Below are 72,089 nucleotides of genomic sequence, written 5' to 3' on the forward strand. Positions count from 1 at the left end.
GAGAGGTGACCATGAAGTGAGAAACAAGTGTTGTTCATAAAATGAATTAAGGTGGTTAAGTGTGATGGCTTATGTAGTATGGAAAAATTCAGGTATGAAGGTGCCATAACCTTCAGTGGGAAATATCACATTAAAAACTGCTGACACTTTAATGCAACATACCAATGTATCACTGTTCAATGAATGTACTCATGGAACAATGTAATTTAATTATGTTGGGTGAGCCTGAAACAGGAATGTTAGGGGTTGTACATGTCCCACAAATAGTGAAGGAGCCTTGTTTCACTCTTCATGCCTTGCTCCTTATATTGTGTACCTTGTGTGATTTTACTCAGTTCATGGTAAAAATGTGCAATTGCTTAATTATATAGTTTATAAGCTTGATTTGGGTACATTCTGTCAAGGTTTGGACTATAAATCAGATTCTTGGAACATTGGTGCAAGCACAGCCTATAGTTTGAGGGAACAGTTATTTGGAAGCTCAGCTGCTTGATTTTTGTGCCCGCAGGACTCTAAGTGAATGACAAAAAGAGCATGCCTTTTTCTGTGAATGCCGTTAACTGTATGCCTACAATTAAGGACTGGGGATAATTCTTAAAGTAGTTATGAAAAAAAAATCTTCAGAAGAAACTGAGGCTTATAAACATCTATGTCTTCATAAAATCTATGCCATTGATATCAGTTCCTGAGTAAAGGATTCTCTCTGGTCATAAATAATTCCTGAAAATAGCCTAATAGGTTGGGTTGTATTATCCTGATATTATAGAGTGTTAAAAAATACAAAGGAAATGAGAGAGAAGTTGTTGTGTTATTTTTCTGGCATAAACAGAATATCTAATGACATCCTGCTGATGACTGTGTATTCACTGGCATAAAAACACATAACAAACAGTAGACACTGCCTTGGTCCATTTACATTTAATTTCTATTTTTCTCAATCATATTCAGTATCTGGCCTTTTTTTATTTGTGAGACATTCTTAAGCTTTATTTCATTGCTATATATGCCTCTTAAAGGGCTACTGTATATTCCCAGTCAAAGAATATATACTATGAGCCCACATGAATGCGGGGAATGTTTCAAAAGGCAGAACTCATTGAGCTGCATGGAATCCTTCACATAACCTCAGACTTAAAATCAAAGGTTATAAAATGGTCCTTTTTATAGAAGAAAGATAGTCTAATTGTAAGGTTAGTAGTTTCTATGCTAGTTCATGAAACTCAGGCTCAGTCCCCTACTGTGCCACGTACTCTCCATATGAGCTTGAACAAATCACCTAGGTTGAGCATATGTTGGAACAATGATAAAGCCTTGCTTAACTCCTGTCTGAACATCAAAGGGATCTGTGATAGATCCATTACTGAAAACAGTCACTTGCATATTATCATGGAGCAGGCAGAATATACTGATAAATTTCAGTGGGCATCTGTACTTCAGAAGAACCCTCTACAACACTTCTTAGCTGATAGAATCAAAAGCTTTCATGAGGTCAAAGAAGGGCATATAGAGAGACTTATGTTGTTCGCAGCATTTTTCCTGCAGCTGGTGAGTTGTGAAGATCATGTCAGTTGTGCTTTCAATGCCCTAAACCCACATTGAGATTCCAGGAGGATCTCTTCAGCAAGTAGAAGGAGACCATTCAGGAGGGTTCTCACAATGATCTTTCTTGTGGTGGACAGCAAGGTGATCTCTCTGTAGTTTCCACAGTCCAGCTTATCTTCTTTCTTGACAATTGTCACAATCATGGAATCCCTAAGATCATTTGGGATTTTCTCATCATTCCAGTTCCTTAAGATGAGGGCATGAAGCTGTGATGTGAGCTCCTCTACCCTCTGCTTGAAGATTTCAGTGGAGATTCTATCTGCTTCAGATGCCTTATCATTCTCCATCTGCTTGATGGCTTTCTTCACCTTGTCAAGGGTCAGAAGGTTTCTGAGATCATCTCTGACTGGGTATTGTGGGATGGAGTTGAGAACACTTTGGTCAACAAGAGTCTAAATTAAGAAGGTTGTCAAAATGCTTCTTCTGACTGGCATTGATGGCTCCCCTTTCTTTGATCAGGTCTCCTCCATCCTTAGATCTTAAGGGGGTTGGTCCCTGAGTGCTTGGACTGTAGATGGCTTTGGTGGCACTGAAGAAACTACATATCATGGATGTCAGTGAGATGTTGAATCTTCTTAGTTTTGTCTTCCCACCATGTTCTTCATATTGTGGGTCCTTCTTTGGACCTCTGCCTTGGCTTGTTGGAGATTCAATTGGATTTGGTGTCATTTTGCCATGCACAAAAGGCCTTGCATTTGTGATCAATCAGCTCTTGGGTCTCCCAGTTGTTCTCATCAAATCAGTCTTGATGTTTCTCAGTAAAGAATCCAATTGTTTTTTCACAGGCAGTGAAGACAGTGGTCTTGATGCCACCCCATACACTGCTGACATTCTCCCATTGCAGTTGATTGGAATTCACCAGTTCTTCATTGAGGCACTGGTGGAAGAGGTCTTGCTTGCTTGGGTCCTTGAGTCCTGCAATGTTGATCTTCTGTCAGCTGCTGAAGCCATCATTTGGGAACCAGTCTGAGTGACATAACTGAGCAGATGAGTCTGTGATCATCAGTGATCCTGTCCCCTACAACCACAGATCCTGTCCTATACAGCCACAGAAAACAATCTAATTTATCTCCATCCTCTTCATAGAGCTGAAGGGTGGTCATACAAGTAGTTATCAAATCCCAACACCTTCCCCATCTCATCTCCAAACTAAATAATCCCATATTTTTCAGATGTTCTTCATAAATCATGTTTCCCAGATCTCTGGAGTGGGGTGGTTAGCCATGTTTCCTTGAAGTTGGTCAGGAGGCCAGGTAGATGTGCACCTTTATACACTAACTAAATATGATATATAGAAAGAGTACAAGCCTTTATAAACCCAAGTTCATTTAATCAGGTGATGTGAAAGGACATGCAGAAAGCAGAGTATAAAGAGAGAGATATTAGAATACAGAAGTCAAGAGAACAGAGAGAGCCGGGGTGGGGTGGGGGGGGGAAGGTTGGAGTGGAGGAAGCAGTGCTAGGAGAGAAAAGCAAATTATCAGTAAACCTATAAAAACAAAGAGGGTCACAAAAGGTAATCCAGGTCATGAGAGAAGAATCCATAGTTTCTGTTTAAACCATAATTAACACAGTCCAGTTTGTAGATGATTTCTTGTTCCACAGTTTCCTTTTCAAACTGTTTTTTACATATTTTTTATTTAAGAACATCAATCCTGTGGCCAGCAATGGAATGTCTAGGGAGGTTGAAGTGTTCTGCCACAGGCTTTTGTATCTTTCTGCAACTAACATCAGATTGGTATTCATTCATTCATACATGTAGAGATCTCCCTGTCTGCCTAATGTAGACAGAAGGGCATTGTAAGCAGCTGATGGTATAGATGAAATTGATAGAGTTGAAGGTGAATGAGTCTTGGATGTTGTACTCCTTGTTGTTAGGTACAGTAAAGATGTAGTCTGTATTGATGCAGGGACATAGTAGGCAGTTGGGTCTATTGCAAGGCCTGATCCCTTGGTGTGTGTAAGTGGGATGAGTAATTGAATTAGTTCATTTGCTTACTTAATGGTTTGTGTAAGGTCTGTGCTAGCTCCTAGGTCACAGCTTATCTCCTAATTAAGGTTTTTGATAGCACATCCACCCCCATCTTGCCTGCCATGACTTGTTGGATCAAAGACAAAAGAGGGAGGCTTCCTTGTTCTTAACTGCTGTTGACCTTTGGGCTAATTAGGATTTTTTCCACACTCTACTCCACCTTTTTGGAGGCACTGTTATACCTAGGCTGCTGATAAACTATCCCCATTTTACTCTTTGGTATGTTATCCTTATCATTAATTTTGGCAGGCTGCAGGACTGTAGATCCCATGTCTTTTCCACAGGATTGTAATGGGCCAACCACTTGCTTACTCACCTGCCATGCCTTGATCTTACTTGATTAGAAGATGGTTGTAATCAGCGGGAGGCTGCCCATTTTTCCATGCCCCAGTGACAGGAGGCGCTACCTGCAGCTCCTTTTCCTCCCTTACACCGCAGCCCAAGCCTCGCAGATGGAGTTGACGTTGTTTGACCTGGGCCTTGTTATGTTCTGGCCCTCCTCTTTACTCCTGGGGCTCCTCACTGCCCCCTCTCTCAGTCACTCTGGGGCTCCTCACTGCCTCCTCTCCTGTGGCTCCTTGCTGCCCCCCTCTCTCTCTTTGGGACTCCTCACTGCCCCCTTCTCTCTCAGGGCTCCTTGCTGCCCCTAGCTCCGGGGCTGGAGCCAATGCGCCCCCAAACAAAGCTGCACCCTCTCCGGCACCAGGAGACCCCACGCTACCGTGGAGCTCCTATGAGGCCTCCTCCATCCCTAATAGCTTCGCCCAGTCCTCCAGTCAAAACAGTAAACATAAAACATAAAGCCCCTGGCCTACAACATAAAAACTAGACCCTCCGGTCAAACAAAAATCTACTCCCTACTAGAGAGTGAGGGAGCGGGGGGGGGGGGGGGGGGGGGGGGGAAGGAGGGCTCCCCCAACCTCAGCAGTGACCGGGGGATGCTCTCACAGCTAGAGTCCTCCCCCCTGTCTGTACGAGCTGAGTCCCTACTCCCACGGCTGCTGGAGAGGGACTGCCCTCCTGGCCTCCTACCGGGGCTTAAGAAGGAATAAACCCTGCCGCTTCCTGGTCAGCTGGATTTACCAGTTGCCCCAGCAGCCAGCACCTGTGGAGCCCTGGTGACTGGCAGCTGAGCCTCTCCCTTTCTGCCACTAGGGGTCTCCCCAGAGCAGTCTCCACTCTCAGGCGCAGGGCACCTGAATTCACTGCGACAACATGTACTAACTTTCTGCAAGTTAAGACGACTTAACTTTTTAGTGTTGACTTCACTATCAGCGTGCACACCTGTATGTGGAGCAGAGTCGACTTAAAGGTGACACAAGATAATAGGAATCAGAACTCATGGTAGGGGTGATACCTTTTATTAGACCAACTAGGTTTTTGCAAAAAAAACGTCTTTAATCACAAGCCTTCAGGTACAGGTGCCTTTCGGGCAACCAAGAAAAGCCCCAGGACTCAGAGGTCTGATGGAAGAGCCCCCCCAACTGAAATGGGGCAGCATGGGGCAGTGGGGATCACTTGTGCACCAGCAGGACCTGGTGATTCCAGGGGATTTTCTTGGATTTTCTTCCTTAAAGGGACAGAGTTGAGGGGGCTGCAACATGTGGGGAGGGGGAGGAGGGCTGATATACAGCCCCCCCATAAAGCATGGGGCAGTGGGGGACAGCAGGGATCGCACTGCCCACCCAGCAGCACCTGGTACGTCTGTGGTTTCCTTTTTTTTCAAAGTGCCAGGAGCTGGGGTGGGCGGGGCAGCTATTGCTGGGGCTGGGAGAGCAGGCAGGGGATGGGCATGGGTGATTTGGAGATTCAGCTGAATTGATTTGGGACAGTGATTCAAATCACCGAATCAAATCACTGTGCCCCCGAATCAGCTGAATCCGAATTTGAAGCGAATACTAGATGCCTTGCACAGGCCTAACAGACACTTCTTGCCATTAGCTAGGGTCCATGGAGCTACGGTCCATGCTATGGGAGGGAGGAGGGGAGCAGTGAGCAGTGATGGGGTGGAGGATAGGGCAGGCAGAAACCAAACAGACACTGCTGTGCCTGCAGTCTTTCCCAGAGTTGCAGCCAGGGAGCAGAGGGGTGGGGCCAGATCTGCTGTGGAGCAGAGAGCATCACCTCACCCAGAGAGCATGCTGGGATGCTGGGGGAGTCTGGTTTATCTTAATCCAGCTAGGGGTCTGGGACAGACATTGCATAAACCGGTTTAACCCAAATCAGCTAAGTCTGATACTACATTCAACCAGATTTATCTCAAACCAGTTTCAGCCATTTCAAACTGGTCTATGTGTACCGAACATCTGTTCTGTTACAGGTTTAAACCAGTTTCTGATCAGTTAAACCAGTTTATGTGTAATATTTGTCCGTAGCCTTAGGGTCAATTCCTCAATGAGATTGATGCACATAGTTCCTTTCTGGATCTAGGCCTTAGCCCTTTTGCTAACATTAATAGAACTGCCATGCCTCCGATTGCATTGTTAACAATGGCTGCAAACCATTTCAGTTTACGTTTTGGGTATTGTCCTGGGCCTTTAAACCTGAAAGAGACAATCAGCAAACATTTTAAATGGTCATCTTTTCCTTTTGTGGCTAACTGCTTCAAGCCATACTGCATTCCCTTCTAGCTAGTACTCTGGCCCTGTCTTTTATCTCTCCTAGATTTCCTCGTGTTTGGGAGACTAGAAATGGACCCAAACTACAGCACATGGATTGAGATCCAAACCTAATTAACATTTTTATTAACAATTTAACTTTACTAATACTAATAGAGGAATTTGGAAGAAGGCTAACACTTGAAAACTGTAAAATGATCTTCAGTTATTGGGTTAACATTTTTGAATTACATTCTCTAACCTATTATAATTCAGTATGTAACATCTTTGAAAATTACCTAATTGGAGAAGGTTGTCTTGCATTTGGCCATTTTCTTTCTGCAGACCATTGATCTGCTGATATATTACAGTCAACCAGCTCAATGCACTGTTGAGATATTTTATTGTAATACATTAACAGAGCAATGGTCATTGATTGATAACAGGGGAGCAAAGGAAGATTTCATTGGTATGTTTTACTAAAAAAAGATGTGTAGGCCCATATTCTGTCCTCACACCATTGCAAATCCAATAAAATCTCACTGAAGTCAATGGAGTTTGTCCAGATTTACAGTAGCATAAGAGCAGAATTTGATCCATGTACAACAAAATCCAGTTCACTATACTGTTTTACAGCAAAACACTATGCTGGTGTCACATACATCTTTGGACTTCAATAGAAATCACATATAAAGTTACAACTTTTGGCCCAAGATGATGATTGTTTGTTTACACACACACACACACACACCCTCTTGAGGAAAGCACTGAACAATATTCTTATCTTGGACTTCAGTTCTTTCTCTAATTTGCTTTCCTTTTCTTTATTGTTAAGAATATTTTTCTAAACATTACATCTTTGTTTCACAATGCACAATGCTGTTCTGTTCACTGTATTACACTTTTAACCTAGAGGGACCGTTTTCATGGGGAAAGTATTCTTTAATCTTTAGGCCAATTTAATCCTTTGTGTCTCTACTGAGACTAGCAACATTGCTGCCAACTACTACTGAATGTCGTGATATTTATTATATCAATACCTTCCTTCAATATATTGGACTGAGACTGGACACCTCTAAGCTTATTTTATATACGGTACTATACATCACACAATGGAACATTCTTCAGTCATTTTTAGTAGTATTTTTTTCCCAAAAATGACTTGGAGAGCTAGGACCTGTCTTCAAGAGTGACAGAAACAGTTATGGCATGTTTATACTTCCTGTGGTTTGTGCTGTGGTGTGAAACATGGCACACCTAGTCTGTATTCATTACTTCCCAAAATGAGATCATATGGCTGTCTTTATCAAAGCAATGAATATGTGCCCATAAGTTCTCTCTTTTGGGACTAAGCATGTCATGATTCTCAGTAGTGTTCCCTAGCACAGTGACCTTAGGCAGTGTAGATGTTCTCTTGGGAATCTTGAAGTGTCACTGAAAACCTAGGATGAGACTACACTTGGCAAAATTGATAGTTTAATGAATGACAACAAATATGTAAAGCAAAAAGGCACAAATATAAATAGTTATGATTTAGATTATACAAATTGAAATTATTTTTCAGTACTTGTACTCCTTTTTCCTCCCAACTATATTTGTATTTTTAGAGTGAATTTGAAACCCATGCATATTCTATTATGAAAATGGTTAGGTCATTTTTATTTTCTTTTTTGGTCATTTTTCCTATCAGGTATACTGATGTTATAATATAGAGGAGCTGTAATTGATTTCACAGTATTACAGAACAGAATTCCCTCTCTACACTCTTCTCTTCTATCTGTCACTGTTATTTGAAAAAGAGTTAACAAAAACATTTATATTCAAATAACACTTGTAAATCCCTGTTAAATTTGTGGCTTATGTTTAGTTGGCCATTTACTTTTAGGCATTTTTAAAAGTAACATTATAATATTTCACACAATTTAGTGTTTCTGCAAAAAGCAAAGCTTGGTAAGGCTTTCTGGGATAATTTTAAGAGAAGATCTGAACAAACCTCCTGTACCAGAATTCTGGTGGTCACTCAGATCCTGCCCAGCTCTGGCTCTTTGGGTACCCTCCATTTCTCCTCATCTGCTATGCCTTTAATGAAATAGTTAGATTACAAAAAGGAGACTGTTGATCAACTATTCTACCTAGGCTGCTGAGCCCCTGCCCCTGGAAAACCTCTCTTCTCCATAAGTCCTTGGCCCTGGTTTGGCCTTTGCCTGTCATGGATTTCTTCCTCTTTCCAGGCTTTAGCTCTCCTTGGCTTAAGCCTGTTTAGCTTTGGTCTCTGTTCTGTGGCCTTACCCTTCTGCTCTGTGGGCCCCTGGCCCTTGCATAGCTGCTGTGGCTCTACCCCAGCCCTCAGCCTTCCGGGTTTCTAACCTCTGGCAGGACTGCTTCTGCTCACACTCCAGTCTGCCTGCTGTATCCCTGGCTTTGGCAAGGCTCTCTCTTTTCTCTGGGACCATGGCCCTAATCCTTCTCTAGGTTTTGGCTCGCTTGACCTAAGGCTACTCTGACCTAAGCCCTCCATTCTCCGGGCACCTGGCCCTCACATGGTGGCTGTAGCCTTTGCTCAGCTTGCAGCCTTCGGGGCCCCTGAGCCCAGGTCAGCCTGTGTCCACTACCCCAGGCTTCTTCTGCCTTTGGGGTCCCTGACCCCAGGCTGGACTGCTCTCACTGGCCTTGGCCTTCCTAGCTTCAGCCTGCTGGGTCCCTGATCCCAGGCTTGGCTGCCTGACTCTGGCCTCAGTTTTCCCAGCCTGCTTCTTGCAGTGTAGTTCCTACTCAGCTGCCTGCTAAAGTGACAGGAGCCCCTGACTCCATGTTACACCTCCCAGAAATCATTTTTCTTAATATTGAAATGTCCCCATGTATTAGTACATTAATGTAAAGACAGAGTTTAAAATCTCTTTCATGAATGTAGCCAGAAATTCTTTTTTCATAGAAAAAAATGATTATAGGGGTGGGGGGAGGGGGAGGATTATAGAGGGGGGGGATGGGGTTTAACACTGATAAGTGCAAGGTGTTGCACATGGGGAGGAAGAACCGGCACCACACTTACAGGTTGGGGAACTCCCCTCTTGCCAGCACGGAGACGGAAAAGGATCTTGGAGTCGTCATTGACTCCACGATGAACATGGTCTGGCAGTGTGGGGAGGCAGTCAAGAAGGCCAACCGTACCCTGTCATGCATCCACAGATGCATCTCGAGCAGGTCCAGGGAGGTGATCCTCCCCCTCTATGCGGCACTGGTCAGGCCGCAGCTGGAGTACTGCGTCCAGTTCTGGGCGCCACACTTCAAGAGGGACGTGGACGATATGGAAAGAGTCCAGAGGAGGGCCACTCGTATGATCAGGGGTCAGCAGGGCAAGCCTTATGAGGAGAGGCTACGGGACCTGAACCTGTTTAGCCTCCACAAGAGAAGGTTAAGGGGGGACCTTGTGGCCTGCTACAAACTGGTCGGGGGGGATCAGCAGGTATTGGGGGAGTCCCTGTTCCCCCGTGCGCTGCCAGGAGTGACCAGGAATAACGGTCACAAGCTGGCGGAGGGTAGGTTTAGATTAGATATTAGAAGGCACTACTTCACAGTCAGGGTGGCTAGGGCCTGGAACCGGCTTCCAGGGGAAGTGGTGCAGGCTCCTAGCCTAGGGATTTTTAAAAGGAAGTTAGATGAGCACCTTGCCGGGGTCATCTGACCCCGGTGCTCTTTCCTGCCAACGCAGGGGGTCAGACTAGATGATCTTCCTAGGTCCCTTCCGACTCTAGCTACTATGAAACTATGAAACTGAAAAGGCATCAATTTGGAAATTTCATTGCAGTGTCTCATGGAAATTGTAGTAAAAATGCCTCCTGTTCTCCTTTCTTTTCTGCAGTCCAAGCTCCTTGGATAAACTATCATGGGAGCTACTCTCATGATTCACTATGATCTCCTTTTTTAGAGAGAGAAGTTGTCTTGTTTTGAGTATCCCTACTTGTAGTATATTATAGGAGGTTTACTGTGGTCATGGACAGTAGCATAACTAGGGGTGGGCAAAAGGAGCACTCACCTTGGGTACCAAATTAAAAAGGGTATTGAAATCACCCCCCACACCACCACCACCACCCTGCAGAGGCCACCACTCTTCAAATTCCACTTTGACTTTTGTGGGGGCCAGTGGTGGCAATGGACAGAAGCTGCAGGGCAGCCACGGTGAGGGCTCTGGGCAGCTGCAGCAAAGAAAGGTCTAGCAACAACAAGGGGGGGAGGGGCTGCTGTTCCCCTGCACTAAACAGCCCAGCTGCGAGGGGGGAGGGGGTCTAGTCTCTCATGGGGGAACTCTTATGTCTTATGGGGGGCTCAGTTCCTCCTTCCCCCCCCCACCTAAGCCACCCTGTCATTCCAACCCTGAAGGCCACATCCCAACAGCATTGCCATGCCAGGATCTTCAGAATAGTTCCTGGCTGCTTTTCCTTTAAGGGTAAGCAAGCTGGAGTGGGCAGAGCACATGTGGCAGTAGCTCAGATAGGACTGTTTAGAAGTTCCCAGCTGGGTAAGGCTGCTGCCTTGCACCCTCTCTTTCCTTTGCTCCCCCTCAGCATCTGAGGGTGCTGAAGGAATTGGCTGGTGTCATAGCAGAACCACTGGCACGGCTGTTTGAGTGCTTGTGGCACTCAGGTCAGGTCCCAGAGGACTGGAAAAGGGCCAATGTGGTCCCTATTTTCAGGAAGGGGAGGAAGGAGGATCCGAGTAATTATAGGTCAGTCAGTCTCACCTCTATCCTTGGAAAAGTCTTTGAAAAAATTATTAAGGATCATATTTGTGCAAGTCCAGTGGCAAAAATAATGCAGCAGGGCAACCAGCATGGATTTGTAGTGAGTAGATCATTTCTGATTAATCTGGTTTCTTTTTATGACTAGGTCACAAAACACTTAGATGCAGGGGTAGAGGTGGATGTTGTTTACTTGGATTTTAGGAAGGCCTTTGATATGGTATTTTATCCCATTCTCATAAATAAATTAAGAGGCTGTGACTTAGATGATTACACAGTCCAGTGGGTGGCAAATTGGCTTAGGGGCGGCACCCAGAGAGTGGTGGTGGACAGGTTGGTATAGACCTGGCAGCATGTGGGCAGTGGGGTCCCGTAGGGCTTGGTCCTTGGACCTGTGCTCTTCAATGTCTTCATCAGTGACTTGGATGTGGCTGTGAAGTATACTCTGTCAAAGTTTCTGGATGATAGTAAATTGTGGAGTGAAGGGAACACAGCAGAGGGTAGGGAACAATTGCAGGCGGATCTGGACAGGATAGAAAAGTGGGCAGAACACAATAGGATGCAGTTCAACAAGGACAAATGCAGAGTGCTGCACCTATGGTGTAAAAACATCAAGCACACTTGCTGGCTGGGGAATGACCCTCTCAACAGGCACAGAAGCAGAAAGGGATCTTGGAGTCATAGTGGACTCCAAGATGAACATGAATGTCGTCAGTGTGACAAAATCATCAGCAAAGCTAAGTGGACTTTATCATGCATCAGCAAATGCATGACAAACAGAACCAAGGAGGTGATACTTCCCCTGTATGCGGCATTGGTCAGACTGCAGTTGGAGTACTGCATACAGTTTTGGGTGCTATACTTTAAGAAGGATTTGGATAACCTTGAGAAGTTCTAGAGGAGGGCCACTCATATGGTTAAGGGTTTGCAGGCCAAGCCCTATGAGGAGAGACTAAGAGACCTGGGTGTCTTCAGCCTCTACAAGAGAAGGTGAGAGGTGATCTTGTGGCCACCTACAAATTCATTAGGGGGGCACAGCAAGGAACTGGAGATGTTCTGTTTACCTGGGCATCTCTTTGGGTAACAAGGAATAATGGTCACAAACTGACAGAGAGCAGATTCAGGCTGGACCTCAGAAAGAACTTCTTCAGAGTAAGGGTGACCAGAATTTGGAATGGGTTTCCAAGGGAGGCTGGATAGGGACGCTCTCCCCTACCTTGTAGGTCTTTAAGAGAAGGCTGGATAGGTATCTGGCTGGGGTCATCTGACCCAGCACTCTTTCCTGCCCAGGGCAGGGGGCTGGACTCGATGATCTGTTCAGCTCCCTTCCAACCCTAGAAACTATGAAACTATGCTGTGCCCCCCTGCTGCCATTATCGTGCAAGCAATCCCACCCTACTACTACTGAGTGATGATTTGTTGAGGTCCCTTCTGACCCTAGCATCTATGAATCTATGAACTTGTGCCACATCCCCCACTCTAGAGCCCATGCCCTTCTTGCTCCCAGAACTGGTGTGCCCATCCCTCTCACCCCCAACACATATACACTCTCACAGGGTTTGCTACAGGTGCCAGCTTGGCTTGTTATGCCACTGGTTAGGAACTTTTGTCCACATAGGAGAATGTAAACAGACATAAGGTGTCTTCCATGAGGTGCTGTGGCATTTTTTATTTTGTTTTTGGTGTGTTCATTTTATGAAGGAAAACGGGCATTTTCCATTGAAAGGAAGACCTTTTCATTAAAAAGTGCTTTGCTAAAACCTCAGTGTCTATCCTATCCATGCACTTTGATTTGGAAATGTAACTATAGTATAGTGCTACAGATTCTATTTTGTGTGTGTGTGTGTGTTTGTGTGAGTGCATGTGCGCACACATACACACACACATATGTACACATATAGCACACGCACACACATATATGCGCACATATAGCACACACATATATATGCACACACACAACACATATAGACATGTATGTATATGTGTGTGTAATATACAATAGAATAGAATACATATGAAAGAAACAAATGGGACAAATTATTTGTTTTCAAGCAAACCTTCACTTTCTAAATCACTAGCTTCTGGTAAATTGGTTTCTTTTTAGTAGCATGGAGTTGTCTTAGTTCCTGGAAACATGCTTCAGTGAATCATCAATCACTGTCTTCAGCTTGATGGTGAGCTGTTTATACAGCTGTGTGAAATGTTCACCATGAAACACTGGACCAAAATGAACCCTCCTGCTTTTGTGCTTTGTTGCAGACTGGATTTGCTGAAAAAGTATGGCTATGGTTTGTGAGATACTGTGTAACCTAGGGCCAATTGTGAATAGACCTAGGTAGATTTAAGGTTTTGCATCACAGATGAAGACACAACTAGCTGAATTATTTTCTTTGAAGAAATTGGCCATTGAATGTAACTCTCATTCTGTTCAATTGTCTACAAATGGATCACAATTTTTTTTAGATTTTTTTTTTTGTTATTCATACATCTTCGGCAAAAATGTAGTGCTGATCAATTTCAGCTTATGGGATGCTTACAAACTGTAAGCTATTGATTTTGTATTTGAATTGTTTTCATCAGTCACTTTCATTAAGTGGAAATGTGTCTGTCCCTTAACCTTATAAATGGAAAAAGTTTAGTGGACTAGTGTGTTAAGGCCTTTTACGAAGATCGTAGGAGGTCATATATTAGCTACAGGAAATGTATTTAAGATGTTTCAAACCATTTGTTACCAACTCTCCCAGAGCATAATGTCCTAGCTACCCATGTGAACACCAGCTTTTAAAATTCTCTTGGTTCCTGAAGGAGCAATACCTAAATTGCTGAACACAAGATTTTTTTGGCTTCTTGCCACAAACATTTACATATGAAATACGAATCTATACACTCCAACTTGGGAATCATGGAGCCTTATCCTGGTCATGTTACCATTTCTTTGCCTTAATTCTGGGCAGGAACAAATTGTGCAGTCCTGGTAATGAAATCCTATTCTATAAGTGTGCACATTTTAAGGAAATAAATGTAGTAGTGCCAGATCTTTCACTTGGAGCTTTAGGTCCCTGCATTATATGTTAAACTTCATATTCCATTCAGTAGACTCTATTTAAAATATTTATTAAATGTGTTGAGCATAAAAGATGCATGCATGTGAATCTCTGCAATCTCGCATGAATATAAGTAACTGACCAAAACTTGAAGCCAGGACTGTTCACAGAAAAAAAGTTATTACAAGAGGGAGTGAACATGAAATATGACTTAAGAATTCATAATTTTTTCTCAAACAATTTTCACATTAAATCATATGACATTTATGTTTGTATTGTCAATGTTTGAATCTAAAAGTTAAAGTGATACTTGGACTATGTAATTCCTGTTGACCAGCATAATAGAAATTGTTAATTCAAATCCATGCAAATGAATTCCCCAGAAGAACCTTCATTTTGTGACTGAGAGTTTGCAGAAATTGTAGCTCAAACTAGAAATAAAAGTATAGATTAAGTTCTTGTATAGGCACAATAAAGCAAATGTCATATGCATATGCACTGGACATGGATTTGACCCATAACACTAAAAATCCTTCTTAGAAAACATTTTCAAAGTACTTGTGGCAATATGATCAGGCTCCAGGCTGGTACTTCTTGGATTCATGTCCTAAGCAAACCAGAAAATACCTGACAGGCTTCCATACAAAAGTTATCTTCATTACAAATGTGGTTTTGATGTAAACATAGCTATCTTGATGTAGATCTTAGTGGGATAAGGCATGGGCAATTTTTATCTCAGTAAGTTATGGTCAGCATTATGTTCCTCATTGGGTGAATCTTAATGTAAGGTACACGTTGATAGAAGGTTTTGCAGGGGTTTCAGTTCCCCTAAATATTTCTGATCAAGAAAGCCATCTCATTTGTTCTCATGAAGAGCTGGTACTGACTAGGACCTACTGCATTATATAGAAAAATGAAGTCAGAAATACAGAAATATTCGAAAGAGGTTTTCTTTTATTTAAAGCTTTCGATCATGTTGTTTCCATGCATTAATGGTTACTTTACTAGCAGTTAAGGACTTTGTTACAGGAGTTTAGTTAAGAGATAGAAACAAAATGATGAAGAAGTTATGGATTGGATGGCACTTGGGAAGAATCCCATTGAAATTAAAGGAGTGAACAGCAACAAGGAAAGCATGAAAATGTCCCTCTATTAAAAACAAACCACTCTCAACCTGCCCTGCAGTTCTTGCTTAGGCAATAAACTTCAGTTTCTTTAGTTTATATCTTACTGTATCCTTAAAATTCAGGGAATACGGGCTTGTGGAGAAAGCATTATAAAGGAAGCAAAGGAGGGAAGCAGTTGTAATCTAATAGAGTTAATATAGGATTTTTAATAGTTCCCCAAATTCTGAAGAGAAATAAATCCTTGTGAGAATTGTAGGACATTGGCTTCTTTCTGCATTAGGTCTATAGATGTTACAAGACCATGGTCCTAAGCCATGGCCTAGTGTCAATGGAAGGATTCCCAATGCCTTCAGTGGACTTTACGTTAAATGTTTTATTATTGCAAATATATTATATTTGATCATTTGTGATTTTTACTTTCAAATGCGGCTATTTAAAAGATGTTTGAAAGGATTAGAGTAAACCTCTCGGGATAATATTGCTGCTAGAGTGATTGAATATAAAAAAATAATTAAAACCTGTGAATTAATCATTGTCTGTACATATACTGGCTGATACAAACACAAACACAAAAACCATGTATTTAAAGCTACATTTTATAAAAGCTTACTGGCAAAAATCAATAGAAAGCTTTAGTGGGTAGAATGTGTGTAATAGTAACAAGTAGAAAGGTTAGTGTAGAAGTTAATGGTTCTATCAGGAATAAAACAGAGTTAAAGTGTGAAGGAAAGCTTTACCACAAGTGGTTCATTAACCTTTTGGAACCCTAGTGTATCTTCAAAGTAAAGATTACAACAAACTTGACTGAGTTCCTACTAGCATGTGTTAATTCTTGGCTTCAAAAATGAACAACTTTTGCATTTACAGTATGAAATGACAGCACAGCTGATAATTCTACTAAGGTATGATGTACCCCTGAACTTGAGTCTATAGTTACTAAATTGGGCCCATATAGAACAGTGGGGCAAGGGTGAATACATTATTTAATTTCTCCCCACAATCCCTGATGTTCCTCAAAAGAGATCAGCAAAGAGATAGCTAATAATATTGGTGATAGTATAAAATTAAGACCAGATTGAGGTGATTAGTAGAAGTTCACAGACCACTTCAGTCTGCCTACCAGCAGACTGCAAGAAGAGAGCAGTATATTTCACGCTCTTTCATAACTAAAAAGAGAGCAGCATTTTTGGTTTGCAGTTGATAGTGGTCCTCAGGGATGTAGAAAAATGGTAATACTATTGTGAATTGCTTTTTTCAGACCCTACAGAAGAGACCAAAGAGATTTGAAAAGGATGCTGTGAGGTACAATTAGAGTCATAGAGAAGTAGATCAGGTTCACCCCTATCCAAGCCATCCCATACAACCATAATCTAAACTCTATATAAGACTGCCCTCAAACCTAACACAACATAGACCTAACACCCTAATGTACCACAGGTAAAGCAGGAGAACCATGACAGCCAGTGTCCTGTTTCTTTCAAATGTTGTTAATATATACCCATGGACTCTTGGGTAAAGGGCCCTGCCCCGCCCTATAGAGGAAGGCAACCCCCCCGCCCCCTCACAGTCCATACCAATTTGACCATGGGGTAAAATGCTTTCCTGACCCCAAAGATAGCAATCAGTCTGACCCTGAGCCAAGGGGCAAGACCCTCTAGCTAGGAACGTCTGGCTTTGCTCCTAGCAGAAGAATCAGCCCACCCCAGTTGAAGTCTGCAGCCTTAGCTGTAGCCATTGCTCAATGGCTCTGGGGAGGCTTAAGAAAAATAATACTATTGTGAACTGTTTTTCTAGGCCCTATGGAAAAGCCTGAAGAGATTTGAAAAGGGTGCTGTGAGGTACAGTTTTGATTCAGGAGACTAGGGCCCAAACTCAGATGTGATTTTAGCATATAGAAGTGTAAACTTTACCATATTTAGGCTCTCAAATTACCAGATTTAGAAAAGTGAGACCGAGAGAGCTGGGTTTTTTTCCTTCTATGGAAAATTATAATTTTGGAAATCATCTCTCACAAATTTCAATTTTAGACTTCAATTTAAAACTCTATTTTGTCCAAACATGGAACGTTCCAGTTAGGAAATGCTGTTCTGGTACCTCAAGGGCTGCCTCTTGTTTTTATTCTTCTATGGTTTTGTAGTCAAAATACAACGCTAATCAAATAAACCAAAAAAACAGCACTTTAGCAAAATATTATCTAGTTACAAACAAACCATTTTTTTGTCAAAACAGTTTTGATGGAAAATTTCCAGCCATGTCTCCTAATTCACTTAGTACTGTTGAGACGTTTACCTGTCATCTCAAGGCAACTTGTGCGAATCCATACAAAGCTACTGCTGACAGCTGTTTAGTTGTAATGACACTTAAGTACCCAATGTTCAAAAAGGTGATTTGAGTCACCCAGTTTCTAATGAGCATATAGTTATATCTTTATCTAACCGACTTTGATATAGATACTAGTATACTGAAAACCAAATGCATCCACTTAGTAGGAAAACTGGGGACTAAATGATATGAAACCTGAATTCCCCTCTTCTACTTTAAGATGGTCCTCAAAAGGTATTGTCACAGCAGTGTGAGGCATTTACTCTCTTGCTGACTTTTGTGTTGGAATTTGGGCTCACAGAAAACACCACAGTGTTGTTTCTTTTATTACAAGGTGCCTCTATTAGCAAACTCTCAGTGCATTTTGTTAAGCACTGGGGGGAGGAATAGATAAGAATGATGTTTGTTATAATATAATAATTCAAAGATAAAGTGATGGAAGCCAAAAGGACAGTTGCCGACCAAGAGGCATTAGCTTCATATACAAGTTGTACAGTAGCCAATTTATTTCAGTCTCCAGTCTTCCTACTTTTTTCCTCGTCTTCACCCATGTCTCTCTATAGCTTTCATTCCAGCAACTTTTTGGGGAGAAGTTTAAATGAGCAGCTGCCATAGCAGAGAATGCCAATGTTCACTGGCCAATCAACCAACTGGGGGTACTGTCACAGAAGCTGGTTGGCTTTGGAGATTGAACCTATACTTTGACATGTTCAGATTTTACACATGTGGTGCCTGAAATCCCAAATTCATATTTCCCTCCAACTTTCAAGTTGATAATACATCCTGCTGATCAAACTTCTTTCTTTCTTTCTTTCTTTCTTTCTCTTTTTTGTTTTGTTTTGCATAACTGAAAGAAAAAAAGAATTTAGTTCATCATTAAGGGAGGAACAGTTTTTGGACTCAGTCCCCAGCATGAAATCTGTTATAAATAGATTCTGCCAAATTGCTGAACACTGTGCAAAACTGTAATGTGCCAGTTTTTTAATAGGTTTAGTTCTTTGGGCTCCTTCTGCAAGTCCAAACCCTGTGTCATTTCACTGACATTTTGTCCTTGAAAGCCTTGTTCTGCAACCTTTTTTTAAAGCTATATGATATACATGCTTAAGCCTTCCCAGCTGTGACAGCTCAGGACAAAAAAGTCAGCCTCAGTTTTGGCACACCTAGAGTCTTCTTAAAGTAATCTCATTTGTGTTTGTCGTAGGACTGTTCTTATTAGTCGGCATCCTTATCTCATAGCCACAGCTGAGGATGGCATTGTGGCATCATAAGGCACAGTTACTGCACTGGCTGAAGGGACATCCAGATCTTAGTTACAGCAGACACCATCTTTGGAATCTACTCCAATGAAAAAATTGCTGAAGCCCTTCATCTCTTTTATTTCCCTTGCTTGAATGATGGCTTAAACAGGCGTACTTACAAGTACAATAGCTCCAGTAATTTGAAATGCTAATTTTCATCTTGGCCACAATACCTTGAGCATATCAACTTCTTTTATAGGTTATTGGTTATGAAGATAATGAGATTCTTTTAAAAGAATATAATTTAGTCCATGATATTCAATATTCAGATTCCACCTCAAATCTTGCTCTTGCACACAGGGATTCAAAGCAAACACAGTGTTAAGGAAATATTGTTTAGGTTTACAGAGCACTATGTTAAGACTTCAATAAAGCTGGAAAGTGCTTTACTTTTGGTGACGGCATACAACAGACACTAAAAGATTGTTCCTAGGATTTAGCCCTCTGTGCTCTGCTGAACAGTCTAAAATATTTCTTTGGTGTCAGATCAAATAATCTGGACGTAATCATCTATTTCACTCATATTTCAGTTTAGTGGAAAGCAAGAACATTGAATTCGAATCTCTGATAACTGCCTTTCCTAAATAAATAAATAAAAGGAAGAAAATTAGACAACAGCATTTTCTGCTGTTGACCTAACCTATTATTATTTCCCCCCATTTTTCAGCTTTTTGTGTAAATATTTCCAGAGACAGATGTTACAAGAAAGCTCTCAGAACATCTGCTGTCAGTCATGAGTCCTTAGATGCAAATAAATGTTTCAAAGAAGTATACCATACATATTTTTCCTGTGAGTCTTTTGATTCATACAGTATTTGCATAGTATACTGACCAGTACTTCTTTATTTTCTCGCCATACATGAGAAAATGGAATTCTAATGCTAGAATCTCATTGCGTTCTGCTCATACACAAAGCAGAGAGAATACAGCAGTTTTCAGGTATATGGCCCATCTTGCAACACTATCAGCTTGAAAAATCTGATTTTTAAATTAACACTAAGTAAATGCTTTTTATTATTACTGAGTGGGGAAAAATAGAAAATTAAATGTAGTAGATCTGTCAGCTGTTCTTGCTGGCTTTTAGACATTTACAAGGTTCTGGTAGAGGAAGGCCTTAGACAAAGTTCAGCTTCAGATCCAACCTTCCTAAGGAACCAGCCTGGGGAATTTCAAATCCGATGTTTAGACCACCTAAGAAGATTATACATATTTTAGTTTAAAACTGAGGATTTGTAGATCTAACAGTATCTCTAACACAGCTGGTCAGAAACTTTCCATAAGCATACATTTTGTTGAAAATTTAAATACAAAATTCAAGAAGATTTTAATTTTGTTTTCAGTTTTGTAAAATACCCTAGTATTTTTGTGGTTTATGTTGTTTTTGACAATTGCTTTCCTTACATTTTTTCACGTTTTTAGTGTTATTTGTAGAATATTTTTCCCTGACAAATTTCCAAAAGCAAACAGGTCTTAATTCCTTTGGAAATATTTTTTTCACAGGCTATCTATCACTATCTTACCAGCTCTAGTTTCAACACAATTTACACTGAATGCTCTTCCAACTTCTCATGCATTTCAGGTTAATGCTTTTAGAGGAGTCCCTCGCAGAACTGAGACACACAAACCTTATAATTTACGGAAGATTTATTAAAAATCCAGCACCTCAAATATTTACATCCAGGAGAGCCCTCAAAAATACAATGACCAAGAGATGCCATGTTTCTCCAATATATTACATTATATTTCATTAATATATTTCATCATGAGACCATGTACTATGAGCCAAAATCATGCACACTTAAAAGCAAATATATATATATAACTTCCTAACACTCTCTGCAAACTCATATTTCTTTGTCAACTCCCAGTACCAATATGATTAAACTATAATTGGGTAGTTTCACTTTTTATTTTGACTTGTAAACACCAGTCAGGTTTCAGACATCCCAGTGCTATATTGCTGGATAAAATGGAATCAATGAATCTAGTAAAAGACTTTTAACAGCTCTCCTTTTTGAAGGCTTCAACTCACTTTATGTGATTGTTTGCTTACTTATTAAGTTCAGCAAAATTTTGTTTGTGATCATGATCCATTTAATATATAGACCTCAGTGCTAAATTAACTCTGCCTAGGTTGATGGAGTCAGGAAGAAGATTTACAGCCTGGTGAGTCCCTAGCTATAGAGATCCTATGGACAATGAAAATGCATGGTGCACAGTGCTGTTTCTCTGGACATGAATATAGTGTATCTTGAAGTTTTGTAAGATACTAGCATATGCTTGTTGATCTTCAGGGCTCTCCTTAAGGATTATGTACATCCTTAATCTGCAGACTGTGCCCCTTGGTGGATATAGTGCATAGATTTGAAGTTGTTTAGGTATCTGAACTGGGCCTCAGGTGTATAGGCTGTAGCTCTGTTGGTCTAAGGACATAGGCAGACAAGGTTCTTTGGGTGAATCTGATATCTTTTATTAGACCAACTTAAATAGTTGTAATGTTTTTGGGTTTTTTTAGCAAGCTTTCAGGTTTAATAACCCTTCATCAGGCTAAGGAAGCCTCTGCCGTTGGTGTATGCTCTTCCTGGATGAAATGAATAGTAAAGAAGCCAGAGGCTGGGCTGGGCTGGGCTGGTTTCCATTAAGAAACTGGGGGACTGTAGTTTTGACACCCACACAGTCAAATGGGTCACCAACTCGCTGGAGGGCCACACCCAGAGAGTGGTAGTGGATGGGTCATTCTCAACCTGGAAGGACGTGGGCAGTGGGGTTCCACAGGGCTTGGTCCTCGGGCCCGCACTGTTCATCATCTTCATCAGTGAGTTGGACGAGGGGGTAAAAAGCACGCTCTTCAAATTTGCTGATGACATTAAGATGTGGGGGGATGTGGGTACGCTAGAAGGGAGGAATAAGCTACAATCAGACTTAGACAGGTTACAAGGGTGGGTGGATAAGAATAAGATGGGATTCAACACTGAAAAGTGCAAGGTACTGCACCTGGGGAGGAAGAACCAGTACCATACCTACAGGCTGGGGAACACCCTTCTTGTCAGTGCAGAGGCAGAAAAAGGATTTTGGAGTCATCATTGATGCCAAGATGAACATGGGCCGGCAGTGTGGGGATGCCGTACCTTGTCATGCATCCACAGATGCATCTCAAGCAGGTCCAAGGAGGTGATCCTCCCCCTCTGTGGCACTGGTCCGGCCGCAGCTGGAGTACTGCGTCCAGTTCTGGGCACTGCATTTCAAGAGGGATGTGGACAGCATGGAAAGGGTCCAGAGGAGGGTCACTCGCATGATCAGGGGGCAGCAGGGCAGGCCTTACGAGGAGAGGCTATGGGACCTGAACCTGTTCAGCCTCCACAAGAGAAGGCTTGGGTGGGGGGCAGATCTCGTGGCCTGTTACAAACTAGTCAGAGGGGACCAGCAGGCATTGGGGGAGTCCCTGTTCCCCCAAGCACTACCAGGAGTGACTAGGAATAATGGTCACAAGCTGGCAGAGGGTAGATTCAGGCTAGGTATCAGGAGGCGCTACTTCACGTTCAGGGCGGCTAGGATCTGCAACCAACTTCCAAGCAAAGTGGTGCTGGCTCCTACCTTGGAGATCTTTAAGACAAGGCTAGACAATCACCTTGCTGGGGTCATTTGACCCCAGTACTCTTTCCTGTCATGGCAGGGAGTCATATTTGATGATCTGCTCAGTTCCCTTCTGACCCTACTAACTATGAAACTGAGAGTTAAATAAAAGCAATATTAATAAACATATTTCCAATATACAATAGTTATACACACACACATATATATATTAAAAAAATTAATAAAGGTTAGAAGATTATGCCCCCATAGGGGCTTTACACCCAGCACAGGTAAGTGAATAAACTGAAATAAGTAAACAACAAGCAAACAACAGATAAGTACAGGTGAACTACTGGTGCGATTGAAAAGGATTTTTATAGGGCATCATGTTTATAAATCAAATAACCAATCAATCATTTGTGGTTAACAAAAATGTAAGGTGCTGATTTACAAAATTTGAGGTACACGCAACAGTTATAAAACTGAGCTTATTAAGGGTCCCCAAAGCTCTGGCAGGCCCCAGGGATTAGTGTGGAAAACCCACATACCCTGTGACAGGAGTATTGCTACTGGAGCCTTTCTATTGGTGACTCCGCCCTCCTGTTATGGGCCAACCTCCTGCTTACTCTCCTGCCATGCCTTGATCTTAATTGATTAATTGATTGATGTAAATAGCAGGAGGCTGCCCACTTTATGTGCCCTGGTGCCAGGGAGCGCTATCTGTGGCTCCTTTTCCTCCCCTACACTGCAGCCCAAGCCTCGCAGATAGTAGTGATGTGGTTTTGACCTGGGCCCTTTTGTAACTTGGCCCTCTCCTTTACCTCCTTGGGGCCTCTCCCTGCCCCTGCCCCTCACTCTGGAGCCTCTCCCTGCTCCCCTTGCTCTGGGGTTGGGGTCAATGCACCCCAAATGCTGCGCCCTCTCTTGCGCCAGCATCCACATGCTACCGTGGAGCTCCTATGAGGCCTCCTCCAATCCCTAATAGCCTCACCTGGTCCTCCAGTGCAAAACAGTGAACACAAAAACACAAAGCCCCTGGGCTATAACATAAAAAGCTAGACCGTCTGGCCAAACAACATTCAATCCCTACCCGGAAAACACTCCAAACCCCAGCAGTGACCAGGGGCTGCTCACACAGTCAGGGTTCTCCACTCTGTCTGCACTGGCCGAGCTCTTCCTCCCTTGGCCACCAGAGGGGAACTGCCCTCTTGGCCTCCTGACTCGGCTTATATGGTCCAAGCCCTGCCCTTTCCTGTCAGCTGGCTCCCCAGCAGTTGTCCTGGCAACCAGCACCTGTTACTCTGGCTGCCCTGGTAAGTGGCAGCTGAGCCTCCCCCTTCTTGCCACTAGAGGTCTCTCCGAGCTGTTTTCTGCTCTCAGGTGCAGGGCACCTGAGTGCTCTGTGACATACCCCTTTTTGCCTCTCACACCTCTAAATTTGGGGGAGGCCTGGGGCTCTCCCATGGCTCCCCTCCTACTAGATATGGAGATTGCCTCTCCCCTGGGGGGCACTTTTCCCCACAAATCCACAACTCCATGGTTGGTCCTTGGAGTGGTTAGTCCTTGTCTTTCAGCATGCAGGCCCCTCTACATGCAAGACCCTGGGGCTCCTGGATCCTTCTTGGACTGCTGGCCACTTGAGGTCCTGTGCACCATCCCCATGTACCATGGGTTCTGCCTTCTGCTAAGGGGTTGGAGGCTTGGGTGGCCTCATGTGGCACTGGGGCTCAGCCCAATCCTGGGCCCTCCGTGCAGCATTGCCTGCACCACGTCTTGGCCCTCATGGCCCTGTAAACTGTCACGTGTACCAGGTGTTCTTCATGCTGGGGTTGCAGACCGAAGCTGTATCGAACAGCTCCCAGAGTCTGGGCCCCGTGCACTGATCATGCACTGGATGGCCAGAGACCCAAGCTGCCTTGAACAGCTCCTAGTGTCTTGCTCCATGCCACACACTGGACACCAACTGGGGCCAAACCTGGAGCCAACCATTGCTTGAATTGGGTCAAGAGGCATCTTCAGGGACTCTTCAGGGCACCTGCTCCACCCTGTTGGGCAGCTCTCACAGCTCTTCTTAGCCCTGCTCATCTCTCCATTCGCCAATGTATCTGCCATGTGCTGGGCGCACTGCTCCTTTTATTTTCTCTGGGGTCTCCACCCCTGAAGCCTGTCAGACCTGAAAAGCACAGTTTACAGTTGGGTCTGGAATCTTGGGCAGGCTCCTCCCCATCCCTTTCCAGTTGGTGGAAATGTTCCACCAATCCTGTTGCAAGTTTTCAATCCATCATTGGATTAGTGGAAATGCTCTACGGATCACTTTGGAGATTTCTCAGGCCCGACACCCTGGGCTCTGTTGGCAAGTCTGCCACATTTAATCCATAAAGAGATAATAAGAAGCCGAGACAAAGAAAACTGCTCTATGATATGTCTAAGGACTTGAAGACATGGAGAATCAATCATGAGGTAACTTTCTTTCAATTCAAACCTTCATTGCCAAAGTCACTAATATATTCTTCCTTCCCGAACCTACTCTGGAACAGCACAAATCAGTCAGAGAATATTGGCCATTTAAACCTCATTTTCAGTGACTTTGCATTGCCAGAGAAGCATCGAGTGGCCAGGCTATATATTCTATTTTTCTTCAACCTTCTGTCTTGAAAATTCCCCCTACCTATTGTACATCCTTGTATTCTCCATCATACACCCACTCCAGTTTCCCCATAATCCAGTCAACCTACACACAAACACCAGTTCTTCCTTTTTGCTTCCTTCCTCTACTCTCTGGTGTAATGGGTGGCTCCTGAAAAAATGGTTTGAATGAGCATTTCTAAATGAAAGTTTAGCTGCCAGTAGGGATCATTGGTAGCATTCTCCAATTATTTTCAAGAGAACCAAGGAAAAACATGCCTTTTTAGTAAAGTACCTTCCTTAAGAAAAGTCCATCTCTCATTACTACTTGCTAGAATGAAGTCTGCAGGCAGTAGTGTATGTAAAGGGGGTTACTGGGGGCAAAAAATTAAAAATAGCAGCTACTGGGACTAATTTCCCAAATGCTGTTCCACCGCCAACAGCTCAGTTGCAGCCAGTACCCCATGTACACCCTCTGCCCAGGGCATAGAACTTCTGAGTCCTGCATCTCCCAGTAGCATTGTTAACAGCAGTCTAAAACAGATTAACAATAAGAAAGAGATGCCCTTCCTAAAATACGGTAAATTATGAGACTGGTGCCACTGAGAACAATGGGAAATGATAGCCTTTTTGGATTAGGCCTACGGATTTAGAGTATGCGCAAGATTTTCATTTAAAAATTGTAGGTCAGCCCCATCTCTCCTACCACCACCAGGAGGTTGTTTTAAAAATCATGAGAAGTTAAACTTTGAGGTTCCTTTTGTTCATCTTCTGATTTTCTAAGATTTTTAGGATGCAGTTAGGTCATAATTTCACTCTATGTTCCACAGCTACAGTAGCTAAAAACTTCCTTGACTTTTTTTCATAATCACATACAACTAGGATCTGGAGGTCTGAATGATTGTAAAAATGTCAGCTGACATTTTGCATCCAGATGCCCCTCCACATCTCCTCCACCCCCACCTCCTAGTACTTGCAACCAGCCTAAAGCATTCAGCTCTTACTTTACCCAGAAGAACCAGGGGAGGCATGGTAGGCAGCAGTGAGGCATGTGGCAGGGGGATAGGCAGCAGGAGGGTAGGAGCCAAGTGGCAAGGGAGTTATGTGCCAGAGAGGTGGGAGACAAGTGGCCACAGGCAGGAGTGGTGGGAGGCTGAGTAGCAGGCGGGACAGGCAGCTGTGGGGCAGCCACAGGCATGGGAAGGCAAGGGCTGGGGGAGTCAGGTAACGGGATGGTATATCCTGAGGCTTAGAAAAGGAAGAGTTTACATCAGCAAAAGCACGGAGGAGAGAAGTGCAGTTTGACATCATACTACATTTTTAAATCATTTATGTTCAAATACAGTCATTTAGAAATTAATTTTAGTTGTGATAAATTAACCAACGTATTGGTAAATGCTTGGGAAACTCATATTGCTTCTGAAGAATAAATGCTATAATTTTGAGGCTACACTGCATTCTTGATATATAATAAAGTGTCAGAATCCCCCCTTTAAGTGAAAAACTTAACTCAGGCCTAATTATGGAATCATAAGGGATGCTTCTATTATATATTCTATATGAAATCTCCAAATTAAAAAAAAATAGCCCCAGGAAGCCTATTTTCTGAAGATACAATATACTTAACCAAATGTCATTGAGTAATAAAGCAAAGGGACAAATTTCAAGATCTATACTTACACAAAGTCAATAAATGCATGTGTAGTCCAAAAAAGTGACAGACAGATATATTGTAGAAAGAGGATTTCTTGGACAAGTTCTGTCAATATAAATATATTCTGTCGACATACATGTGCCTTGTCATGCTGCCTTTTCATAATTGCAGTCTCAAGAGCTTTAATTATCTTTTTAAACCGTCAGTATTTACATTTGGTTTGTCTCATGGTCCTTCATTGCTAATGTGTCACTTTTTTTTTCCCGTTTGGGGGTGACAAGTGGTCACTCATCATTAATACAATGACAAGTCTCTTATCCATGCTGTGCTCACAGGAGGCTTTAGAAAGTTAAACTTCAAGAGATTAAATTCCCTCTGTGGTTTCCTACGGAGCGTACATTTCAACAGAGAATGGTTATACGCCATCATTTTTTCTTCACCAAAGCTAAACTCTATTTTCCAAGGCATAATAACATTGTTTTAAACTCTGAGAATGTGGCTGTGAAGATGAGAATTCTAGGGTGAAACCTCCATTTACAAATGTAACTATTGCATACATATTTAATATTGAAATTTTGAGAAGTTGGGAGGGGAAGATTGGATGCTGATTTGGTGTGTAACGATGTCCTAAGTAGCATCACGTGTTTGTAAAGGAAGTCTTCTAGTATTATATTTTGTTCAGATATTGTAGAGCCTGCCCAATGATTTCAGCAGATGTCAGAAATAAAATCATAGTAGCTTGCATCAATCAACACATGAAAAAGTTACCACAAGGTAAAGGAGAGAGGGTATCAACTGCTTTGTGGTAACTGCCTATAGCGAGATGTTTAACACCTTTCAGCACCTTTCATGCCTATTGAAATCCTGGGGAACTGAAAGGGTCCAGCACACTGCCAGACAGGGCCTTTAAGACCAGTGTACATGACAGTACTATGAAGTTGTGTCTGTTGAGGTTTTCCTGATCTCCTCCAGACTGGTGACTTTCCCATCCTCTGTGACTTTAATGTGAGATGCAGAATGTTGTATATGCTGAATGTTTAACTTACATACAGGAATGATAAAGCATTGCATACAGTTTACCTTGAAAGCATAATCATACATATGAAGGGCTGACATTGCAAAAGATTTTCTAGCAGAAACACCCTGAAAAAATGATGCGGTTAAGGCACCAGCTATGCAGGTGCTTGGGAGTCTACATTTCCTATAGATTTGTGTTAACAGATTTAAATCAGCAGCAATTATTTTGACAAAGAGGCCCTAATCCAAAAGCATGATGAAGGGAATGGAAGGCTCCCAACAGCTTCCAAACTCTATGTTATTAATTTACAAATTAATTAGTAGGGCTTTTCAAAATTTGTTTCCGAGTCTGTTGAGGTGTTGATTACCTCCAGGAGGATGCTAGGCAACCTGAATTCCTATTGAAGTTTATGGGGACATTTGTCAACTTCCAGGATTAAGCTCAGGACAGTTTACCCATAAACACTAACACCCAGTAGTTACTGTTTATCAGTAAAATCCTTGAAAAAGCCTGTGGTTTTAGGGGGCTAAATCTCATTTTTCTGAAGTGACTGACACAGTCCATTGACTTTCACTCATGCTTTCACATGCAACAAATGAAGGTGTGATTGCAACATGATTTTGGTAGCTAACACAAATAACAATAGTAATGGATATATGTCAGCACAAATTTCAACTGGAACAATACAAGTAAAGCAGGGACCTTGAATAAATACACAGATTGCTAGCCCACACTGAAGTCCATGCCACTGCATCTTTGCTAAGATTGTTGCATGTGTTCTCTAAACTAAAATGAGAATGAGCATGGCCATACACTATAATTGTTACTTCATTTGTTGTATATATCCAACTGTCTAAGAGGTTATAGCCATACCACATCCTCTGCATGTCCCAGGTGGGATACTCCTAGGCACGTTGCACCTGCTCATTCCTGTCACATGAACCATACCCAGAAATGTGAGGGTGAGGGCTGACTGAAGGTCTCCTGATAGCCACATTCAAGGCCTTGGTCTCTAACAGTTTAGTACAGAGTTACCCAAGTAATCTTTAAACTATCTTACTCAAGTGTGGCAGTGGCAGCAAAAAGCCCAATGCAGACTAGCCAAGTGTATGCTTATTCAGCTTCTCAGGTGAGTCTTGCAGCCTCCAGTGTGGCTAAACACTCACTGAAGCACAAGTTCACCAGTTACAACTCAGGTAACTAGTTTTACATTATGCTGCAGTCACAGCAATGACATCTGTGTAGGTGTGTCCCAAGTTATACATTTTAGAAAGTTTTATCCCTCTTAACTGAGTACTATCAGCATGGTAGTATGTTTAGATATGAAGACACGAAGTGTGCTGAAGAAAAACACCACCTCTATCCAATGGGACCACTTTGAATGAAGATCAGTCATAAAATTTAACAAATGCTGGAGACATTTACAACTCTCTGCAAATGTAATGGCACCTATACCAAATACGTATATTAAATTGCAAATTTTATGTACCATAATGCTATGCACAATAAATTAGCAATGCCCATATCAGTCTCATCGTGAATATGAGGACACACCAGAAAAATCATGTTTATTGTTAAGGATAAATAAAGTAAAACACTTTATTGCTCTGTGACAAAGGATTATAAAATACCTTACAATAATAGAGCACATGCCACAGTCCATAAGAGCAAAGGGATTGTCTGATTATGGAAAAGACCTAAAATTCAAAAGGGGAAAAAAGATTAGGTTTAGAAAGTATTACTTGGCTTTAAATCTTTACTTATTCCAATGAGAATGCAGTAAAAGCTTTAAGAAAATCAATTCTCTGCTCAAAAAAAAGTTCTTTTTGAAGGTTAGCACTGTTACTGTGACAGTAAAGGACTGATTTTGTAGGAATATAAAGTTTTTTAGCTTTCTATAATATACAGACATTCAAATTTGTTTTTGCAAATTATGAGCCTATAAATCTCACTTTCTAGGTTACTACTTAAGTAAAATCATGACCAGGGATCAGCCTTTACTTTCAGAAGGAATAAAATTTTAATAAAAGTACCTTACATTTATATAGTGATTTTTCATCTGGAAGGATCACAAAGGGCTTTATAAACTGTAAGGAAATTTTTTAAAGAGATTTGGCCGAACTACCTTTCAAGTGATATAGCTACACAGAAACAAGTGTACTGGTGCTGTCAGTGCTATAAGGTAGGGGTTTCTTACTGGCCCATGATTTGGGTTCTGTTCCGTACTCTATCATAGACATTCAGTGTACCCTCAAGTATGTGACAGTATAAAGCCCAGTGTAGACTAGCCAGGTGTTTGCTTATTCATACAAGTGAATAAGCACATACATAAGGGTACATACAAGTGTTATATTAAGATCATGCTAACCAAGGTTAGATGGCCTGGTGTGCAAACTTTCACAGGGTTTAAATCAACCTAAAATGGTTACCTCTAAGCTGAACTAAGTTTAGATTGATAAAAGGTTAACCTGATCTAGCAAGGGTTAACTTGAGCTAGTGAACATGTGCCTGCATTCACAGCACAGTCCTGGGCTATGACAGGCTAGCCACTTATCGCTGCCTCAGGGATGTGCTGTTCTTACGCCCAGACCATGATCCACTGTCCCCCCCACACCTAATAACCTCTCTTCTGGACCTGCCAGCCCCCTCCTCCATCTAAGTCACCTCCAACTGCTCTTGCCTCTCCAAACAAACAGTGAATGCTTGCATGTACCACTCCCGGGTCAGATTTAGGTGGCTTAAATTAAGCCACCTAAATTTGAGTTGGGTCCTGTGAGTTGGGTCCTTGCACCCTTAATCTATACTTTCTTCATCTCTGAAATAAGTTGTGACAACAATGGGGCTCTGATTGTCCCCCATTATGTATTATGCCTGCTCTTGTTTGGGGCGCCTAGACAATGCTGTAAGGCAACTAATGCTGTTGCTGCTGATGTTGAATCCTTTTCATTTATTAAAAATACACACAATTTGCCCTAAAAATTTAATGTTCTATTTTAACAACACAAAAAGAAACATCTGGTTGTCTCTCAAAAAAAAAAAATTGAGCAGTTTCTAATGCTACAGATGCTAGTAAATACAAATGTAATTAATTTTCTTAACCTTTTAAACGTGATAATTTCTATGAAAAGGGGAAACAGGAAAGTTGTGCTTCAAAATCTTACATAATTCAATATTGTAAAGATTAACCAACCCTGAAATAGTATAATAAACAGAAGAGAGATGTTCTGGATACAAATGCATGACCTTTTAAAAATATATATAATGAAGCACACAATTATATTTCCTAGTTGATCATGGTTAGGCTTCCATTCAAAGTATCAGAACACAATAAAATATTATTTAGCAAAAAACTTAAATATTTACTTAAATTGTTTAAATCCTCCTGAATTGAATCCTATTTTGAACCCAGGGCTAGGGAAATCCAGTTGAATCTTGACTGTGAAGAGTATGAGTTCCAGTCAGCTAGTCCTCCTGCTTGCATTCTCTTTACCAGTTTCTTCAGTCCCTTTCTATTTCCTTGTTCTTGAGACCTGATCCCACTTTCTAACAATAACAATGATCAACATTTTCTGAAACAAATATTTAAACAGTTACATATTTTTAAGTTCCAGGACCAGATGAGAGGGATAGGACTCCATTTGCCCTCTGTAAGAGAGATATAAGGAAGGGGGAGGGGAGAAGAAATTGAATTACAGGCAGTCCTCGACTTAAGACTGTTTGAGTTACAACAAACATCACTTATGACCTTTGTAAATTATGACACTATTTCAAGGTTCCAGCTGGATTTGGACTTTATGATGGTGGACGCAATTGCCTCCAGCTTGTAAGTCTCTGGTGGTGAGGCATGGAGGGGCAGATCAATGCCCCTGTAGCAAGGGAGAGACTGGGACTGGAACTGGGACAGGGGCTGCCTAGTGGGTGGGGAGGAGGGCACGAGGAGGGGGTGGGGCCACTCCCTCTGATGTACGCCGCCAGTCCAGGAGGGCATGGGGGGGGGCATGTGCCCTCTAGATCTGTACAGGGTGGGCAGGGCCAGGGCTGAGCTGGGCTGCACTCCGGGCCAGCAGAGGAAGGTGCTGGAAGTGGGGGATCTGCCCTCCTGCCGCTCACCCAGCTGGGGCAGGGTGGAGTCGCTACGCTGCTTCTGGACAAGGAGCATGCAGCGGCCACAGTTGCCCCTGCCTCTACACTCTTCCTGGCCCTGCCCCAGCTGGGTGAGTGGCAGCAGTGCAGGGAGGGGGCATGTGCCCTCAGATCTGTGTGGGGTGGGTGGGGCTGGGGTTGTGGGGGCAATGGGGAATTTAGGGAGGCTGCAGCTCCCCTATAGCCTCTGCTCCACTACCTGCCCTGCCCTGATCCAGGGGCACACTCCCTCCCATGCCCTTCCACTGCCATTTCCCCAGCTGGTGTGGGGTGGGGTGGGGTAAAGCCGTGGCTCATCTGGGAGGTACAGGGAGGCTGGGGTGGCTCTGGCCTCTGCATGCTGCTTGCCTGTAGGCAACTCTGTGGCCCCACCCCAGGAGGACAGAATCCCCACTCCCAGCACCATCCATGGCCTTCCCAGAGCTCAACCTGGTGCCCTGCTTGCCCTGGCAGATACAGTGGCACATGCCCGCCCCCACTCCCAAGCCCTCCCTGACCAGCAGAGGGAGCAGCGGTGAAAGCTGCCAGATGAGCTGCCAGATAAGCAGCTGCCCATACCCGTGGCCTGCAGCAGCAGCTGCCCATACCCCCCACCCCGGCTAGGCAGCCCTTGCACCAGTCTCTGTCCTAGCTTCAGCCCCAATCCCTCCCTTGCTGTGGGGCCATTGATCTGCGCCCCTCTACCCCACAACAGACTTACCATCTGGAGGCAGCTGTGTCAAGTGTGGTGAAGGATCCAATCCCCCATCTATAACCTTGTTCCTATGGGAAAATTGGTTCCGAGTTACAACATTTTGACTTAAGACATGGGTTTCAGGAACCACTTGCGTTGCAAGTCTGAGGACTGCCAGTATAGTAAACCTCACTTCTATGAGTTATAATATTCCGTACCTAGAATTGCTTTCTCTACCACCAGAGTTGTATTCCTTTAACTGAAATTTTTCAATTTTTTGATTGTGTGATTGATAATGAGTTATTATTGTTGATGGACTCACAAAGGGGCATAAGAGTTGTGCATGATATATCCTAGACTGAAAGGGCTAGCTTAACTTTATAAGTAGTGGGCTTTGGCTTTATACCAACTCTCAAGGTCAGCAGAAGGCACATAGAGAATAAATCTGTTCTAGTGAGCAGGTGTTAAAGCCTAAGCAGTAGGGAATCTCTCTAGGCGTCCTGTTTTGATTTGAGCTCCCCATCTGGAAGTTCTGTGCCCTATGGAGAATGAACTGCAAGATTAGACTCAACAGGCATGTACAGCACAGAGTATATGTCACAGCAAAGTTTGTGCATAGACCTTCCTGATAGATAGGACTGTGTAGAATTTATTTCACAGCATCCTAGCCCAACAGCTGAGCAGAAGCAGGGCAGATATCAAAGAGCTGAACATGGTAGCTGTACAGCGGAGTAGGACCTAGTGAAGCAGTTCTCTCTGGAGTGGAGCAGATGGACAAAGGAGAGCAACATCTTGGCATTCTTTGATTACCACTGAATCTAATTTGACTTGCAAGTGGGATTTTAGGTGTATGGGGTGAAATATTCTGGACTTACAGGAAATCATTTAGCACTGTGGGGTTTGGGTGGTTGATCAGATGCAGTGATTTGGGTTGCTTATTTTCATAACTACATATGTGGAAGGCTTGATTTTGATTATTTTTCCCTTTTCCCTAAAGGAAAACATGGAACATTTTTAAAAGGATTTTGAGTTGTTTCCTAGTAGGGCTGAAGCAACTGAAAAGTAGATTTGTCTTTCATTTCAAAGAATCAAAAATAAGAGTAGAGTGCTCAAGCCATAGTTCTTTCTTGTGGGGAAAAAAGCACCCCTAGATTCCCCACACCCACTTTTTATTGTTCCCACTAGATCTGGCTGCTGTCAGGATGGCCAGTCTAAGGAGCTGTGCTCAAGTTGTAGTTTCCCTTAAAGATCTGACTTTGAATTCTGCTCCTTAACAATAAACAGTTACTTTATAAACAAGAAGGGGGCAACAGTGAGCACTTCCTCATTTTTCCTGAGACAGTAGGGCAATTGGCTAGTTAGCTCCAGTGTATATGAGTGTATATGGCCTGGAAAAAAAGCAGGAAGAACTGGAAGGCCTTCCTTAAATTCAAAAACACCCTTTATTAATCGTTAGTTTATTACTATTTTATTCTACCATATCAGCCCTAGATCCCTTACTTGCAAGAGACTTTCCTCATTGTCAAAGGAATAATTCTACCATAATGGAAAGTATTATAATTTTACACTTCAGGAAAGCGTTTCTAGACTGGTAGACCAAATATAACCACAAAAGCAGACACATAAATAATGTGACTGTCCTATGTGTTTCAAGGATAGATAATAGTTCAAATATGTGTTCCAAAATTTAAAAAGGCAAGCAGTAGTAATGGCAGAAATATGCTGAACATTTCTCGAATGGGACAGACTTCAGCTTAGGAACAAAGTTAAGGCCACAGTCATGGGCAACTGGTGCCTCCCGAGTTTCAAGGGCCACCAGATTGCCAACCAGGGAGGGGGATCCCCCAGTGGCCGATTGCCAACCTAGAGGTGGAACTGGAAGTACACTTCCAGTTTCGTAGCTGGCACTTCCAGGGGATGTATGGCCAATCTCAAGAGGTGCACATGCACCTGCGTGCACTCCTTACGCATCACCAATGGCCACAGTCAACATAAGAGTCTCCATAAATGACCACCTTCTGATCAGTACATTTTCCTTTAAATGGCAAAGATCTATTTTTGAATATTTTAAGGATAGTGCATTCTCTAATAAGGACCAAGTTAGAAGGGTAAGCAGAGAGACTGATCAGAGTTCTGATAAGATAGTCATGGAAGTTATGATGGGTGAGAGAGAAGAAATGTTACAGAACAAATAAGGTGGCACAATTAGAAAATAGTTGTAGGAAGGGGCTGAAGAAGGAAAGACTGAATGCTTGCCCTAAAATAACGTCTTCGGTCTTCATTTAGTATACTGCTAATGCTGAATAGGGAGGAAGAGCCAGCTTAATCCCTTGAAGATGATATCAGGTAAAAGGCTCATGGCCTTGCTAGGAGAATCTTTAGGAAAAAGGAGGAAAACCGGATTTTGTTAAACCTATTGAAATGAAAAGAGAGACTGTTCAGTACCCAACAAAAGATGGGGGCAAAAAAAGAACATTGTTGTCAAATCTGCTAGTGTAAAGTATTCTGGGGTAGACAGAAAAGAGCTTTGTTTTTCCTTTGTTGTTCATGAGGACTAAATGAACACTGTTTCATTTTTTACTGAAATAAGGCAGAGCTTTCCATTTTTTGACCTAGCTCTAGTACTGACATGATGTATATGAGTTATGGTTTAGCTTTGGGATTTTGCATTCAACAAAACCCAAAATTTAAAGCACAATACCTGGCCTTTGCTGGAACAGAGGAACAGTCTTTGGCATAAAAAAGTAAGCATGATAGACATTAGACACAGAGATCTGTGTGGATTTTAGTAAAAAAAGTTTTTCCATTCCACACATTTTTCCAAGGGAAAGGATGATTTAGCCTTAGGTGACTTTGGAGATAGATCCTGGAATCCAGGGATATAAAGTACCATTAATAAGGCTTTTGAGAGAGATGAAATGAATAGAACAGAACATTTAGAACTCTAGCTTGGAGATCTCAGAACAGCAGCAGAGTCTCCCAATGACTGAGGAAGAGTATTTGTGCCCGAAAGCTTGCAAATGACCTTTCTCCAACTATTTATTTGATCTAATAAAAGATATCACATCTACCCAAAGAACCTTGTCTTCTTAGAAAAACAGTGGAACTCTTCAAAGATTGAAAGTAATCCATGTAAATTGTTTATGTTTTAAAACAAATGAAGTTTATCTTTGTGAGTAAACTTTTCATCTAACATTACATTTCTTTGTTGTATATACCCAATTGGTTAATGTAATGATCCAAGCTTAGTGAAACACTGCTTTTGTAAAAGATCTGGGAGAACATTACATACCTAGTAGTCTAGGAGGAGGTCAAAGCCAAATATTCTTGCAATCAGAAAACTCTAAATATATATTTTATACATAATCGAATATTGTTGTAACTGTCAATAGAAAGTACCTTACGACAAACAGTAATACTCCACTTGTTTTAATAGCATAACAGTGAGTCCCATCCTTCTCATTATAGTCAAGTGATTAATTCCACCAAAGTCAGGGTGCCTACTCGCATGAGAAATGACAGTAGCATTTCACATGAATAATAATGAAAAACATTTATTATGTTTTACAGAAGGACTTGGAAATACTCTTTTTGGTTGTATATTGCCCAGTGGCCTCATGGGTGTATGTCAGTGTGAATCCTGCATAACACAGGCTAAAGAACCTGAGCCTGTTATCTCTCCATCATGCCTTAACTTAGCTTTTTTGTATGATATCCCTTTTAGATAGACAATGTAGTCTTCATATAAAGATCTCAAAGATCACATTCATAGGTGAGCTGCTCTAATGGTTAATTACTCTCAATTGCATCTTATTTCTAGTCTAAATGCATGTAACTTCAGCTTGTAGTCATTACAGATTGTTACACCATTTACTGCTAATATAAAGACACTTTTAGTCTTTATTAAAAATCTTTTTATAGCTATGTACTTGACAACCATATCTATATCACCTCTTAAACTTGTATGGATTAACAAAACAGATGTGCTTCTTATGTTTCCTACTACATGTTCATTTTCCAGATCTTGAATGAGTCTCATAGTTTTCTGAACCCTTTTTATTTCCTTAACGTTCTTTCTGCTAAAAGGATACGGGAATGGGCTACAGTATTCCAACAGTGATTTTTCTAATGTGATAAATGTTTTAAATAGCACTGAACTAACTATAGCAATATGGATAGTATGCAGAGGATGATGTTTTCCCATTTGCAGTTACTTTTTAAGACCTATCATGTAAACCAGTTTAGAACTGTTTTAATATGTGGTATATAGCTTTTGTATAATGGTTGCTTTCTATTGGGTGTATCTACATGATATCGTATGGTGCCGTTGCTACAGCGCCGTGCTTTAGTACTTTCTTTTGAAGGAAGTTACTTTCTTTTGAAAGTACTAAAGCACAGTGCAGTACAGGTGGTTACTGCACCATGTGTGCAGCACGCAGTGCAGAGGTGATCGCTGCATTGCCGTAGTATACTATATGGCAACATAGTGTGCCACTGCGTCACTGTAGGGTAATGCGTAGATGCAACCATCATAATGTGCCAAATATGTTAGGTCTGTTCTTAATCATCTAAAAGTTTAATTTTCAAAAAGAAATTTAAAAGTTATTTATTTAGATAAGATTTATTTTCCAGAAAGTGATGTTAATTGATATTTTTTGTAACTTTGTAGTTGCATTCCACATTGGATTTTACATGATTTTGCCCAGGGATTAATGGCAGCCTAGCTAACTGTTGCAAAGGTCCTCTCATGTAGTCTTTTTAAATACTGGCACATTAGGCTTTTACTAAACCTTTCATAAACAAGTCACAGCTATTTATGTTTTTGTAGTTAATTTTTTTCACTAACAAAACTGAGTAGAAGAAAGTTTTGCTGTCCTTTCTTGCATTGTTCATTGTTAGCTGGAGCCTCAGCCTCTTGTTTCTTTATATCAACTCAGCCAAAATTATAATGTTTTCCACTAGGAAGTTACGAGTTTCTTTGAAGATGGCTTAATTATAATACTTGATTATTGTCCTTTAACCACTGTTTGTTAATTTAACCAAAGCCATATTACCATTTTCTTTTGGTCCTCATGTCTGTTTGCATCTGCCTTATGTTCCTCATCCTACATTTAGATGTTGGCATAGGAATTGTCTTTTAGCTATGTGCATACTGTGCCTAGTCAATGGGCTCCAGGCTCCTGATTATGCTGGTAGTTGTTCTACCATATACAAAAGTCAGAACTGACCCAGTGAGAGATGCTACAGTACAGTGGAGGAAACTCAAGACGTTCTAGTCCTTATCAGAATTTGCACATTCATTGGACTCAGATAGTGCTGTGCTGTGAGCACTTCTGCTGTGATCTCAAACTTGTGACCTGTAGGCTGTCTACCATACACCTTAGTGCCTATATCACCCCAGCCCTCTGATTATCTAGTAAGGTAGAGCTTATGAATCTGCAGCAAACGTTCTGACCAGTTCAGGAATTAAACTTACAGGTTCTGGTAAAGATATTACAAGCCTTCCTCAGGTAAAAATAAAATCAGCATAGCACAGGCTTTATGGTGGGGGAGATTTAAAATGAGAAAATGGAGGGATCTTGAAAAATCCTTCCCTTTTGAAAATAAAATACATAAAATATCTAAAAAATTAATAAAATTGTACAAGGTCCTGAAAATCACAATGAAAATATTTTATGAGTATCCTTAGTGTGCCTGTGACCTATAAAGATCATTAAATTGAAGCCTAATAGCCTACCTGATGCTGTACAACTTCCAAAACCTGATTTGGCAGAATTGCATTATACGTATATTATTATTAATAATGTAAAGCATAATAGAATGCCACATAACATTATAGAAAACATGAAAAGTAGATAATTATCAGCACTATAATATCTCCAGTAAAGGAACAAAAGGCTTAAATGCTGTATGGACAAATGAAGTCTGATCTAGTAATTTTCTCTTCCAAGAATGATTACACTATTGGGAAAAATGGATACAATTCCTATAGTCTTTGTCTTTAATGCAAAAAAAAAAGGCTTTTGAGAAAATTAGAGGCTCAGTACTGTAGATTTTTCTCACTTAAAAATATAATTTAAATGATTAGAAAGTACTTTAATTTTTTTTTCATATCAAGGATACTTGATTGTCTTTAGCATCTGTACTTTTTCTCTATCCTTTCCTGATATACCTCCTTATCACTTAACTGGATAATCAATCACTAGCCTTTTCTTACATTTTAAATGCTGTAGAAGATTATTTTCATTGAATGGGAAAGGTGGCAATGTGTTGTTTCTGTTCACTTTATCATCTGGTTCCCAAAGCTTAAAATAAAGAAATTATATATTAGAATTCAACAGGGGCCTTTAAAGTTGCACAAGTAATATTTATTAAACATTCACTTTATTAGGATTTAGATCGCCTGTAGTTGTAGAAATCTTCAAGAGGTAAAAGTAATTAAAAAGAATTGAACTGAAAATGATATATTGGAGCAGTCCTTCACAGGCCAGGCATGCCTCTAGTGGATCAGTGCTTTAATTACACCCGACCAAGTACAAGCAGGACAAAAGTGCTGAAATTCTTACAAAGTGCTTCTGAAAAACTAACCATGCCTAGCTTAGTTTGCCAGTTCATTATCATAATGTTGAGTGAGGCACACTGCTGTTAAGTCAAGTATCTGAAAAGGCACAAATGAACCTTAATTTTTCAACATCCTCATGCATGTCCTTTTTTTCGGCTCTGTGGATCAGTAGCAGGTTATGAAGCACACTGGGCCAAATTGTCTTTTTTTCCAGAGCTGGTGTCAAAATCAGTGTCTTCTACTTATGATGGGAAGAGTTGCAAATAGTCTGTCAGCAGCCTAAACTATATGGTGAAGACATCAAAACTCTGCAAGAAGATAGTGAACTTGTGGTTATTTTACTGGACAGCACTTTACAAAATTTGGATTGTATCTGTAACAGTATCTCAGAATTCCTCTGTGAGCATGAGCAAGACATGCCAGGAGTTTTCAGATAACCGGAATTTTAACATAACCGGGAGTCCCCTTACCCCAGGGATGCTGGATAACAGACATTTTACTGTAGTCCAATCCCCTGCCTGAGGCAGGATCATCCCTAGCCAAACCATCCTATAAACTCCATAACCTAAACTCTATATAAGACTACCATCAACCTTGACACAACACAGCTCTAACACCGTAACCTGCCACAGGTAAAGCTGGAGACCCACAGCAGCCAACATCCTGCTTCTATGAAATGTGGGCAATATATGCTCAACCGATCCTGGGTAGAGGACCACTTCACTTGTTACAGAGGAAGGCAAAACCCCACACAATCCATGCCTATCTGACCATGGGGTAAAATTCCTTCCTGACCCCAAATATGGAGATCAGTCTGATTCTGAATGGAGGGTAAAGACCCTCCAGCCAGGAACTTCTGGCTTTGTCCCAGCAGGAGCATTGGCACACACCAGTCAAAGTCCCCAGCCTTGACTGTAGCCAACACCCAATGCCTCTGGGAAGGCTTGAAAACACCCTTACCATATTTTCATATAGCAGAAACGGGCAGGGGGCGAGGGGAAGAGGGGGCACCAGGAAAGCCCAGAAGCATGGGCCAAGTAGGAACCCCAGGTAGAATATAGGCATAGCTATGCCTAAAGCATCCCTGACCACTGGTTGTCCAAACTCTTCTTGAACACCTCCAGTGATGGAAAGTCCACAACTTCCCTACGTAGTCTATTCCACTGCATCACTCTTCTAACAGTGAAGAACTTGTTTTCTTTTTTCTGGGTATCCAATCTAAACTTATTTTTCTGCAACTTCAGGTTATTGATCCATGTCGTCCTCTCTTCAGCAAGAAAGAAAAAGTGATTTCCCTCTTTATGGCAGCCCTTCAGGTGTTTAAACCCAGCTATCATGTCCCCTCTTAAGCACCTTTTCTGCACGCTGAACATCCCTGACTCCTTCGGCCTTTCCTTATATCACTTGTTTTCCAAGCCCTTTGTCATCTTTATTGCCTGCCTCTGGACCCTCTCTAACTTTTCCACATCCTTTTTAAAATGTAGAGCCCATAATGGTGCACAATGCTCTAGATGAGGCCTAACTGGTACTGTGTAGAGAGACACTATCACCTCCTGTGTCTTCCACCTAATGCTTCTACTGAAGTATCCTAAAACTACATTTGCCTTTTGTGTGGTTGCATCACACTGCAGACTCATACTGAGTCTATGATCCTCCGGAATTCTTGAGTGCTTTTGCACAGTGCTACTATCCAGCCAGGTATTACCCATTTTATATTTGTGCTTTTCCTCCTGAGATGTAGCACCTTGCATTTGTCCGGCTCACAGTTCCCTAGTTCACGATAAAATGGAGTTCATAGCTGTTCTATCAACAAGATTAGGGTTGCTTTCAGAAGCATTCATTTGGCAAGAGGAGAAGTTGGCTAGTCTCCTTTCCACTTAGCTACTTGCCTAGGATTGAACCTTTTTTTTTTGAGAATAACTTATTTCCCAGTTTGGGAACACATAATTGTCTGGTGATGAAATTGATTGCAGTGAATTGAAGCAAGAGCAAAATGAGCCTCTCCATTAGGAAACACAAAGTTGAATTCAGTCTCAACAAGCTGCATGTAGATCCCCAAAGGGCAGGGAGGAAGAAGTACTTAACATATTTCTGAGAAAAAACATAACTTGGTATTTTCCAGTCATGAGACTTCATCAGAACATAAGGCCCAAACACCCAAACTGCTTATATCTGTCACTTAGTATACCTAGTTAGTTGATTTTGTACCCCTGACCTGAAAAAAGTTTTTTTTTGAGGAAACAACTTTTGTTTCTTATTGTTCTACTGAGACTTATAAATGAAAGTTTCCAAGACAGTAGAAAATTTCTCACTTGTTCATAGCTGACAGGAGATGAAACACAATATTTATTTAATTATTTAAGAGGGAAATCTTAAAGTATATTTTGTATGAACAGTAAGATGAAGGGGAATGGACTACCTTGTTTTCTTTCTGTGTATAGCAGTTGGCTGCATTCATGTTACACCAACCATCAGTACCTGGTCCGCACCAATAAAACTAATGATCCTCCTATTGAACTGAATTCTATGAACTTTTCAAGGAACCCCAGTGTCACTGCCACTCACCACCCCCTGTGTATATCACCTAGTAAAATAGGGTTAGGTCAAAGAGTAAAGCTCCTAGGTAATAAAATATTATACTTATTATTTTACTGAGAAGTACCTAAAGACTCATCTGAATTTGTTTCTACACTTGGTAGGTACTGTACAAGAACAGAGAGAAAGAGGGAGAGGGTCATTGTTCAAAAGAACATACTGCTTAAAAAAGACAGATAAAGGCAAGTAGATTAAACAGAAGCACAGAGAAAAGAACTGGCTTGCCCGTAATCACAGGGTTATTCTTCATCTACAAAAAGAATCCAAATGCTACATCTACTGCACCTTGCTATCTTTCAGAGTGGTACAGGATAACATAACATAGACTTTTGTATTGCTAGCTCATTGGTTAAAGAACACGTGCTCAACCCCTTGCCCATGGGCCAGGTCCAGCCCCTGTCATTGGGTCATCTACCCTTCAGGGCTCCCCATGGATTTGAAAATTTGGCAGTGAGGAGAGATGATACTACTCTCCTGGTTTCAATGTTTTGGAGTCAAGGGTAGCTCCATGGACAAGAGTGTGTCTCTATGTGTAGGGCCCAAAGGCACCATCTCAGTGCATGGGACCTGATCCTAGTGTGTGGAGCTGGTATGAAGCTTTGGGTCCCAATCCAGGCACATAGGATGGCTCAGGACCCAATCCAGGTGTGCATGGCTCAATCCAGGCCAGAGACCAGCTCTGTGCCACTCATGGGTCCATGGGATCAAAAGGTTAAGCACCACTGGTTTAAAGCAAATAGTGACCTAAAGTCTCCATCAGCAGACAGCTGCCTGTTGGACTCCTAATGAAATTGCAGGCAGTCCTCAGACTTAAGACAAAATTGGTTACTAAAAACCACATCAAAATGTCATAACTTGGAACCAATTTTCCCATAGGAAGCAATGTTATAAATGGGAGATTTGTTCCTGAACCAAAGTCCGATACCCTATTTTCACCAAAGAATAACCCAGAATTTTATACCCAATCAGTTATTGTAAATAGCAATCATATTGATTTGGAAAGACTTCTTTGAGGTGACTGAAGGGTTCTTGGCTGGAGTCTTTTCAGGAGGCTTGGCTGCAGGTTTTTCTGGAATCTTGTCTTCTTTCATAGATTTCATAGACATTAGGGCTTGAAGGGAGCGTGGAGGATCATTGAGTCCAGCCGCCCACCCAAAGGGCAGGAAGTCAGCTGGGGTCATAGGATCCCAGCAAGATAAGCATCCAATTTGCTCTTGAAGGTGTTCAATGTAGATGCTTGGACCACCTCTGAAGGCAGACTGTTCCAGACCTTGGGGGCTCAGACAGTAAAGAAATTCTTCCTTATGTCCAGCCTGAAATGGTCTTGTAGTAGTTTATGACCATTCCACCTCATCACCCCTTGGGGAGCTCTGGTGAACAAACATTCCCCCAGATACTGGTGGTCACCCCTGATAAACTTATAGGTAGCCATCAGATCAGCCCTGAGCCTGCGCTTTTCCAGGCTAAAGAGCCCCATGACTCTCAGCCTGTCATCGTAAGGTCTGTTTTCCTGACCTCTGATCATGCATGTGGCTCTTTTCTGGACTCTCTCAAGCTTCTCCACATCCTTTTTGAATTGTGGAGCCCAAAACTGGACATAGTACTCCAGCTGCGGCCTCACCAAGGCCAAGTACAAGGGGAGAATGACGTCCTGGGATTTGCTTGAGAAGTATCTATGGATGCAAGCCAGAGGTTGTTAAAGTAAGTGTCCAAGGAAGTTTGGACAGAAGTTCTCTTCTTTAGCTTGTCAATTTCTCTGTAGCCACTGCACTCCGGGGACTACGGGCAGCCGTGGGAGAAGCCACGGCTCATCCAGCTGCTCCCCCCGCGGCAAGGCAGGCAGTGCCAGGCTACATTTTGGCAGTCCTGGGAGCAGGGGCTATGGGTGGCCACAGGAGAATTCACAGCTTGTCCAGCTGCTCCTCCACTGCTGCCCCTGTGGCAAGGTGGAAGGTGCTGGGACCAGGGGCTCTGCCCTGCTGCCACTTGTCCAGCCGGGGCAGGGGGATGCTGGGAGGAGGCACTGCACTGCCTTAGGCAAGTGGCACTCAGCAACAGAGCCACTTCAGCCTCCCCACTCCTCCTGGATGAGCCGTGGTTTTGCTCCACCCCTGGGGCTGGAGCTCGGATTTGGTAGTGATGACAGCATGGTCTAGAGATGAGGCAGAGTGGCAATCTTCTGCTTGCACACCCCTACCCGGGCAAAGCCTCAATCTGCTGCCTGTACATCTTTGCCCAGGTTGTGCAGGAAGTGGATCATGGTTTTGCTCTAGCTCTGGACCATGCTGTCACCACCACAAAACCCTGGTCTGAGGCCCAATCCCAAGGCTGCTCCCCACCCAGCCATGTGCCTTGCCAGAGCTGCTTGGGCTGGCCTCCAGGGAAGCCCTGGCTGTGCAATACCATGGCCCCACCCCTCCTGGGGTCTCCATGGAAACTGGCTGCAGTGACTTGGGTAGGGGCTGCTAGGAAATGGAGTCTGCTGTGGGCTGAATCCAGCCCATGGGCTGGAATTTGCCTGCCCCTGGTTTAATCAAATATTTCAGAATATCAGAACTTTTCGAGGTACTCAGAACCATTTATTTTATGTTTTTTCAGCTTTTAGATGATATATAAAAGTGGCTTTATGTAGATGAGGAGATCCCATGGAATAAGAATTTTTAACGACCTTTAATCCTGAGAATCTAAAAAGAATGGACCATTTTTTGATATTGGTTGATCCTCAAAAAGTGTTAATTGAGAAAAGATTACTACTCCCACGGATAGAACAATGTTCAGCCACTCAGAAGAAATTGATAATGCATTTGTAATCAAGGCTCACAGGCTACCATAGGATTAAGTACAAATGAGAAAAGTGATGTTATGAAAAGAAAATCTGCTGAATCCAGAAGCTATAAATCCCTAACCTACCACTATAACTAAAACATGCAAGACATAGGAACAAGGCAGCAATCAGGATAATTTAGAATAAATTCTTTAAAAGCTCTGAAGAGGTGAATGGGTCCACATGCACAACATAGTTGTACAATATGTGTGCATTTTTAAGTTTCTGCAAAGACATATATGACATGACCATTACTTGCTCTGGTTGGGACAATTTAACTTGTCCTTGAATGATACTCTTGAGTATGTGTGTTATTCTGTGTAATGCATGTGATCTGTGAGGTCACTGATAAGAAATATGTGACTGCCAACTGCTTTCCATTATGCTTATAACACATTAATGGCAAAGGGTGTGTGGACTTTTTAAAATATTTTCTTTTTTAGTGTCAAACTCTGGCCTTTGCTATTGTGAATTGCTTACATATAAGACATATTTAAAATTATTTTGCACAGTACAAAATCTTTCTTGAAGAGCTATTTCTGCCATGGTGGGTATGTCTATACATGCACTTATGTTGCATTAAATTTACTGCTCAGTATGTTACTAAGCAGTAAGCGGAAATAGGCTGGTGTCATCATGTGCAGGTAATAAAGCTCATTAATGCTGTGTGTAGTCTACTTGGGACTAAAATCAATCCAAGTCAGACTTGGTCCCAAGTCAGTCCACACTCAGTGTTACTGCCCTATAGTAACTAATCAGGCATAGATTTGATACTTGCATCATGCCCAAATCAGCATAAGTCACCATAGTTACTGCGTAGTACAGGCATGCACATGTAGATGCGTGCCTCTATTGTTCAGTAATTTTAAATACTACACAGTAAATGTGCATCTGTAAACATGCCCTATGTCTACAAGAAATTAGCTTATTGGATAGAGATCTTTATTTCTGCAAACTTGTACTATCAGAATGTTTCATTGTATGATCAACCCATATCTTAACTGCTTGATTGGTTTTGGTTGTATTTCTTTTAATTGTATATCCTCTATGATTTAGCCATTAATCATCTGAAGATGAGTAGAATTAGTCAATGGGGTAGTCTATACTTGAAGTTAAGCATGTGCGTAAATATTTCCTGGATCAAGGTAATTGACTTATAGCTGTTCAAAGATGGACCCAGCTCTTTCTATATTTTTAATATAGGTGCTATCAGAAGCAAATTATCATGATTCTGATGTATTATTATTATTAATATAATATCTGTATGAAATATATGTGAAAAAGGTATCTTTAAACATTTTTCTCTGGTTTCTTGTTCTTTAAATGTTCCTTCACAGACTCTTATATGTGGCTCTTTACTTGCTTCAAGATGCATAACAATCATCAAGCAAACATTGCTACAAATATGCAGAGCCAAAATTTCAAAACATAACCTGATTCTGTTCTTCCATTATTAGGTTTTTAGTGAATCTGTCTGGTTGGTTAGCTACGTGATTATTTCTCTTACATCCTATTTTTATTTACATAGGAAGTTTTACACAAGCTTTTCTTCCATCTGTTATTTAGTTCTTCTGATTTGCTTCTCTCCCAGAGACCTGAGCAAGCATACTGTGATACTTGGAAGCTTGTTTAAGTCTATCCCAGCCATGCAGATGTGCAATAAAAAATATCACCTACAAAAATTCTTGCCTTTCGCAGATTTCCTTGACTGTCCTGGCTACAACATAACTTCAACACTAGCAAAACTTATTTGTGTTTTCACACCCTCAAATCACACGTTAAAAAAATTCTGAGTGTAGTATTGCATTGGAATTCTTTGTAGGAATTCTTTAAGCTATTTTTCTGTGTAGCAGATAGAGGATCTGAATTACACATGGAGGTATTTGTGAACACCTATTGAAACAGTGTCACTGGTATGACTCGACTGAAAATGTCCACTCTGGAATAAAGTCTGTATTAATTAACCGTGTGAAATCCAGCTGACACAGGTTTGTGTGGTAGTAATGAGAGAGAATTTTCCCCGAATTTTCTTATGTTATTTGGAATGCTGGTTAGTGACTTGGGCCTCTTGGGTTGTAGAAGTTAAAGATGAAAAAGATCTATTAGGTCCCCTAGTCCATTCCTCTGCTCATATGAAATCATTCTTTACAATCTATTTGAGAAAATAGTGCAAAGTATAATCCTGCCTATGCAGAGGATGGACAAGAGATGACCTAACAGGTCTTTCCCATCTAAAATATCTCTTATGCTTTGACTACTCCACTGCCCTTTTTATCTCTCACCTATAAAATTCAAGGACAAGGCATCTCCTTTGCCATAACTAGTCAAGACAAGACTCCTGCTGCTGCAGGATGCTTTGTCCCCACTGTAAATTGTTATATTTAAATTTCTTTTCCCCATGCTATGTAGAAGCTTCTTTGTATTGTAGATACATGGTGATGCATAGCTTGTGATCTCGAGTTCATGTGTTTTTTTCTATCTATAGCCGTTTCTATTCAGTAACATTTTTCACAGTTGGGGAGCAGGAGCTGAGGAAGCAGGGCTCATGTGTGCTACACACACGTGTACCTCCTTACCTTGACGGCAGAGGCAGCAGCTGCAGAGGAGACAGCGGCAGGGGCAGCAACAACTGATTCCCCCTAAGGTAAGTGGGGAAGAGGGTACAGCACAACTGAGGCGGATCCAGAGGGGAAGCCCTTTGCAGCCTTCTTAGCTCACCTGACAGGGAGCTGTGCTCTCAAGCCACGTGCGGGCAGCGCGCATGAACAGTGCACGCAAACAGGCGCACTCTGTAAGGGTGCGCCGGCATTCACGTAAGGTAGCTGCCCAGACCGGCACCTCCATTGAGCAAAAGCAGTAGGCACAGCTCTGCAGACATGGTGCAGATGCGGAGCATGGCTGCCAGGGGCCCTGCCCTGGTGCTGCCGCCTGCCATGGGCTCTTCTGAGGCCTCCACCCAGACAGAGCTCATGGCGGGGCCAGCAGCCCCTTGCCCCCCTGTTTGTGGGGAAGGCTCGGTGGGGTCCTGGGGGGGGTAGGGCCTGGTGGTCCCCTTGTCTGTCCCTCCTGTGCATGGCTTAGGGCCCTGGAAGAGCAGGTGAGGGAGCTGCAAGCTGAGGGGGATCAGGGATGCAGAGGATGAAATTGATGCCTATCTCTGTTCTCTGCAGGCCCGGTTGCCCACTGTACAGCCCCCACAGGAGATGCATGCAATGCAGGAGTGGCAGAAGGTGTCCAAATCCAGAGCTGCTAGGCCTAGAGTGTTGGAAGCTCCTCAGGTTCACCTAGGGAACAGGTTCAATGCCCTGGCAGCTGTGATGGAGAAAGACAGAAAAATTGTGTCCGGCAGGGACGATGTCACTCCCCACATGACAAGGAATGGGCAGAGAGTGAACACCAGCAAGAAGAAATGCCAGGTCCTCGTCATCGGAGATTCCATCCTACGAGGACTGGAAGGTCCCATCTGCCGGCCTGACCCCATGGCGTGAGAGGTCAGCTTCATGCCTGGGGCTTGGGTTAGGGACATCACGGAGAGGATCTTGCCCTACATCTGAACTGAAGACTGGTACCCCATGGTTGTCATTCACATGGGAATGAATGATGCAGCCAGGGGCAAACCTGACCACATTATGAAGGAATTTGAGGCTCTGGGGGACAAGGAGATGGGGGCACAGGTGGTATTCTCCTCTCTTCTTCCTGTGAGTAGGCGGGGATGGTGACACCAGACCTGCATTGGAGAGGTCAACCAGCAGTTGGTGCCACCAGGCAGGCCTTGGGTTCCTAGATAATGACCCATGCTTTCAGGTGGGGAACTTGCTGGGGTGGGATGGGTTTCACCTCTCTCCTAAGGGCAAGCGTTTCTTCTCTTCCAGGAACAGCGAGCTTTAAACTAGCCTCACCGGGAGAGGGGGCCGCAGGAAGATGAGGAGACACCACCCGAGCAAGACAGGTGACAAATACAAGGAGTGCCCAGGTAAGAAACAAGGGTCCAGACAGTCTCCCAAATCGGGGGGTGGCACACGCAGCTACGCAAGGCCTATATACCAATGCTAATAGTATGGGGAACAAACAGGTGGAACTCATCCTCAGAATAGCCAGTTCAGACCCAGACATAATAGGACTTACAGAAACGTGGTGGGATTCATCCCATGACTGGGCGGTTAGCATTAGAGGCTATAGGCTTTACAGGCAGGATAGAGAAGGAAGGAAAGGTGGGGGTGTAGCACTCTATGTCAAGGAGCAATATACACATCCTCTGCCAGCAAAATAGGGTCAGAGGAGGGGCAAGCTGAAGTGCTCTGGGTACAAGGGGGCTGTGGGGAGAGGGATTTAATGGTGAAGGTCTACTACAGACTCCCCAGCCAAGGGGAGGAGCTGGACCAGGAATTTTCAGGCCAACTTGCAGAGGCACTTAAGGCAAGGGATGTAGTTGTCATGGGTGATTTAAATTACCCGGACATCTGCTGGGAGGAACAGTCAGCCAGGTCGGACCATTCCAGGAGGTTCCTGGCTGAGATACAGGACGTCCACTTAATTCAGGAGGTGCACAGTCCCACCAGAGGAAATGCCCTGTTGGACCTGGTCCTGGCCACTGGTGACAACCTGGAAAGGGCCCTCCAGGTTTTTGACCACCTGGGTGATAGCAATCATCACTTGCTGGAATTCATCATCCAGTGCAGGGTGTCAAGGGCCTGCAGCAAGGCGGTAGCCCTAGACTTCACGAGGGCCAACTTCAATGAGTTGAGATTAGTGGGAGAGGCGCTGGGGTTCTTGAGAGCAGGGGAACTCAGTGCCCAAGATGAGTGGTCATTCCTTAAGGAGACAATACGCAGGGCCCAAGGGGTGACCATCCCAACAAGAAGCAAGAGAGCAAGAGTGTCCGAAAGCCCCCCTGGCTCACCAAGGATGTCTGGGAATGCCTGATTGCCAAAAATGCAGCATACGCCCAGTGGAAGGGGGGGGTGCTAACTCTAAAGGGGAGTATACCTCCTCTGCTTGGGCCTGTAGGGGGCTATCAGGGAAGCTAAGGCAGGCATAGAGCTAGCACTAGCATCCAAGATCAAAGATAATAAAAAGTCCTTTTTCAAATATATAGGGAGTATGAAGGAAGCACCGGGAAATGTAGGGCCCCTGCAAGATATGCTAGGCAATCTGGTGGTTGCGCCAGAGGAGAAAGCAGACCTCTTTAACCAATTCTTCACCTCCATTTTCTTGTGCAGGGACCAGGACTTCCCCACCGTGATGCAATATGGGCTTGAGGGGAATGCCTCCAGACCTCAGGTTGGGGAGGACCGGGTTAGAGAGCTTCTGGAGGGGCTGGACGTATTCAAATCAGTGGGTCCAGATGCTCTCCACCCCAAGGTGTTGAGGGAACTAGCAGGGGTTATTGCAAGGCGCTTGGCACGGCTTTACAAGCGCTCATGGTGCTTGGGCCAGGTGCCAGATGATTGGAAGATAGCCAATGTTGTCTCCATCTTTAAAAAAGGGAGGAGGGAGGACCCAGGCAACTATAGGCCCGTTAGTCTTACCTCAATCCTAGGGAAACTCTGAGAAGATCATCATGGAGCACATCTGTGATGGGCCGGCCTCAGAGATGATGCTCAAGAGCAACCAGCATGGTTTCATTAGGGGCAGGTCATGTCAGACCAACCTGATTGCCTTTTATAATCAGGTTACAAAAGCATTGGATGCAGGTGTCACCAGGGATGTAGTCTTTCTGGACTTCAGCAAGGCCTTTGACACCGTCTCCCACCCCATCCTCATTAAAAAACTAGGCGACTGTGGCATTGATGCCTACACAGTCAGATGGATTGCAGATTGGCTCAAGGGTCACGCTCAGAGGGTGGTGGTGGACGGGTCATATTCAACCTGGGGGGAAGTGGGCAGCAGAGTCCCCCAGGGCTCGATCCTTGGGCCCGCACTGTTCAATTTCTTTATCAGCAATTTGGACCGCAGGGTGAAAAGCAACCTGTTTAAATATGCTGATGATATAAAAATTTGGGGTGAGGTGAGCATGCTAGTAGGGAGGGAAAGACTGCAGCAAGACCTGGATAGGTTACAGGGGTGGGCTAACAAAAACAGGATTCATTCCTTGTTCTCCCCAGTGATTTGGTGCAGCATGAAAGTAATTATAAATAAACCCTCACTTTGGGCATCTTCCTGTAAACCTAACCATATAGTGCCTATCTCATGCTCACCATTAGTGATAAAATAGCACTAGGCATCATCAGTTCTCCGAGATTAGTTGAAACAACTGTAGGAAAGTCTACTTTCCTAACTGTATATGGCCCTGTGCTGTAAATGCAATTGAATAGGCATGCTCCTCTAAAAGGTGTTTAGTAATGTGTGGTCACATTGTTGTCTTCGGCAAGGGTCCATGGTTTGGGCTGAAACCTAAGATTCTGTTCAAAGTCCAAAAGGAACGAGGGTGCATGTTTCAGCAACTCTTGTCACAGGTATTGTGGAATTAGCACTAACAGATAAAGGGTCTGAGACTTTTGTTATTGTGACTAGGGTTATTTACTATAAAGTGGATTGTCATCTGGGTCCTGAGCAAGTAGGATAAAACAGGCAGTGCACTGGGAGTGGGCTGTAAATGGAGCAACTTTAAGGGATACCTTAAACTATAATGAAAAATAAAAGTTATGCTTATGAAAAATAAATGTGCACTGCCTTCATTAAAAGACCAAGGAAAACATATGTTGGTAGAGTTAATCCTTATGTCTCCTTATGTTAATCCTTATTCATGTTGCACTATTTGGTATACAAACAAAAAGAAGATAATTGTAAAAGCCTGTATAAATAAAAATAGTGATAGGTCAACCTTTGGCTGACGTGGGACAGTGTAAGTGGTTAGCAGGTCCATTGACTTAATGGAACCTTCACATGTGCCATAACAGAAGTATCTCTGGAACTGGATTCTCTTTCCCTGTGGTCTCAATATGCTTCTAGTATTTGTTTGTACTTTATATTCCTATTATGACATAGATTATCCCATGATCACCTCTTGGCCAAACTGCCCAGTTGTGGCCTTGGCTCCACCACGATCCGCTGGCTGGGAAACTGGCCTCATGGTCGGACCCAGAGGGTTGTGATTGATGGCAGTTACTCATCATGGTGCCCTGTGACCAGTGGGGTCCCTCAAGGCTCTGTCCTGGGACCCATACTGTTCAACATCATCATTAATGATGTGGACATCGGAGGCAGGAGTGGACTGGCCAAGTTCGCCGATGACACCAAACTTTGGGGCAAAGCATCCATGCCAGAAGATAGGCGGGTGATCCAGGCTGACCTGGACAAGCTCAGCAAATGGGCAGACGAGAACCTCATGGTGTTTAACACCGATAAATGCAAGGTTCTCCACCTTGGGAGGAAAAACCTGCAGCATCCTTATAGGCTCGGCAGTGCTACGTTGGATAGCACTACAGAAGAAAGAGACTTGGGGGTCATCATTGACCACAAGATGAACATGAGCCTCCAATGCGATGCTGTGGCTAGTAAAGCGACAAAAACACAGGCTTGCATCCATAGATGCTTCTCGAGCAAATCCCGGGACGTCATTCTCCCCTTGTACTCGGCCTTGGTGAGGCCGCAGCTGGAGTACTGCATCCAGTTTTGGGCTCCACAATTCAAAAAGGATGTGGAGAAACTTGAGAGAGTCCAGAGGAGAGCCACGCGCATGATCAGAGATCAGGAAAACAGATCTTACGATGACAGGCTGAGAGCCATGGGACTCTTTAGCCTGGAAAAGCGCAGGCTCAGGGGTGATCTGATGGCCACCTATAAGTTTATCAGGGGTGACCACCAGGATCTGGGGGAACATTTGTTCACCAGAGCGCCCCAAGGGATGACAAGGTCGAATGGTCACAAATTCCTGCAAGACCATTTCAGGCTGGACATAAGGAAGAATTTCTTTACTGTCCAAGCCCCCAAGGTCTGGAACAGTCTGCCAGCAGAGGTGGCTCAAGCACCCGCATTGAACACCTTCAAGAGTAAATTGGATGCTTATCTTGCTGGGATCCTATGACCCCAGCTGACCTCCTGCCATTTGAGCAGGGGGCTGGACTCGATGATCTCCCGAGGTCCCTTCCAGCCCTAATGTCTATGAAATCTATGAAATCTATGAAAAATTAAACCAGGAACATTTTTAGCAACTATATGCCGAATATGTGTACAAGGGCCTGCAATGACCAGGAAAAGTGGCTGGGTTGAGTGCTAAGTTTGTGCTGGACTGGGGAATGAGGAAAGCCTGCTTTAAAGTTTCAAACAGTGTTCCATTCTATCCCTGGTAATGTGGTAGCATCCACAGGTCCTAACCTCCATCATACATAGGAGAGGAAATAGAAAAATCTGCACAGAAGTATATCATAAATACTCTCGATCTACATTGTCCTACTGTGTAATTTAACCATGTAGGAGACTCAGAGGCAAGTTTTACAAGGACTGTTTGAAAGAACTAAGGTTATTTAGTCTAGAGACGAGAAGACTGAGGGCCGAGGGGAGGAGGCAGGGATTTGATCAGCCTTTTGCTGTCTGAAGGGCAATTACAGAGGGGGTGGAAAGGGCTTTTCTTTGTGATGATAAGAGGTAGGACTAAGAACATTGGCCTCAAGTTTCTGAAAGGGAAATTTAGAGTGGAGATTTTGAGAAATTTTCTGACTATGAGGGTGGTTAAGTATTGGAGCAGGCTACATAGAGAAATTGTGGAATCTCTATCCATGCAAGTTTTAAAGAGCAGGGTAAAGAGACAACTGGCTGGGATGGTTAGTCAAGTATGATCCTGCTTTGAGTAGGGAACGGGACTAGATAACCTTTCCTATGATCCTTTTCTTATGATCCTATGAACACCGCATCATCTGATTTCTGATTTCCTGGCCAGGGAAGAGTACTTTCCCAATGACTTGTTTACCTTCTGTGGCAACTGTTTCATCATATTTGCTGTGTGATAATTCTCAAAGTCAAATAACATCGTCAGAATCCAGCTGTGAATTTTTCTCATACTTCAGCACACATCTAACCCTTCTGCAACCTCTGTCACTTCAGGATGCCACACATCAGATTTTGGCATTAATTTTGCTTTTTTTGCTAGTTTTCATCCATCAGTTTTTACCAATAGCTTGATCTGCATCAGCTAGTTTTAGACATCAGCCATCACCAACTGCAAGGGCACCCCAATTTAAGGTGAGGGAAAAGCATTATCTCACTTTTCATTTTATATGCCCATTAGATGGACAACTGATAAACTTTAATGTCAAGAAAAGTTCTATTGACCTCTTCTTCCATTTTCTTAAATGTTGCTAATCATGACATTTCTCTCCCCTACACCACTTGAACTGCTACTGATTTAACCCAAGTAATGTGAATTATATGTCATTTCTAGTCATGGCCATGAATATGTTTAAAAGGAAAATGGTTGCAGTCTTCCTTTCAAAGTCAGTGTTCTATGAATAATGCTTGGAATATCTCAAGCCTTAGTTGCTTGGCATAGTTTCACTTACTGCCATCACTTCTTCCCATTGTGTTTTGCAAACATTAGAAGCCCTGTGCAAAGAAAGAATGTTAGCTGCTAGACTCAGTAACTTCTCTTCTGGCAATAATTCTTGGGCTTATTTTTATACCTTTACTAGTCTATGACTCCAGACTACAAATACAGTTGTTTCTTGTGGGTGGATGGGTGAGTATCATTACATCTAAAACAGTAGCAATCTCTCCACAACTAATACTGTATAGGGAAGGAAAGTTTTTAAGAAAGAAACCTTCTTTCTCCATTTGTGGGATTTAAGTAACCCTCACTACCATCACAATACTAACAGCTAAACAAGAAGTCTTTTACCATTTTTAAACTCAAAACCAGTTTAATTTCCTTGCTCATTATACTGAAACCACCACACATTGAACCTTTTTTATCAATTACAAGCAGATGAACATCCTTTAGCATCAAACAGAATGACAAAAAGCTACACCATAATGAGCAGTGGCTAAGGCCAATTGCTATTTAATTATGTAGATGACTTAACATCCTTTCATTGATGTTATCTGGATATTTCAGCATGAAAGCTATCATGCATTGCCTTTCTATGCCTCTTATAGTATATGAAAGTGAAAGTAAAAGTGAATCATATCATAGAAGTAGGGCTGGAAGGGACCTTGTAGATCTTCAAATCCGACCCCCAGCCTGAGCGGGAGAAAAACCGGGCTCAGATGACTCCACCCAGGTAGGCATCAAGCCTCTTCTTAAAGAACCCCAGGGGCCAGCACCACTTGCCATGAAAGTTGGTTCACCCTAACTGTGAAGTAGTTCTTACGGATGTCTAATCTAAACCTACTCTCCAACAACTTGTGGCCGTTATTCCTTCTTATGCCAGGGGACGCTAGGGGAAACAAGGTCTCTCCCAAACTCTTCTGGTCCCCCCTAGTGAGTTTACAGATGGTCACCAGGTCCCCTCTCAGCCTTCTCTTGTGAAGGCTGAACAGGTTTAGGTCTTGCAGTCTCTCATTGTAGGGTCTGCCCTGTTGTCCCCAGATCATGTGGGTGGCCCTCCTCTGGACCCTCTCAATGTTGTCCACATCCCTCTTGAAGTGGGGTGCACAGTACTCCAGCTGTGGCCTGACCAGTCTTGCATAGAAGGGGAGGATCACCTCCTTGGCCCTGCTTGAGATGCACCTGTGGATGCATGACAAGGCCCTGCCAACCGTGACCTCACATTGTCAGCCCATGTTCATCTTGGAGTCAATAATGACTCCAAGATCCCTTTCTGCCTCCATGCTCTCAAGAAGGCAGTTTCCCATCTTATAAGTGTGCTGCTGGTTACTACTGCCCAACTGCAGCACCCTGCACTTGTCAGTATTGAAATGATTTCATAGATTTCATAGATTTCATAGATATTAGGGCTGGAAGGGACCTCGGGAGATCATCAAGTCCAGCCCCCTGCCCAAAGGGCAGGAAGTCAGCTGGGGTCATAGGATCCCAGCAAGATAAGCATCCAGTTTACTCTTGAAGGTGTTCAATGTAGGTGCTTGAACCACCTCCGCTGGCAGACTGTTCCAGACCTTGGGGGCTCGGACAGTAAAGAAATTCTTTCTTATGTCCAGCCTGAAATGGTCTTGCAGGAGTTTGTGACCGTTCAACCTCGTCATCCCTTGGGGCGCTCTGGTGAACAAAAGTTCCCCCAGAACCTGGTGGTCACCCCTGATAAACTTGTAGGTGGCCATCAGATCATCCCTGAGCCTGCGCTTTTCCAGGCTAAAGAGTCCCATGGCTCTCAGCCTGTCATCGTAAGATCTGTTTTCCTGACCTCTGATCATGCGCGTGGCTCTCCTCTGGACTCTCTCAAGCTTCTCCACATCCTTTTTGAATTGTGGAGCCCAAAACTGGACGCAGTACTCCAGCTGCGGCCTCACCAAGGCCGAGTACAAGGGGAGAATGACGTCCCGGGATTTGCTCGAGAAGCATCTATGGATGCAAGCCTGTGTTTTCGTCATTTTACTAGCCGCAGCATCGCATTAGAGGCTCATGTTCATCTTGTGGTCAATGATGACCCCCAAGTCTCTTTCTTCTGTAGTGCTAACCAACGTAGCACTGCCGAGCCTATAAGGATGCTGCAGGTTTTTCCTCCCAAGGTGGAGAACCTTGCAATTTTCGGTGTTAAACACCATGAGGTTCTCGTCTGCCCATTTGCTGAGCTTGTCCAGGTCAGCCTGGATCACCCGCCTATCTTCTGGCATGGATGCTTTGCCCCAAAGTTTGGTGTCATCGGCGAACTTGGCCAGTCCACTCTTGACTCCAATGTCCACATCATTAATGAAGATGTTGAACAGGATGGGTCCCAGGACAGAGCCTTGAGGGACCCCACTGGTCAAAGGGCACCACGATGAGTGACTGCCATCGATTACAACCCTCTGGGTCCGACCACGGAGCCAGTTTCCCAGCCAGCGGATCGTGGTGGAGCCAAGGCCACAACTGGCCAGTTTAGCCAAGAGGTGATCGTGGGGTACCAGATCAAAGGCTTTTTTGAAGTCAAGATATATGACATCAATCTCTTCTCCCTTGTCCAGGTGATAGGTCACCTGGTCATAGAAGGAAATGAGATTGGTCAAACAAGACCTACCTGCAACAAACCCATGCTGTCTATCCCTTAGAATGTTAGCCTGGGCCAGTCCATCAAGGATGGCCTCCTTCATAAACTTTTCTAAGATCTTCCCCAGGATAGAAGTCAGGCTAATGGGCCTGTAGTTAGCCGGATCCACTCTCCTCCCTTTCTTGAAGATCGGCACCACATTGGCCTTCTTCCAGTCTTCAGGCACTACACCAGAGCACCAGGAGTTTTCAAAGATCCGTGCCAGAGGCTGGGCTATGACGCTCGCCAGCTCCTTGAGTACCCTGAGGTGCAGATTGTCAGGGCCGGCTGACTTGAAGCTATCCAGCTTCTCAAGGTGTTCCTTCATGATTGCATTGATGGAGGGTAGGGGATCCCCATCACCCAGATCTCCCTGTCCCATAGCGGGCATGGGCGTCCCATGGGACTGATGAAAGACTGACGCAAAGCACCTATTTAATAGGTTGGCTTTTTCCTGGGCGTCAGTTGTCTGGTTTAGCAGGGGTCCAACATTGCCCTTGCTTTTCCTCCGGCTCCCCGCATATCTGAAAAAGGACTTTTTGTTGTCCTTGATGCTTGAAGCTAGTTGGAGTTCAGTTGCAGCCTTGGCTTTCCTGGTTTGCTCCCTGCAGGACCGGACCAGCGCGGAGTAATCCTCCTTGGAGGTGAATCCCGTCCTCCATCCTTTCTAGGCTTTCTTTTTTAGCCACAGGAGGTCTGCTAGGTCCCTAGAGAGCCAGGAGGGCTGCTGTGCCTTCTTGCTGCCTTTCCTCTGTGTTGGAATAGATTTAGCTTGTGCATTGAGGATCGCTTCCTTAAGAAGCAACCACTCTTCTTGAACTCCCATCTCCCTGGGGTCATGGTCCCTGAGGGCCTGACTGACAAGCCTCTTGAGCTCGTCAAATTCAGCTTTTCTGAAGTCAAGGACTTCTGTGTTGCTGACTGACTTGCCAGCTTTATGGCGGATGGTGAAGGTGATCAGCTCATGGTTGCTGTCACCCAGCTTCCCATCAATCACTAGGTCGCCGATTAGGTCATCCCCCGTAGCCAGTACCAGGTCGAGCAGCGCTTTGCCTCTCGTTGGCCCATAGACTTCTTGAGTCAGGTAGAGGTCATCCACGCAGGAGAGAAAGCTTTGCGACCGCTCGGATTTTGCTGAGTGATCTTCCCACGAGATGTCCGGGTAATTGAAGTCACCCATGACAACCAAGGTCCTAAAGCAAGCGGCCTCAGTCAGTTCCCGGGCAAACTCCTGGTCAAGCTCAGGACTTTGAGTGGGAGGTCTGTAGTAGACTCCCACCGTTGTGTCCCCTGTGCCGTTTTTCCCACGAATTTTTTCCCAGAGGATCTCTAGCTGTCCATGCCGGTCACCAACATCAGCTTGCAGGGACATGTAGCTTTCCTTCACATAGAGAGCTACACCCCCGCCCCTTTTGTCTACATGATCCCTCCTGTACAGGGTATAGCCCTCTATCCCCATGGTCCAGTCATGGGTGGAGTCCCACCAGGTCTCCGTTATCCCAATGACATCATAATTCTTTGCACTGAGCAGGAGGACAAGCTCCTCCTGCTTGTTACCCAGGCTCCTGACATTAGTGTACAGGCAGGCAAGTGTTCTTAGTTTAAGATGGCTAAATAAGTAACATGGATATGATTTACCACATAATGGCTTTTTATCTTATAACTATTAAAATGCGCTAGGGGGCACATGAGAACAATTTTACCCTCCTGCCCTTTCAGTACTGCTTTACTGTCAGGTGGCGTTTTAGGACAAGATTTGATATTTTGATTGGTTTATTTTCTTGGGTTGTGCCAGGTTGCCTTTTGGGGCAGAATTGTTGGTGGTTTTGTTTGAGAGACATGCATGGGGGTGGGGGGGATCTGAGCTCAATAGGCAGTGCTGCCCGCTTCTCCTGCAAAGCCCCCTACTTTTTTCTAGGTACTTGTTGCACGGGGCACTGCCTCTTAGGGAGGGAAATCTTTTCATGCAAAGGTCTGCAAGAGTGAGCCTGCCTGCCTCCTCCTTACAAATCTAGATTGGCAATAGGGGTCTGTATCACAGGCCTCCCAAAGGGGCTGCCTCCCGCTTTTTCTGCACACTTGTTGTACTGGGCACTGGGTGTAAGGTACTCTTAGGGCTACACAAGGGTATATAAAGGGTCTGACTGCCTTCCTGCCTGCCACCTCCCTGTGTGTTGGCATCTGGATATCCAAGCTAAAGCCTGAATGGAAACATAACTACAGGAATTTTTATGCAAAGCAGAAAGAATCCTGTGTCTCCTGTCTGTCATTTGTATCTTCACATCAAAAAGCAGGACTTTTTCCAAAGCTGATAACCAGCGTGGGAATGGCCTGTGGTTCTTATCAAGATTAAGATTCCTTGGCTACCAGGGATCCCCGTGCCCAGGACAGCTTCCCCCACAGTGGAGCTGGGGGGTGGGCATGATCAGCCTACTCCAACTCTCTCTCCTCCCACCCCCCCATCACCACACAGTGGCCAGCATGAGCTAACACCCCCACCCCCACATGGCAGGGGCATGGTGTGGGTTAAGGTGAAGAAAGAAACAACCCAAGCACAATGAGAGGAATTTTCTTATTACTTAGTCTATTTGCATGTCAATCTTTTACCTGCTGTATTGTCAGATCATCATTGCCTGCAGTCATATCCCTCCCAGCCTACAACCATATCCCTTTAATACTTGTTCCCCCTCCTGTCCTCTACCCCCCAAGCATTCCCCTCTTCTCTGCTACTCCTGTTCCCTCTAAGCCTATTTTTGTCCCCAGCAGCATGTCTCTGTCCTCCTTTGACCACACTGCTTGCCATTGCTCTGCCTGACAGTCATACTGCTGCCTCTTTCTGGGCGTGAAGGGTGTTGCAGATCAGGAGTGAGGGGCACCAGCTGGGCTGGAGATCTGCAGATTAGCTAGGAATGAGAGGTGCTGGCAGGGCTGGTGAGGCGGGAGGGGGGTTCAGGTTCAGAGTGAGGGACACACCTAGGGCTGGGGGAGGGAAGGAGTGCCGCCTGTGCCAACCAGCAGACCCCCATGTGCTTGTGCCACAACCCCCAGGCCACTGCAGGGAGAGGAGAGTCACACACTCTTGAAGAGGCTTGGGTCCTGCAATGCACCCAGCTCTGGGTTGCAATGGCCATATATAACAGTGTGTGGTACGGACTGTGCTAAACTGTTGTATGTGGCTGTTGCACCCAGCCCTGGGGTGCATCTCAGGCCTCCCCACACACTGTTATAAGGAGCTGTTAGACTTCAGAGCTGGGCACATCTCTGTCCTCCCCATGCACTATTATGTGTGACAGTTACAGCCCAGAGCTAATGTCACTCTGGCAGGAGTGAGCGGGGTGAGGGGCACCAGCATGGTTTGGTGACAGTTGCTTGGCTGTAAAGCATGATCATATTTTCTGTGTAATAGTTGTATATTGTGGCTCCTGTAGGACTGGAGAGGACCATTTCCAATCCACCCTCAGACCATTACCTTAAAACTCCTCAACAGGACCTGTAAAACCAGTTGAGTGACTCTGGCCAAATCCTGGAGTGCCATGCCTATTTACATTTTCACTGACATCCTGCCACACATTTAGCTTCTTTCATTTCTTGGAATCTCAGAACAGCAGAGACTCCTTATGCCCAAAGAAGGGTAACTGCACCCAAAAGCTTGCCAAGAACTTTGTTCCAACTACTCAGTTGGTCTAATAAAAGATTTCATAGATTTCATAGACATTAGGGGGTGGAAGGGACCTCAAGAGATCATCAAGTCCAGCCCCCCGCCCCCTCATAGGCAGGAAGTCAGCTGAGATCAAGTGACCCCAGCAAGAAATACATCCACCTGTTTTTTGAAAGAGTCCAGAGTAGGTGCTTGCACCACCTCTGGGGGGAGTTTGTTCCAAACCTTGGACACTTGCACTGTAAAGAACTTTTTTCTTATGTCTAAATTGGCCTTCCTGGAGTTTATGGCTGTTAGACCGTCTTATCCTGTGGGGAGCTCTGATGAACAGGTGTTCTCCCAGGTCCTGATGTATCCCTCTTACGTAATTGAAGGCTGCCACCAAGTCCTACCTGAGCCTTCTCTTTTCCAGACTGAAGAGTCCCAAGTCCCTCAGCCTTTCCTCTTGCAGCCTTCCCTCCAGGCCTTGGATCATACGAGTAGCTCTCCTCTGGACTCTCTCAAGCTTCTCCACATCCTTCCTGAAGTGGGGGGCCCAATATTGGATGCAGTACTCCAGCTGTGGTCTCACCAGAGCCGAGTAAAGTGGGAGGGTGACTCCTCTGGTTTTGCTTGAGATGCATCAGTGGATCAGTTTGCCAGCCACAGCAGCGCATTGGTGACTTATATTCATCTTGTAGTCAGTCAAAACCCCCAAGTTCTGTTTGGTCATGGTGCTAGTGAGCATAGCACTGCTGAGACTGTAAATATGTTGAGGGTTCTTCCTGCCAAGGTGCAGCACCTAACGCTTCTCCACATTGAAACCATCAGGTTTTGGTTGGCCCATGTTGAGAGTGTGTCCAAATTGGCCTGTATCCTCAGCCTGCCCTGTGGTGTGACTGCCCTCCGGCATAATTTGATGTCATCTGCGAACTTGGCCAGTTTGCATCTGACTCCTGAATGCAGATCATTAATGAAGATGTTAAAGAGTACCAGCCCAAGTACCGAGCCCTGAGGGACTCCATTGGTCACCCTGTGCCGCACTGACTTGCTCCCATCAACTAGTACTCTTTGGGTCTGACCCAAATTGCCTAGCCATCAGACCATGTGAAGATCAAGGCCACAGTTCCCCAGGTTACCATGGGGAACTAGGTCAAAGGCTTTCTTGAAATCCAAATATATGATATCCACATCATCTCCCTTGTCCAGGGCACATGTTACCTGGTCATAGAAGGAGATGAGGTTGGTTAGGCAAAACCTGCCAGTCACAATGCCATGTTGGGTAGCATTCAGTTGCTTGCCTTCCATTAGTCTGGTGTGGATGGATCCCTTGACAATTTTCTCCAGGATTTTTCCAGGGACAGACATCAGACTGATTGGTTCATAATTCCCCAAGTCATCGCTCCTCCCTTTCTTGAAGATAGGGACCACGTTGGCTCTTTTTCAGTCTTCCAGGACCTTGCCTGAGCACCACAATTGTCAAATATCTCTGCCAAAGAGGATGCAATAACGTCTGCCAGCTCCTTCAAATCTCTCGGGTGCATTCCATCTGGGCGAACGGACTTGTGAATGTCCAGTTTCTCCAGGTGTTCCCTCACCTAATCTATATCGATTTTGGGCTCATCACCTGCTCCTGGAATGGTTTGCGTCCTTCCTGACAGCGTGATCCTCCTGGGATGGTGAAAAACCATTGCAAAAAAGTAACTTAGGAGATTGGACCTTTCTTGGGCGTTGGGTGTCAGTTGCCTCATTGGATCTTGCAGAGGCCCAATGCTATCTTTGTTCTTTTTTTGACTTCCCATGTAACTGAAGAAGGACTTTTTGTTGTTCTTGATTCCTGTAGCTAGGTTTTGTGCCTTGGCTTTTCTCAACCACTCTCTACAGGTGAAGGTGAGTGCTGAGTAATCTTTTTTGGTGATGCTTCCAGTTTTCTAGATGGTGTAGGCTTCCCTTTTGAGTTTAATGATGTCCAACAGTTCGTTGTTCAGCCAAGGGGACTTCCTTGCCCATTGACTGCATTTTTGCAAGTTGGTATGGCTTTCCCCTATGCTTCTAGGACTATGTTTTTGAAAGATGACCGTTTCTCCTGTACATCCTTTTCTAGGGGGGTATGGCCTCTAATTTCCTGACTGACCTACTCTCTCCGTTTGCAAAATTCATCCTCCCCAAAGTTAAGGACTTCTATTTTACTGAGCGGTTTGCCTACTCTTCAGTGAACTAAGAAGGTGACCAATTCATGGTTGCTGTCACCAAACTTCTCCTCGATCTTCACATTGCTCACCAGGTCCTCCCCTTTGGGATAAATATCACATCTACTCAAAGAACCTTGCCTACCTATGTCCTAATTGCTTTGTCTACATTAACAGTCCTCCAACGAATCTGTTTTTTGGCTGGGACCCTCAGGCCCTGGATGAGGGTACTGGCAGGGCTGGGGGATAGAGGCTGTGGGTTGGGAATGTTGGTGGGGGGGCAGGGGCTACAGGTTGGAAGTGAGAGACACCCCAAAGCATGAGAAATCAGTGACCATGCTCTTTTTGATTGAGCATTTTTTTTTTCATACAGAATCAGACATAGTTTTGTCATGTTATGCTGCAAAGTCCAAGGACCCCGGGTCTGCTTTTTGGTGGGAGACTTGAAATCTGACAGTGCATTTTCCTATCAGCATTTCACAGTAACCCTGTTTGCATATTGATTCCAGTTCCCCTGCTGCTCAGGTTACAGTTCTCATGCATCTGTGCCTTGAGGTAGACCTCTGAACCTGGCTTCCAGGAGTTTGAACAGACACCAGCCCAGTTCAATAAACCATATGTTTTCCTATAGATGTGACTGTTCTAGGCCCAGCAAATTTTTGTTTTCTTGTCGCTTGCCCCATTAGGCATGCCCTAGTAAGGAGTTTACAGAGAGAAATCCCCATTCCTGCATCACCTTCCGGTATGCCAAAGGCCTATTCCATGATTAATTACCCAGAGCTACCTGACCTGTACCACAGGCATTCAAAGCTACATGTTGGGGTTCTCTTCCAGAATTGGCAAAAGCCAGCTTATCTGTGACTTGCACTTGGAAGCCATGCACTTTGTTGGATCTGTTCTTCAGTCACCCACCCTCCACATTTCTGAGGTCCCAGGAACATTTCACTTGCAAAATTTCCTGCCAGTCCCCCCTCTGCCCGGGCCTGGGGCTTTGAGGGACCGCCTGCAACAGTGAGTGGGCTGCTCTCACCATCCACTATTTTGGGGTGCCCCAGGCCACATACTAGGGTTTGCTCCCCAAATTTCAAACTGCCTGCCTCTACTGAAGGTCAAGGAACATCTGCAGCACAAAGCCCCCTCCCCACTGCCCTGAAGTTTGTTCCTTTAAGTCCCAGGTCCTTATTCCTGGTTCCTAGTTCCTTTTTCAAAGCTAATCCATACCCAATAAAAGCTTCGTATTAATGAATTCTAAAGAGAGAGAGAATTTCATTATCTATGCATATTTACCACATAATATGTAAATAATATCCTGCATCCACCATTCCTGTGTACCACCAGGGGACTCTCTTGGATACCTCTGACAAGAGTCTTGCACGGTCCAAAGTGTAGCCTGATTGACAGCTCCCAATTAGGGCTGTGTAAAGCTTCATTGGCTCTTTTGTTTCAACACTGTTTCAACTTGTTTTGAGCTCAAAACATGAAATCAAAATGAAATGGAGGGCTTCGAAACAGCCTCCAAATGAAATGAAGCCAGTCAAAACATTTCAAAAATTTCAAAACATTTTGAGTTTTGAAGCAGCATCCAGGTGTTGGGAGGCAGGGGAGCGCCAGGGCTGTACTCTGAGTGGCTCTGCAGCCCAATCTGGCTCAACCTGGGGGGTAGTTTCCCAGTGCCAGTGTCTCCTAGCCAGGCTAAGTTTCCCAGTGCTGCAAACTGCTGGGAATTGAGCCCAGCAGTGAGAGGTGCTTCTCCCAGCCAGGCTTAGGTCCTCAGCAGTGTGTCCCAGGTGGCAGGAGCAGCCTCCTGTCATCCAACAGGCAGATCAGAGGTCCACCCAAACCCCCAGGAGTGCTTCAGGGTTCTGCTGGACTTCTTCCGGGGGGTGTGGGCCCCCAGTCTGCCTGCTGGATCACAGGACGCTGCTCCTGCTCCCCAGCTCCCACTTGTCAGCAGCTTGAGGTTCAGTTTCCTAGAAACCCATTCTCCTATCTCCTTGAAACTTGGCAGACTTCATGCCCTCAGAAGGGGCTACCAACCCTGTACGCTTCATAGGAATCAAGCAAGAAATGACAAATTTATAGGCTGTTTTGTGCTTCCTCATTATAGCCTATGGGCAAAATGTCGAAACAGCGTCAAAACAAAGAAACTATTTCGATGAAATGGAATGGAACAGTGCTTTTGAAATGAAATGAAACTCAGAATGAAACACTGTTCCATCAAAACTGAAGTTATAGCAGAATGCTGCTGTTTCGCACAGCCCTACTCCCCGTATACACTGTAATAAGTATATGGGCTCGATTAAGGAATTTCTTTTGGGCTGGGATTAGAGATGGAAATACTTCTTAGGCCCCCCCATACCATGACTCTGCCACTGGGGGATTCTCTCAGACATCTCTGACTAGAGCCTTGCCTGGCCCAAAGCAGTGTTTGTTTATGTCAGGCTGCCAATTCACAGCACCCCATGCACACTATACTAACTATATGGGCTTGAATAAGGACCTGTTTTTTGAACTGAGATGACAGCCGGAAATCCTTCCTGGGCACATGGAAGGAAATCCTTCCTTCCACATGGTCAGGGGAGTCCAGGGGAGTCCTCAGTGCCAGAGGCATGGCATGGGGTGGCCCTTGCTCTGCGGTGTAATGGCCACATATAACAGTGCATGGGGAGGGCAGAGTTGCACCCAGCTCTGGGTTGTAACTTCTACATGTAACAGTGTATGGGGAGGGCTGAGAGACATCCCAGAGCTGGGTGCAATGGCCACATATAATATTTCATCACAGCCCTCACCATACACTGTTATACATGGTCATTACACTTCAGAGTTGGGTGCACCTGGGTCAGTTCTGGGTCTACACAGTTTTGTCCAGAGAGATGATGAGACAGTATTGTGGTCTGCTTCTGTGTCAGAGGGAGCTGTCCTTGCCATGAGAGAACTGCCTGGGTGATCATTGGGTCACCCTAAAACCAGCACCCCAGCAAAGCTGACGGGTAAGTCATGAACCCCCTGGTTTGCACCCCCATTGGAAAGCCCAGTAGGCTGCATGGTGCCAAAGGGTGGCAAAGGTCATGGGGGCAGCACTGGCACGAGCAGCTTCCCTGTTACCTAGAAATGTTGGTGACTCCATTAATCCCCAAAGTCTGTGAGGGGGTAGCAAGAGTGCCTATAGCTTGGATAGAACCCCATTTTTGGGCTTTAAAATAGATGTTGTCAGTAAAGGAGGGGCAGGGGGAAAGAAAGACCAGAACAGAAAGAGGTTTGGCAATGGTTTGGTGGCCAGCCTGGACAGGGCACATCCTCGACTGCCAGTCCATGCCACTGCAGGCTTGTTCCAAAGAATTGTGACTACAGTCCTGCCTGGCCCAAAGCGGAGTTTGTACATGCCAGGCTGCCAACTGACAGTGCCCCCATGGCACTGTACTAAGTATATGGGCCCAAATAAGGAATTTCTTTGGAGCTGGGATTAGAGGTGGAAATTTTTCTTGGGCTACCCCATTCCATGACTCTGTAGTTTTTCTAGTTCTCTGGTTTTCCTGGAACTGGGCTGTTTTTGGGGCTGGGATTACAGCTGGAAATTCTCCCTGGCCCAGCCCATGTGGTCAGGTGTCCAAGAGAGTCCCAGAGTGTAGCATGGCATGGGGTAGCCTTAGCTGTGGGGTGTAATAGCCACATATAATAATGCATGGGAATGGCAGATGTGCACCCAGCTCTGGGGTGTAACAGCTGCATATAACAGTGTATGGGGAGGGCTGAGATACACCCCAGAGCTGGGGGCAACGGCCACATATAACGGTTTAGCACAGCCCACATCATACACTGCCAATACCCCTCACTCCTGATCCACAAGCCCCTACCCTCCCAGGAGTGGCATGCAGTGGGTCCCAGAGGGATCAAAGCTCCAAGCTGGAGGTGGCAGATCAGGTTCTTTCCAAACCTCCTGTGGTGTGAAGCTAGGTAGCTCAGTGTGCAGACAGTACATGGAAGATCCCAGGGGCACTAGAGCCTGGAGTTGCAGCTGTGACCCAAGGCATTGATACCTCAGTGGTACAGCTTTTTGCCTGCCATGTGGGAGACCTGGGTTCATTTTCTGGCCAGGGCACCAAAAGATTGAGTGGCTTGCAAAAGGAGATCTCCACAGGGGAGCAGGTTCTCTTCACCTCACTTACCCTGCCCCACTGGGGTGGTGCCCAAGCCTCAAATTTTGTGGGATCTGCTCCTTCTATTTTGGGAAACCCTGCATCTTACATTTTGTGAACCCTGCACCTCAAATCTGTTGATCTGTCTCGGTTATATGTGTATGTTCACCTAAAATCCCTTTGACTCCCCTCTGCTCTCCTAGTTCCCCCCACCACTCTCCTGGGTGCCTGGAGGGGTGGGGGGTACTTATCTCCCAGGGTCCCCTTGCCCCCTGCATATATGTTATATTCCACCCTGTTCTTTCCCTATTAAACTCATATATGGTTAATTTCCAATTGGTCTTGTCTCTACTCTATAGGTGATAGGAGGAGAGCTGCTCCCCATAAGCGACTACTCCTCCCATAGCACACTAACACCTACTAAATCCCTCCCATGGGAAAGCGTGTATTAATCTAAGTAACACTTGGGTTATATTTACCACCCAGGTTACCCCTACCCTCCCAGTCCTGCCAGTCCCCCTCACTCCTGATCTGCCCCACCCCCCAGCCCTATCAAACCAAAACCCAAAAACCCAGTCCAAAAAAAGTAATTTTAATTAGGTTGAATCTTGAACTGCCTGGTCCATAACAATTTGATCTTTACCACAAAATACATGCAAACACAGGGAACTTTTTTTTTTTTGGAAACCAAAAAAGTTTTATTTTTCATTAATCTGAACCTTGAAATAAATCACCAGTAAAAAATTGCAAGATTAACTCCTGGAATCTTGTTGAATTATTGCAATACAGATTCAATGGATTTCCATGGATTACTGAATGAACCCAAGTGTCACCTGGTGGTGTAAAAGCAGGGAAAATCACATTTTGGGGCATAAGTAAGATCCAAGGTGAAAATTTAAAATGATAAAAAAAAAAACCCTCATGGAAGGAATTCAGGATCTAAAAATAAAACATGTAGGAGGTGTTTTAAATTACCATGATAAAAACCCATCTAAAATAATTTAATCAGCTGACAACATGGATACACAGACACTATTTAGCTAACTTAATGGCAATTTTTGTCATGTGGACACAGGAAAAGTATAATGTAGTAACAGTAGAGGTGTAACATGGACACGCGCCCTGCCAGCAGGATTTTCATCTAATAGCAATTAGATGTAAAAAACAGGGGGAAATTATATTTTGTGGTCTATAAAAAGACAAGTTTTGGGAATCTTCTTCCTTAAAGCCCAGAGTACTGGTTCATTGTACTCCTTTGAGAGAATTATTCGAATAAACCGAAGTTGATTAGTGTGACAGTTGGATGTTTTTATGAAGAACTCCTACCTGATAAGATGAAAATAAATGGCTTGTCCAGTGAATAAGCTATAGGAAAACAACATGTATAGAATAGTAACATGATTATTTAATTTACAGATCAAATTAACATAGATGTGCCTTGCTTGGGCAAATTGCCCACCAAGAGATGAAACCTGGGGTACTTAATGCTAGAGTGAATGTGCTGCAAGCAGATATTCTAAAATTCCAAGACTCACTAGATCTTCACAGTACTGTATGCAAGAAATCAACAGATGGCTTCAGGGAAAGGCCCAGCGGGATTTGGGGTTTTTTTTATAACACTTTATAATTTTTCAAAGAAAAGAGATCAAAACTGCAGTGCAGCCATAGGAGAAAAGGAGAAAACAATAGAACTTCTTCATAAACACAGTAGAGGAAAAACATCAGTACCATTTAATACGTTATACAAAAGTGTGCTGTAATATGAATTTCAGATAATACTTTGATCATGAGATCATCACAATGACAATAAATGCAAAGCAAAGAACATCAACTCTGTGGTAAAATGCTGATCTTTCTGATGTTGCTGGGTAACTAAAAAAACAGAATTTAAACCCATCAGAAATTCTGGTCTCAAATTTCTTTTCATCCAGAATAGGGCCAAAAAACTCAAAACTTTGAGTTTAATGTCATAAAATATTACAGAATATTTTATTTTTACTTTACAAAATTCCTCTTCAATAAGTTTAAAAGTTTCATTTTATCTTCAGATGTATTATTGTTATATTATGTTAAATTACGCATTATCACAAGTAAAAATGATAAAGAAGAAACAAAATATTTTAATGATTTCCCATAAGAAATTTTGATGAAATTGATGCATTCCCATGAAACGTTTTGATTTAGTCTAATGAAGCCAGTCAGAGCTAGTAATCAGTCTGGTTTTGTTCAAAGCACTCAAAGAAAAAATCTGTGGTCCCTGTAATGAGCTCAGACCCATGTCCGGGGCCCTGCTGGGTCTAACTGAACAATCAGGGCAAATGGAGGCTGCAGGAACAGACTCCAGCCTTTAAAAACTTATCTCAGACACCAGCAGACTAGCTAAGCAAAGACTCTGATGTTTGCTTCTGATCTGCTTCACAACTTCTTGATTCTCTTAAGCTTCAGCTTAGTTCAAGGCTTACCTTGAACTCCAGCTTGACTCCTGGTTTACTCTGACTCTGGCTTTAACTCCTGCTTTCCCCTGAACTTTGGCTTACCATGAACCCCAGCTTTGACTCCAGGCTTCCTGTGAACCCAGTTTCTGGACTTCGTCTTACTAACTAGGTGACCTTCCCTGACTACCCATACCCTAATTCCTAGCAGTCCCACCCTAATGTGTGGAAGCTTCTCCTACTCCCAGGTTAGCCAGGGACAGCAGCACAAGTGGGCAGGGGAGAGGAGAGAGAACAGGGGGAGAGAAAAGATGGTACTGAGCATAGAAGGGTGGGGTTGCTGAATGCACGGGTAAGGAGAGGTTCTTACCTGATTCAGGTAAGCAGTCCCAGGCTACTGCTTCTGCAGCATAGTTTTCCCACACCAGTAGGATGGGGAGAAGCTTGGAGTAGGAGAATGCACCGTGCCTGCAGTGACAGTGTTGCTCCTGCAAGTATCCCCCCAACCACTTAACAAAATGCTGAATCCACCCATAGCTGTGGTCTACTGCTCATTGTTGTGCCACATTAGTTTAATCATCTGGATGGGCATGATCATGACTTGCATATTTTTACATTTGCTCAATTTTACTTGAAGTCAGTTAAACATAAGTTCAATACTTTCCTAAAATTACTTAAGAACTTCCTGTAGTTATCATATAGATGTCTGTGGTTTCAAACTGGGAAGGTGGTTCAGAAAATACTGTTTCCAGTAATCTGTTTTCTTCAAAGTGAAAAGTCTCGTTTAAAGCTATGTGAATAGAAATGACCTATTAGATGGCCAAGTCCATGCCCCTGCCAGTTCAAAATAGTCCTACTAATCAGATATTTAACTGTTATTATACTTGACCTTAGGAGATAACTTAGCCTGTAAAATTTCTTTTAGAAGGTCATGAATAACCTCTGGGGATTCAGTTAATCTAGGGACCTCACAATTCCCTAATATGCTTTCCCCTCCCCCCTTAGCTATATTGTTGCACAAAGCACTCTCTGTTGGGTTGGACTCTTAGAGAGCAATCCTTGTTACAGCAGTACTTAATATCTACTGTTATAGAGCACATGCAGATATATGCATATGTCCAAGACCTAAAGCCAATGAGATAAATTGTACTGTACCCATAAATGTATAGCTAACACAAGAGGACAAAAATAAAGTCCTCCACCGATGACACAAGTCCTTCACAGCCCACCCAGCCATCAGACACATATCAGACGGTATACCTAAATATTCTGGCAAGGAGTGTACTGACGCCAAGTTTATAGGAAAGTATTAATTACATAAGAAATCAGAAAGTAAATTACAAGTGGATTTTTTGTTTCCATAAGCAGCGTTTTGAGAGTGAAGATTCCTTTCCTAAGACCCCTTCCTTGGTTTTATGCCTACTTTTATACAGGTTTAGATTAGTAAGGAGGGAAACACAGAAACAAGGCGTATGCCTACACATTCATTAATGCACAGTGGTTACTACACATTTAATCTAGCACTCATATAATCAAATACTAAATAAATGTGCAGTAAACACCAGTTATCATGCAGTAGCACCAATGAACTGCTTTTTAATGATGCTACTGTGTAGTAGCCTAATAATACTGTGTGCAGTAGTGTATTAGCACTGTTTGTGCTGTGACGCGCTACTGCATGGTATTGTGTCATGCAGGTATACCCAAGATGTATTACAAAGAAATTCTTCATAAGAATTCTTAGGAAACAGAGAATTTTGATGTTTGTGGGAGTATAAGCTTAGCAATTGGAAAATGTCCTCTGTTCATAAATGGGTGCAGCTTTCAAGTATGTCATTAGCAGTGGGATACAGAGGAATTTTTGGCTTTTTCACTATACATCGTTCCCATTTAGATCTTGAAATATTTTTTCAATTATCAGTTATTTATTTATTTATTAGTCTGCATGAGATACACAAAGTGAAATGTAAGGAGTGTTGGGAGTGTTGCAGAAAGCCTGAATAAGACAGTCGTGGTAATTTGATTTCCTTTGTTGTAGCTATGAGTCAGTAGATAAAACCATATTTTAGTCTTTTAAAATTTTAGACTCATACATGATCAGTTTTGATACCATTGCCATTGTAGTTATACTGTAATGTCTTTATTTTGCATTGAAGGAAAAACTTATTGTTCTGCTTTCAACTAGAATACTAAAAAATAAAAAGAAAAGAAATGCGTGCTAATAGAAGAAATTGATTTGAGTTACAGATAAAAGCACATTCATTTTGTATCCAAGTATGCTCTTGGTATAAGTCACAGTATAAGAGAAATTGTTAGTCTAAACAAAAGTCCCAATTCTGAAGTGCTTGGGTGGTTGAAAACTCACCATACCTCAAAAGCAGAATAATTTATAAATTGTCTCTCTTTCATAGACTTCATAGATTTCATAGACATTAGGGCTGGAAGGGACCTCAGGAGATCATCGAGTCCAGCCCCCTGCCCAAAGGGTGGAAAGTCAGCTGGGGGTCATAGGATCCCAGCAAGATAAGCATCCAAATTCTCTTGAAGGTGTTCAGTGTAGGTGCTTGAACCACCTCTGATGGCAGGCTGTTCCAGACCTTGGGAGCTCGGACAGTAAAGAAATTCTTCCTTATGCCCAGCCCGAAACAGTCTTGCTGGAGTTTATAACCATTCAACCTCATCATCCCTTGGGGTGCTCTTTATATTTATCCATATTTATATTGTCCCCAGACACTCTTTTTACTCAGACTTTGTGAGGCTGAAACCGAGAATACTTACATGTCCAGAGAATACTTACATGATAAAACTCAAACTCTAATTTTGCAATTTGATCTCCATCACTTAGCAAGAGCAAGAGCAAAGATGAAATATATAAAAGGTGATCACTAGTGTAAATATTATTTATAACACTATTCATGAACTGTCTTTAAATATTGTTTTCTACCATGTTCATAGTTTCATAGTAGCTAGGGTCAGGAGGGACCTGAACAGATCATCTCACCTGACCCCCTGGCGGGAATGAATGCTGGGTTCACAAGACCCCAGACAGGAGATAGATCATCCAACCTCCTCTTGAATTGGCCCAGGGTAGGGGGAAGGACCACTTCCCTGGGAAGTTGGTTCCAGATTCTGGCCACCCTAACTGTAAAATATTG

This window comes from Crocodylus siamensis, chromosome 4, assembly GCF_052110815.1.
Source record: "Crocodylus siamensis isolate JL-2025a chromosome 4, ASM5211081v1, whole genome shotgun sequence".
In the NCBI taxonomy this organism is placed as follows: domain Eukaryota; kingdom Metazoa; phylum Chordata; order Crocodylia; family Crocodylidae; genus Crocodylus; species Crocodylus siamensis.